Below are 72,089 nucleotides of genomic sequence, written 5' to 3' on the forward strand. Positions count from 1 at the left end.
TAGAGAACTGCTATCCAAACTTTCCATAAGGGGCAATCTTGAGCCATCCAACAGGAATTGACTCTCCCGTAGAAGGAAACCTTACGGTTTGGAGCAGTTCACAACCCACAGCGTGGGGAAATCTCCATGGACTCATGAGGTCTACCCCTTCCTTAAGGGGCTATCATAGACACAAACTCCAGCCTGAGTCAATCTCTGATACTCGCCCTTACTTCAGATGCATTAGATCTTGATTCAGCCACTGCAGAATGGGCCTGCCATGCCCTCAGCCTGAAACCTAACCCTAGCATGTGTTCTCAGACTACCGTCCTCACACTCCTCTCCCACAAGCCCTCCAGATTGAGATTTCCAGAGCCACAACACAGCACTCTGCCTGTCCACCAGAAGAAAAACATTGCCCTATGGAGCTGCCCTGACACCACAAATGAGGATTGACCTGCATGACCCTTGATCGCACCCCAATTTCAGAGGCTTCCCTGTGCACTAACGCTCATTCTAACACAGCCTGAGGCCAGATCTCCCATCAGACACCAACACAGCTGGATGCATATCCAGCATATTGGACCCACCATGGCCTTAGGACATGAAAACCCAACCTGGGTTTTCAGGCATCTGAACCTAGACCTTATCTCAAATCCATGCACCAGGGGGAACCTGATGCACAAATCAGAAGTCCTCCTTCCTCATACAAGAAACCTTGTTTTTGGGATGGTGTCAAACATTGAGAATAGGATAAACCTGCATGTCCCATGAGGCCACGCCCATGCTTGAGGGCCGCCTTGAGCACAAACACACATTGTGACCCTCAGTGTGGGCCCCATTTTCAAATAAGGACTCTCAGTGGCTGGACCAAGAGTCTGCATATCGGGTTGGCCTTGACCCTCGGGCCCAATCCTAATCAAAGTTCGGGTTTTCCAGTCGCCCATACCCAGGGTTCTGCTCTGGAATCCCTTTTTGAGGGACACCTGAGAGAAAAAAACAGGACTCCTCCCTTCCCACAGAATGACCCCAAAATCTTGGGAGCCAGGCCATATCCCCAGAGAGGGAGCACCACCTAGGACCATTAGGCCATGTCTACATTCCATGGCCATCCTTGACAAACAATACAGAAACAATACCATGAGCTACCACTTCTCACTTGCCCTTATTTAATATCCCGAAGAGCTCCCCTTACGGTCTGTAGATCGGGCCTGCCATACCCTCGGACCCAAACCTAAGCCGAATTTGTGTTTTCAGACTTCAGTCCCCACAGTCCTGGCCCACACACCCTCCAGACTGGGGTCTCAGGAGCCACACCGCAGGACTGTGCCTGCACTCTCGAAGGAATCTATGTCCATTGCATTAGCCACATCCCTACAGAGGAGGATGAACCTACAAGGCCTCCAAGGCCTTCTCAATATTGTAGGCCACCCTGGAAAAAAATGGTGCATTCTGAGACAACCTGAGCAACTATCTCCATTCAGTCATGCAGACTGATGTACCCAGAGACAGAAGATTGAACCGGAGAGGCCCCTAGGCCTTAATCTGAACCCTAGCTTTGGATTCTAGGCATCACTCCAAGGAGGCCAAGTTTTGAATACCAGAATATGGGGGTTTCCTGAGGCAAAAATCAGAACACCTCTCATCTCCACAAGGGAAGCTTGCTCTTTGAAGCTACTCAAACCCTCCGGGTAGCAGAATCCTGCAGGGCCCCACAGCCACCATCACATTCCAAGGTCTTCATGGACACAAACCCACATTATGGCCCGTCTTCATTAGAGTCCATTTCAGCTCAGCCCACTGGGTATCACCCCTCCCAAGCCAGCATATCGAACTTGCCTTATCCGCAGGAGCCAATGGGAATGGGGGGTGGGGTTTCCACGCATTCATCCTTAGAAAAGTGCTATCCAAACTTTTCCTATGGGGAAACCTTGAGCCATCCAAGAGGACTTGCCTGTCCCGCAGAAGAAAACCTTGCAGTTTGCAGCAGCTCACAACCCCCAGAGAGGAAAACCACCATGGCCTCATGAGGCCCATGATTCATGAACAGGCCATCATGCACACAAACTCCAGCCTGAGCGAAAGTATGATACTCGCCTTGACTTCAGATGCAAGAGATCTCAATTCAGGAACTGCAGAGTGGGCCTGCCTTGCCCTAGGCCCCAAACCTAATCCTAACTTGTGTTTTCAGACTTCCGTCCTCACACTCCTGGCCAACAAGCCCTCCAGATTGGGAATTCTGGAGTCACAACACAGCACTCTGCCTGACCACCTGAAGGAAAAAAATGCCCTATGGGGCTGCCCAGAAATCGCAAATTAGGATCAAGCTGCATGGCCCTCGAACACACACCAATTTCATAGGCTGCCTTGTACACTAATGCTCTGTCTGACACAGTATGAGACCAGACCTCCCATCAGACACCCAGACAGCTGGCCACATATCCAGCTCATCGGACCCAGCATGGCCTTATACTGTCATCTCTTCCCAACCTGTGTTTTCAGGCAGTGGAACCTAGATCTTCTCTCAAATCCATGCACCCAAAGGAATCTGCTGCACAAATCAGAACTCCTCCTTGCCCATGCAAGAAACCTTGCTTTTGGGGTGGTATAAGACCTTCAGGGTAGGAGAAACCTGCATGGCCCATGAGGCCACGCCCATGCTTGAGGGCCGCCTTGGGCACAAACATGCATTGTTACCCTCAGTGTGAACCCCGTTTTAAAATAAGGCCTCTCAGTGGCTGGACAAAGTGCCCGCATGTGGGGCTTGCCATGCCCCTAGGCCCCCAATCCTTACCAGAGGTCAGTATTTCCAGTCGCCCCTACCCAGGGTTCTACTCGTAATTCCCTCTTATGGAGGGACACCAGAGGCAGAAAACAGACTCATCCTTTCCCACAGAATGACCCCAAACTCTTGAGAGCCAGGCCAAATCCCTAGAGAGGGAGACTCGTCCATGGTCCATGAGGCCACCCCTGCATTCCTCGTCCATTATTAACACAAAATCCAGAGAGAAAAACCTGAGCTACCGCCTGACACTCGCCCTTATTTCATATCCCGAGGAGCTACCCTCACAGTCTGTAGATAGGGCCTGCCATACCTTCGGTCCCAAACCTAAGGCCAGCTTGTGTTTTCAGACTTCTGTCCCCAGAGCCCTGGCCCACCCACCTTCCAGGCTGGGGCCTCTGGAGCCACACCACAGGAATGTGCCTGCCTGAATTCAGTATGCTGGTCTGAACCAAAATGTGTAATCAGACACACCCTAGTCATCTACTGCCAGGCAGACACCCAGGTCAATGGACCTAAGTCAGAAGATTGAACCTGACATGCCCATAGGATCTCATCGGAACCCTAGCTTAGGTTGTCAGGCATCTGTCCCCAGAGGTATTTTCTGTAATACCAACATATGGTCCAACATGTGGTCCCTGAGTCACGCAACCGAACCTCTCCTAACCCCAGAAGGAAAGCTTGCTCTTGGGAGCTGTGTCCAACCCTCAGGGGAGGAGAATCCTGCATGGCTCCTGAAACACCGCCAAAATTTAAGGTCTCTGTGGACAGAAACCAGGATTTTGACACATCAGCATGAGATCCCTGTGAACTAAGCCCCCTGGGAACTTCGCCACAGAGCCAGCAGATCGAACCTGCCATGTTCCTAGGCTGAAAAGGGAACGTGAGGTAGGCTTTCCAGTCATTCATGTGGAGAGCCCTGCTATAGAATCTTTCCATATGGGGGACCCTGGAGCCATCTACCTGTACTCTGCATGGCCCACGGAAGGACACCTTGCTGTTTGGAGCAGCTCACAAGCCCCAGCATGGGAAATCTTCCATGGCCTCATGAGGCTACCTCTCCATTAGTTGACCATCATGGACACAAAATCCAGCGTGAGCGGACATCTGACGCTCGCCCTTACACAGGTGCTGGATATCTCGAATCAGCAGCTGCACTTTGGAACTGCAATGCACTCCATACTGAATGTAACCGTAGCTTATGTTTTCAGAATTCCATCCTCACAATCGTGGCCTGCAAGCCCTACAGATTGGGAATTATGGAGCCACAACACAGCCTTTTGCCTGCCCACCTAAAAGAAGAAGATCCCTATGGGTCTTTACAGAATCCCCACTAGAGGATCAATCTGCACAGTCCTCGATTGCACCCCATTGTCCTAGGCCACCCTGTGCACTAATGCTCTGTCTGACACAGCCTGAGTCCCGACCTCCTGTCAGCCACAGAGATAGCGGGCCCCATATCCTGTAGATGGGGCCTTCCATGGCCTGAAGTCATCATCTCTACCCATCCTGGGTATTCAGGCAACTGTCCCCAGACCTTAGCTCCAATCCCCGACTATGGGGGAATCTGAAGCACAAAAGAGTACCCCTCCTTCCCCATGGCAGGAAACCTTGCTAATCCTATGGGTGTCCAACCCTCAGAGTGGGAGCCAGCTGAATGGCCCATGAGACCACGCCCACTCATGAGGTCCGCCCTAGGCACAAACAGGCATTGTGACCCTCAGCCTGAGCCCCCTTTCAAACAAGCCCCCTCAATAACTGGACCAGGAGCCCACAGAGCGGGCCTGCCATGCCCCTTGACCCAAATCCTAACCCTCAGTGGGGTTATGCAGGCGCTGGGACAGAGAACCCATCTCTGGAGTCCCTGTTTTGGCTGTACCCCTGAGACGGAACAGAGCACACTTCTCCTCCCCTAGAAGAACACCAAACTCTTGGGAGCCGGGCAGAATCCCCAGATTGGTAAAATCTCCCATGAGGCCCCATGAGGCCACCACTACATTCCGTGGCCATCATAGAAACACCATCCAGACATAAGAGCCTGCACTACCACCTCCAGCCACCCGAATTTCAAATCCTGAGGAGCAGCCCTCAGGGTCTGCATATCGGGCCTGCCAACACCTAGCCCCTAAACCTAAGCGGAACTTGTGTTTGCAGACTTCTGTCCCCAAAGCCCTGGTCCATATGCCTTCCAGGATGGGGCCTCTGGAGCCACACCGCATGACTGGGTCTAATGTGAGGGCCTGTATGAGGTCCTGGTTAGCCAGAAGAACATACTTGCAAACCCTGAATATATGGGCAGGCCAGGCCAGATGGAGACATCCAATCAGTGGAGTGCACATATATTTACTGTGGTGAATTAAAATCTCATTGGCCTCCTTTGTGTGGACCGGGCTCAACCACCTCTATAAAGTTTAGTCTGTGAGGCTGGGGGGCAGGAGTAGCAGGAGTAGTAGTAGCCATTGGGGTAGCCATCAGGGTAGTAGCCATGGGAGTAATAGTAGGCTGGAGCAGCGCCACCGTGAGCGGCCTTGCCGCCCCAAGCAGTGGCAGAACTGCGAGCAACCTTGCTGGGAATGGCGTGGTCAGGGACGTAGTCATTGGGAGCAGCGTCATGAAGAGCAGAGTCTGTGCCATTGGGGTTGTCGTCCTTGTCGTCATCACCTCTTCATTCTCAGGAGTGACCTCGTCTGAGGAGCGGCCTTGCTGGAGCAGCATCATCTGGGGAACAGCCTCATCTGGGGAGCAGCCTTGTCTGGGGAGCGGTCTCCCTGGAACGGCGTCATTCCGGGAGCGGCCTCATCTGGGATGCAGCCTCGTCCGGGGAGCAGCCTCATCCAGGGAGTGGCCTTGCCAGGGAGCGGCCTTGCTGGAGTTGTTGCCCTCGCCGTTGTTGCCTCTTTGTCTTCAGGAGCAGCGTCCTTGTCGTCATCACCTCTTCTCTCATTACGGGGAGCGTCCTTGCCCAGAGTGGCCTCATCCAGAGTGGCTTTGTCCGGGGAATGGCCTTGTCCATGGAGCGGCCTCTTCCAGGGAGTGGCCTCACTGGGGCGGCATTGTCGTCCTCATCATTGTCGCCTCTTTGTCATCGGGAGTGGTGTCCTCGTCGTCGTCACCTCTTCGTAAGAGATGGCCCTGACCGGTCGGCTTGATTTTTGATGCTTTGCACAAAATAAAGCTTTGCTTGATTTTTGCTTTGTGTCAGTCTCATTCCTTTGATCATGGACCCTATCATTGGGGGCTCACCTGGGATCAAACGATGAGAACTGAGCCATCATTGGAATTTGTGGGAAAAGCCTCCAGAGGTGTTGGGATCTTGTCTGTCTGTCTGGTTGGAGCTCCAGGGTATGGCCCACTGGGGAGAAGCTGGATGCAGCCATGCTCCCCAGGGCTGGAGAGGATGCGGGGATGCATCATCCTATTGCTGGTAGATAAATGGAGGGTTCAAGTCCCCCTGGGCAGTCGGGGGGGTTCGAGTCCCCCTAGATGGTCAGGGGTTTTGAGTCCCCCTGGGATGTCAGGGGATCACCGGGGGTTTGTGTCCCTCTTTGCAGTCAGGGGATCACCAGGGGGTTTGAATCCCAATGGGCAGTCAGGGGCCTGCCGTGTTCTAGTCCCCCTGGGCAATCAGGGGCCTGCTGGGGGCTTCAAGTTCCCCTGGGTGGTCTCCAGGGATTCAAGTCCCCCTAGGCAGTCTCCGGGGGTTCAAGTACCCCTGGGTGGTCACCGGGGACTGAGAAAATTCCCACCAGCAGCAGGTTCTGGGTAAAGACTGCTGGGTCCACTGTTGTCTTTGTTTTCTCTTTTTGTAGTCTGTTGTGTTGTTTGTTGTGCTTGAAGGAATGGGGCAAGCAGAGAGTAAGGGACTCTGACTTTCAATGCTCCATTACTCATAATAGATGTGGGGTTTCTCCCTCACTCATTTTGTGTGTTAAGGGCTATAACTGGAGCCAACTGGGGTTAGTCTAACTCAGGACAGAGACTTTAAGGAACATTCCCAAGCAGCTGACGAAACTCATTTTGTTTCAGGGAATTCCTTGTCTTCTCTGGACCTACGTGAACCGCCTAGCCCCTCCCCATTGCTGGAGGAAAATCATGGCGTCTGAAGTGGAACGGGCCCAGGTGGAACATGAAATCTGTTAGCAAAGAGATGACTGAATTGATGGTTAATTTTCTGTCTCAGGGTTTTAATGGGTAATTTTAAAAGTAGCTTTCGGATTCTTTGTAACCTGAAGCTTTGAAATTTTGCTTGGATGATAAATGGGATGAAGTGCTAAGGCGCTGGTTGCTGGAACTAGGTTTGTGCTTTTGTAATCTGTTGGTAAACATATTTTGTGCTTAATTGCTATTGCAACAGTTCAAAATTGGTTAATATTTAGTCTTCACTAGAGATTGAGATGTTTCTAAGAAAATGTAAATTGTTTTCTCTTTGCCCACCCAGAACTGTAAATGAGATCTCTGACTCATAAGGCTTTTCCTTAATATGCTAAGTTACTCAGGAAGTACTGCTAAATCAATGATAAACCTTGGGTTACATTTGGGTAAATGCTGTAACTACTCCAGAAGTTCTATACATTTCCTAAAGTTTTAATATTTTGATAAGGGTCATCATTGGATATTTAACCATATCTATTCTGAGTTTTTGTCATTTGTAATTGTTTTAATTCTCTTGTATGATGAATTCCGCCTTAAAGGAAATTCATATTGGAGATGTTCAGAACAAATACAGGTCTTTGATATGTTGAAACCCTGGAACTGAAATGGGTAAGAATTTCCAGAAGTAAAAGCTGCCCTCGGACTAAATCAGAATTAGTACAGTGACTCAAGGTAAGAATGAGTCTCCAGGAGCTTTCCTAGAAAGGCTTATTGAAGCCTATAAAATGTTTACCACGATAGAAGCTGAGGCACACAGAAATCAGGAGGCAGTGAATCTTGCTTTTGCCAGTCAGTCAGCCCCAGATATAAGGAAGAAAATTGAAGGATTTGAAGGGAAAAATCTGAGTTAGTGGGAATAGCAGAAAAGGTGTTTAACAACCGGGATGCACAGGAGGATGAAAAGCAGCAAAAAGCTGGTTAAGGTTTTGGCATTACATGAGGCAGGTAGGGGATGATAAATGGAAGGAAAAGCCTAAGTACAGAGAAGGCAGGCGGGAAGACTTAAATTAAGATCAGTGCACTTACTGTAAGGAAAAATGACATTGGGCCAGGGAGTTCTCCAAAAGGAAGACAGCAGTGCTGGCTGGCCACCAGAGTAAAAATTAAAGTTGAGGGGAAATTAATTGATTTTTTTTGGTGGACACGGGAGCCCAATTTTCATCATTACTTAAACCTATGGGAAAATTTTCTGGAGAGGAAGTCTGGGTATAAGGAGCAAATGGCACAGAGAGACATAAATGGACAACAGAGAGGACTTTAGAATTGGCCTCGGAAGTAGTTAAATATTGATTTTTGGTCCTCCCTAAGTCACTTTTGGCAGCACCCCCTTCCATGGGAAGCAAAGGAAGGTATCAGAAAACACATTAATGGCCTCAGAGGAGACGAGTTCCTACTTCCTTGCAAATCTCCATGGAACACACCATTGCTTCCCATCAAGAAGGCTGAGACTGGGGAGTACTGACCCATTCAGGACTTGCAGGAAGTTAATAAACAAGTTGAAGATATCCATTTTATGGTGCCTAACCCCTATATCTTATTCTCCCTCCTGGGCCCCAAAAGAACTGTGTATACCATCTTAGATCTCAAGGATGCATTTTTCTGCATATCTTTAGCAAGGGAATCTCAGCCCCTTTTTGCTTTTTAGTGGCCCGACTCACAGGAAGGGTTCCAAGGCCAGCTCACCTGGGCAAAACTTCCCCAAGGGTTCAAGAATTCACCCACTATCTTCTATGAGGCCCTACATGAGGATTTTCATGAGTACAGAACTTCCAACCCAGGAATCACTCTGTTACAGTATGTTGATGACTTGCTAATAGCCCAGAGGACTATGAGTCATGTTTGCAGAGGACAAGAGCTCTCTTACAGACTGCAGGAAAAAGGGTATCGCGTGTCAGCCAAGAAAGCATAGCTTTGTCAGAGCCATGCTACTTATCTAGGCTTTGTTCTCCACGAGGGATTGTGTTCAATGTCTGAGGCCAGGAAACAGGTGATCACCCGATACCCCTGCCCCACCCAGTCCCGACAAGTGAGGGTTTCTTGGATGATGGGCTACTGTAGGCAGTGGATCCTGCGGTTTGCGGAGATCGCCCAACCTCTCTACGAACTGGCAAAAGGGGGGCTCACTATGATAGTATGGACATCTGAGGCAGAAGGAGCTTTCAGGAATTACAATCAGCCTTACTGAGCACCCCATCTTGGCCATCCCAGAATCCCCTTCACTTGTATGTGGATGAAAAAGCAGGGTGGCCAAAAGAGGTTTGACTCAGAATCTGGGGCCTTGGCAAAGGCCAGTAGCCTATCTTAGAAAGAAACTAGATCCAGTAGCGGCTGCGTTCCCCTCTTGTGTCTGCATAATTGCTGCCATGGCCCTCTTGGTCAAGGATACAAGGAAGTTGAATTTGAGTCATAATCTCATCTTGACCACCACCGACGCTATCGAGGGCCTTCCCCATACTTAACCAGACCGATGGATGATGAAAGCCTGAGTGATGGGTTATCAGACCCTCATCCTCAATGAACCAAGAGTGACCTTCCAGCCCCCAGCAGTGCTAAATCTAGCTACGTTGCTGCCAGAGGAGTTGGCTGACCATCCACATGATTGCAGGGAGGTCCTAACCCAACTCACAGGAGTAAGGCTGGAACTCAGAGACATTCCCTTCTCAGATGGAGAGATGACTCTATTCACAGACGGGAGTAGCTACATGGTTGGTGGAAAGAGGTATGTGGGGTCTGCGGTGGTTTCCCCTGAGCAAGAACTCTGGACAGCAGCCCTGCCACAGAGAACCTTGGTGCAAAAAGCAGAGCTGATTGCACTCAATAAGGCACTGCAGATGGCCAAAGGTAAATCAGCCAACATCTATACAGACAGCAGGTATGCCTTTGCTACTCTCCATATACATGTGGCTATTTATAAAGAAAGAGGCCTATTAACAGCAGAAGGAAAAGGAATTAAAAACAGAGGAGAAATATTGGCTCTCCTCCAGCCTATTTGGGACCCAAAAGAGGTAGTCGTTATGCATTGCCCAGGACACCAAAAGGGGACTGATCTGATTTCAAAGAAAACCAATTAGCAGATCAAGCCACAAAGCATGTAGCCCGAGAAACAGTACAAGAACTGGTTACACTTCCAGCTCCAGCCCTACCAGAAAAACCAAAGTATTCAGAGGAAGATTTAAAGTATTTACAAAATGGGCTAAATTGGACTATGAAAGAGGACTGGGCTAAGACTAAAGCAGGGAAGGTAATTCTTCCTCGAAGACTAGGTAAGAAGTTAGTAGACCAGATACATCAGGGTACTCATTTGGGGACACGCAAACTCAAGGTGCTTATAGGCAAGCAGTTCCAGGTTTCTAAATTAGGGCGTATGGTTCAGGATGTAGTTGATAGATGTGCTCAATGCCAGGCAGTTAAAGTGGGAAGAACTAAAATGGGAAAAGGGAAAAGAGAAAGAGGTAAATAACCAGGAATTTATTGGGAAATAGATTTTACAGAAATGAAACCCGAAAAATATGGGTACAAGTATATGTTAGTTTTTGTAGATACCTTTTCAGGCTGGGTAGAGGCTTTTGCCACCAAACATGAGATGCCAAGAGTGGTAGCCAAAAAGCTACGAGAAGAAATAATTCCTAGGTTTGGGCTGCCTCTCATGATTGGGTCAGACAATGGCCCTGCATTTGTGATTCAGTCTCACAGGCATTGGCCAAGGCCGTGGGCACTAGTTGGAAACTATATTTTGCCTACCGGCCCCAGAGTTCCGGACAAGTAGAGAGAATTAATTGGATTCTTTTTTTTAAATTTTTTAATTTATTTATTTTTTCAGCGTAACAGTATTCATTGTTTTTGCACAACACCCAGTGCTCCCTGCAAAATGTGCCCTCCCTATTACCCACCACCTGTTCCCCCAACCTCCCACCCCTGACCCTCCAAAACCCTCAGGTTGTTTCTCAGAGTCCATAGTCTCTTATGGTTCGCCTCCCCTTCCAATTTTTTTTTATAAACATATAATGTATTTTTATCCCCAGGGGTACAGGTCTGTGAATCACCAGGTTTACACACTTCACAGCACTCATGATAGCACATACCCTCCCCAATGTCCATAACCCCCTCCCCCTCTCCCACCCACACCCCCCCATCAACCCCCAGTTTGTTTTGTGAGATTAAGACAAACCATAAATGACTCTTAATTAATTGGATTCTTAAAAAGACCTTGACAAAACTAATTCTTGAGACTGGCAGTGGATGGGTGGATCTGCTTCCTTTCACTTCAGGGCACGATGTACACCCTATTTAAACAAAGTGACCCCATTTGAAATAATGTTTGGGAGATGCCCACCCCAACTCTGTTCTCGGCTACAAGAGGTTGCCCTAGCAGAAAAGACTGATCAGTCTGTACTCCAGTCACTGCAGGCATTACAATCTGTCTTATAAAAAGCCCACACAGGGATCCGGACTGACCACACTGGGATGGAGCTGGAGGTGGAACCACATCCTTACCAACCCGGGGACTTGGTTTGGATACGTCACTATCAAGTGGGAAACTTGGAGTCTTGCTGGAAGGGACCATTTACTGTTATCCTAACCAACACCATGGCAGTAAAAGTAGAAGGCATTAGGGCCTGGATTCACGTGGATCACATCAAATGAGGCAAGGATGAGGACACCTCCCAGAGATGGAAGCTGCAGCCAATGGACCCCGCTGACCATTGACTAAAGCTAAGATTAAAAAAACTGAGTTTTTTGTTGCTCCTATTGTTACCTGTTTATGTGAAGTATAGGTGAGAAATTAGATAAATTGAATTAGGAAAAATGGAAAAGCTTATACAAAACTTTGAGTGGCTAACTCATCAGCCGAATGTGCACTACTGTTACTTTTTGGCCCCTGTATTATAAACGCTCTAATGTCATTTGTACCAAAGAAAATTAGAGTGATAAAAATGTTAGTCTTATATGCTCAATATAAACCCTTACAACAGGAGAATATAGAACTGGCTGAAAACTCAAGGATTTGACTAATTTCCAAGGAAAAAGGGGGAATGTGAGGGTCTGTACGAGGGCCTGGTTAGCTAGAGGAACATACTTGCAAACCCCGGATATAGGGGAAGACCAGGCTGGATGGAGACATCCAATCAGTGGGGCAGGCATATATTTACTGTGGTGTGTTGAAATCTCATTGGCCACCTCTGTGTGGGCTGGGATCCACCACCTCTATAAAGGTTAATCTGTGAGGCTTGGGGGGGAGTAGGAGGAGGAGCAGTAGTAGCGTGGGGATAGACGTTGGTGTAGCCATTGGGGTAGTAGTCGTCGGAGTAATAGTTGTGGGCGCGGCACCGCTGCAAGCCGCCTTGCCACCCCGAGCAGCGGCACCACTGCGAGTGGCCTTGTCCGGAGCGGTGTCATCAGGGTTCTAGTCGTCGGGAGCAGCGTCATGGAGAGCAGAGTCTGTGTCACCAGGGTTGTTGTCCTTATCATCCTCATTGCCTCTTCGTCATTGGGAGTGGCCTCTTCTGGGAAGCAGCCTCGCATGGGAGTGGCCTCGCTGGAGCAGTGTTGTTGTCCTCGTCTTCATCACCTCTTCATCATAGGGAGCGGAGTCCTCATCGTCATTGCCTCTTTGTAAGAGATAGGCCCGAATGGTCAGTTTTATTTTCGATGCCTGGCATGAAATAAAGCTTAGCTTGATTTTTGCTTTGTGTCAGTCTCATTCCTTTGATCACGGACCCTGACAATGAGTGCGTACCTCCATTAGCTGTGCATAATGGACACAAACTCCAGCATGAGCGAACATCTGACACTTGCCCTTACTTAGGTGCTGGAGATCTCGAATCAGCCCCTGCGCATTGGAACTGCCAATCCCTCAGCCCTGAACCTAACCCTAGCTTGTTTTCAGACTTCCGTCTTCACACTCCTGGCCCATAAGCCCTCCAGATGGGGATTTCTGGAGCCATTAGGCAGCATTTTCCTGCCCACCAGAGAGAAGAAGTGCCCTATGGGTCTTCCCAGAAACCCCACATGAGTATCAAACTGCATGGCCAAATATCATAGGCTGCCCTGTACACTATTGCTCTCTCTGACACAGCCTGAGCCCCGACCTCCTTTTAGCCACCAAGTAACTGGCCGCCTATCCACGATTGCACCTGCCATTACCCTAGGCCATCATCTCTATCCAAACTGTGTTTCAGGGCATGTCCTCTGAGGACTGTTCTCAAATCCCTGCATTTGGGGAATGTGGTCTACAAAATGGAGTCTTCCTGCCCCTGGCAGGAATCCTTGCTATTGGGATGTGTGTAAAACCCTCAGAGTAGGAGAAACCAGCATGGCCCATGTGGCCATGCCCACTGTTGAGGGGCACCCTGGGCACAAACCCGCACTGTGGCCTGAGCCGTTTTCAACTAAGCACCCTCAGTACCTTGACCTACATCCAGCATATGAGTTCTGGTATGACCCAGGCCCAAATGCTATCCTAAGGGTGGGTTTCCAGGCACCCACCCACAGAGCTCTGCTCTCAAATCCCTCCTTATGGGGAGAATTGATTGATCAAACAGAATTCCTCCTTTCCCCAATAAGACAATATGCAATTTGGAGCAGTGCTATACCCCCAAAGAAGCACAATCTCCCATGGTCTATGAGGGCACCCCTACATTTCCCGGTCATTCTAGAGTCACAATCTTAGGCCTGCCATTAACTTAGGCCCAAATTGTATCGGAAGGTTGGGTTCCCAGGCACCCATACAAGGAGCCCTGCTCTCCAATCCCTCCTCATGGGTCCACTGAATCATAAAACAGGATTCCTCCTTTCCCATCAATGACAACATGCAATTTGGAGCAGTGCAAAACCCCAAAGAGGGAGGATCTCCCTTTGCCCATGAGGCTACCTATAAATTCCACAGTCATTTTAGACACAAACACCACAGGCAAAAGCCTGAGCTTCTGCCTCACACTCGCCCTCATTTCCGATCCCAAAGAGCTCTCCTCAGGATCCGCACTTTGGGCCTTCCATACCCTCAGCCCTAATCCTAACCCTAGTTGCTGTTTTAAGACTTCTGTCTCCAGAGTCCTCCCCCACAAACCCTCCAGACTGGGTATTCCATAGCTACACCACAGGAATGTGCCCACCACCCGGAAGGAAGCTGGACCCTTTAGAGTTTCAAGAAACCTCAAGAATTAGAGAAACCTGCAAGGCCCCTGAGACCACCCCAATACCCCAATGGCATAGGATGCCCTATACAATAATACGCAGTCTAAAACACCTTTCTCAACTACCTACCATCAGACATCCATGTAGATGGCCCCAGAATGAGAAGTCTCAGTCCTCATCTGTACCCCAGTTTAGGTTTTCAAGCATATGTCCCCCAAAGTCTGTATAATGAATACCAAAATTTGGGGGATCCCTGAGCCACAGAACGCAACACCTCCTGTCCCCAGAAGGAAACCTTGCTATTTGGACGTGCGCCCAGACCCTCAAAGTAGTAGAATCCTACATGGGCTGTGAAAACTCTGCCACAACCTAAGGTATCCCTGTTCAAAAACCAGCATTATGACCCTCAGCATGAGACTCCTCTTCACCTCAGCCCCCTGGGTAGCTCACCCCAGACACAGCAGAGAGGACGTGCCTTGTCCCCCAGCTCCAATATTTAACCTAGGTGGGGTTTTCAGGCATCCATACGTAGACTCTGCTCTCGAATCCTTCCATACGGGGTTCCCTTGAGCCATCAAACAGCACTCCCTGTGTCCCAAAGAAGAAAACCTTGCTGTTTGGAGCTGTGCCCAACCCCCAAATTGGGAAAACGTCCATGTCTTCAGGAGGCCACCCCTACATCAGGCGGCCCTCATGGACACATACTCCAGCCTGAGTGGACGTCTGACACTTGCCCTTCGTTCAGATGCCGAGGATCTCGCCTCAGCCTCTGCAGATCAGGCTTGCTACGCCCGAAACCCTAACCCTAACCTGAGCTTGTGGTTTCAGTCTTACATCCCCAGAGTCCTGGTGCACAAGCCCCCCATATTGGGAATTCTGGATCCGCAACACAGCATTCTCCCTGCCTTTCAGAAGCAAAAGTGGCCTAGGGTTGTGCACAGAAACCCCAAATGAGGGTCAAACTGCACGGCCCTGGAGGGCACCGCCATTTCACAGGCCACCGTGTGCACTAATGTTCAGGCCGCCACAGTCTGAGCAGTGACATTCATTTCAGCCACACAGGTAACTGGCCGCCTATCCACCAGATAGGACCTGCCATGCCCCTAGGCCATCATCTCTACCCAACCTGGGTTTCTAGGCATGTCCCCAGAGACCTGGTCTCAAATCCCTGCAGGAACATAGTCCACAAATGAAGTCCTCCTTCCACCAGCAGGAAACCTTGCTACTGGGATGTGTGTACAACCCTAAGAGTTGGTGAAACCTGCATGGCCTATGAGGCCATGCCCACTCTGGAGGGCCACTTTCGGTACCAACACATATTGTGACCCTCAGCCTGAGCCCCGTTCTCAAATAAGACCCCTTGGGGGCTGGACCCAGAGCCCGCATATAGGGATGGCCATGCCCCTATGATGAAATCCTAAGCCAAGTTGGGGTTTTCCAGGGGAATGTACTTAGAGCCCTGCTCTGGGATCCCTGTTTTGGGAGGATCCCTGAGACAGAAAACATGACTCCGCCCTTCCTGCAGAATGACACCAAACTATTGGGGGCCAGGCAGAAACCCCTAGAGGGAGAACCTTTCATGGGCCCAGGAGTCCACCCCTTCATTCCGTGGCCAACCTAGATACAAAATCCAGAGGTAAAAGGCTCAGCAACCACTTCACACTCATCCTCATTTCAGATCCCAAGCAGCTCCCCTCAGGGTCTGAAGATCAGCCCTACCCTACCATCAGCCCTAATCCTAACCTGACTTTGTGTTTTCAGACTTCTGTTCCAGAGCCCTGGCCCACACACCATCCAGGTGGGGCTCCGGAGCCACAACTCAGGACTGTGCCTGCACACCCAAAGGAAACTGTGCCCTTTACAGTCGCCAAAACCCTTGAGATTAGGAGAAACCTGCAAGGCCCCAGAGACCACCCCAGTTTCGTAGGAAACCCTGGACAAAAATGCACAGTGTGACACATCCCAGGCAATGACCTCTAGTCAGACACCCAGATAGATGGCCCCACAGTCAGAAGGATGATGCTGACATGCCCCTCTGCCCTAAACTGAACTGTAGCTTGGGTTTTCAGGCTTCGTTCAGCAGAGGCCTGGTCTCAGATACCAACTGATTGGGGTTGCTGAGACCCAGAACAGAACACCTCCTGTTCCCAGAAGGGAACCTTGCTCTTTGGAGCTGTTTCAAACCCTCAGAGAAGGAGAATACTGAATGACCCCTGAGCCACCGCCACATTCCAAGGTCATCCTGGACACATCCCGCATTGAGACCCATCAGCATGAGACTCCATTTGAACACATTTCCCTGGCTAGCCTTACCCAGAGACAGCAGATCGAACCTGCCTTATTCCTAGGCGCCAGTGGGAAGACCAGGTGGGGTTTCCATATGGACAGTCTACTCTCCAATCTTTCCCTATGGGGGACAATTGATCATCAAACAGGACATGCCTGTCTTGCAGAAGAAAACCGTGCTGTTCGGAGCAGCTCACAAAACCCAGAGTGGGAAAACCTCCATGGCCTCTTGAGGCCACCCCTCCATTAGACAGCCATCATGGACACACACTCCAGCCTGAGTGAACATCTCACACTCGCCCTTACATCAGATGCAGGAGATCTTGATTCAGCCTCTGCAAATGGAGCTTGCCATGCCCTAGGCCCTGAACCTAACTCTAGCTTGTGTTTTCAGACTTCTGTCCTCACATTCCTGGTCCACAAACCCTCCAGATTCGGAATTCTGGAGCCACAATGCAGCACTCTGTCTGCCCACCATAATAAGGCAAACTGCCCTATGGGGATGCCCAGAAAACCCACATGAGTATCCACCCACATGGCCCTCGACAGGACTGCAATTTCATAGGCCGCCCTCTGCACTAATGCTCTGTCTGACACAGCCTGAGAGCAGACATCCCGTCAGCATCTCAGACAGCGGGCCACAATTCCAGCAGATCAGAACTGCCCACACCCCAGGTCATCATTTGTACCCAACCTTGGTTTTCAGGCATCTGTTCCAGACCTTATGTCAAATACCTTCATGTGGGGGAACCTGAAGCACAAAACAGAACTCCTCCTTCCCTGTGGCAGAAAACCTTGCTGTTGGGCTGTGAGTCAAACCCTCTGAGTTGGTGAAATCTCCTCGGCTTATGAGGCTTGGCCACTCTAGAGGGCCGCCTTGGGCACCAACATGCATTGTGACCCTCAGCCTGAGCTCCATTCTCAAAAAAGACCCCTCCGTGGCTGGACCCAGAGTACGCTTATCAGGCTGGCAATGCCCCTAGGCCAAAATTCTATGCCAGGGTGGGGTTTTCCAGGATGGTACTCAGAGCTCTGTTCTCGAATCTCTGTATTTGGGGGACCCCTGAAACAGGACTCCTCCCTTCTCCGAGAATGACACCAAACTACTGTGGGCTGGGCAGAATCCACAAGGGACCATTTTCCTTCCAGAGGGTAGGCACAGCCTTGAGGTGTGGCACCAGAGGCCCCACTCTGAAGGGTGTGTGGTCCAGGGCTGTCGGGACAGAAGTCTGAAAACAAAAACTCTGGGTAGGTTTCGGGTCGAGGGTATGGCATGCCCGATCTACAAACCGTGAGGGGAGTTCCTCAGGATATGAAATCAGGGTGAGTGTGAGGCGGTAGCTCAGGCTTTTACCTCTTGATTTTGTGAAAAGGATGGCCGTGGAATGTATAGGTAGCCTCATAGGCCAAAGATGATTCTCCTTCTCTGGGGATATAGCTGGCTCCCAATAGTTTGGGGTCATTGTGTGGGAAGGCAGAAGTCCTGTTTTCTGTCTCAGTGGTCTCTCCATAAGAGGGATTCCAGAGCAGAGCCTCAGGAACGGGAGACCTGAAAACCCCAACTTTGGTTAGAATTGGGCCTAGTGGCATGGCAAGCACAATATGCGGGCTCTTGGTCCAGCTACAGAGAGGCTTTATATGAAAACGGGGCTCAGGCTGAGGGTCACAATGCCTGTTTGTGCCCAGGAGGGGCTGAATCATGGGAGAGGTCTCATGGGCCATGCAGGTATTTCCTACACTGAGGGTTTGAACTTTGACACGCATCCCAACAGCAAGGTTTCTTGCCATGGGGGAGGAGCAGTTCTATTTTATGCATCAAATTGCCCATGTGCAGGGTTTTGACATAAGGTCTAGGGACAGGTGCCTAAAAACCCAGGTGGGAAGAGATGTCAAACTAGGGCCATGGCGGGTACAATCTGCTGGATATGCTGCCAGCTGTCTGGGTGTCTTTTGGGAGGTCTGGGTTCAGGCTGTGTCAGACAGAGCATTAGTGCCCAATCTGGAGGGCTTGTGGGCAAGGAGTGTGAGGACGGAAATCTGAAAACACAAGCTAAGTTTAGGTTTGGGGCCGAGGGTAAGGCAGGCCCAATCTGCAGAGGCTAAACCGAGATCTCCTGCATCTGAAGTCAGAGCAAATATCAGACGTTGTGTCAGGTTGGAGTTTGTGACCATGATGGACCCTCATGAGGACATGGAGTTTTTCCCACCCTGGGGGTTGTGAGCTCCTCTAAAGCACAAAATTTCCTTCTGCAGGACAGTTGAGTCCTGTTGATTGGATCAAGGATGCCCCATGAGGAAAGACTGCAGTGCAGGGTTCTAAGGATGGATGCCTAGAAACCCCACCTAGCATTACCATTGGCTCCTAGCGACATGTCAGATTCGATCTGCTGGCTCTGGGGTGAGCTACCCAGGGGGCTCTGTTGAAATGGACTCTCAAATGTCATAATGTGGGTTTGTGTCCATGGAGACCTTGGAATGTGGAGGTGGTTCAGGGGCACTGCAGGATTCTCCTACCCAGAGGGTTTGACACAGCTCCAAAGAGCAAGCTTCTCATATGGAGAGGAGAGGGGTTCTGTTCGGTGCCTCAGGAAAGACCAATATACTGGTATTAGCAAACAGGTTTCTGAGGAGAGACGCCTGGAAACCAAAACTAGGGTTCAGATTAGGGAGTAGAGTCCTGTCCAGTTCAATCTTCTCTCTCTGGGGACACCTGTCTGCTTGTCTGAGTGGAGGAAGTAGCTCAGCTTGTATCACAATGCCCCTGGTTGTCCAGGGCAGCTTACACTATTGGGATGGCTTAGGGGGCCTTGGAGTTTTCTTCTAATCTGCAGGGTAGTAGCCAATGAAATGGGCACAGTTTCCATGGAGTGGGCAGGCACAGTCCTGTGGTGTGGCTCCAGCGCTCCCTGCCTGCAGGGTGTGTGGTCGAGGGCTGTGGGGACAGAAGTATGATAACACAAACTCGGCCTAGGTTTGGGGCTGAGGGTATGGCAGGCCCGATATACAGACCGTGAGGGGAGCTCCTCAGGATATGAAAGAAGGGCAAGTGGCAGGCGGTCACTCAGGCTTTTGTCTCTGGATGTTGTGCCCAGGATGTCCATGGAATGGAGGGTTGGCCTCATGGGCCATGGATGAGTCTCCCACACTGGGGATTTGGCCCGGCTCCCAAGAGTTTGAGGTCATTCTGTGGGAAGGGAGGAGTCGTGTTCTCTGCCTCAGGTGTCCCTCCAAGAGACAGATTCCAGAGCAGAGCCCTGGGTATGAGCAGCTGGAAAACACAACCTCTGATTGCAATTGGGTGCCTAGGGACATGGCAAGCCCCATATGCGGCATCTTGGTCCAGGCTCTGAGAGGCCTTACTTGAACACGGGGCTCACGCTGAGGGTCCCAATGCGTGTTTGTGCCTTGGCAGCCCTCAAGCATGGGCGTGGCCTCATGGATCTTGCAGGTTTCTCCAACCCTAAAGGTTTGACACCATTGCAGCAGCAAAGTTTCCTGCCATGGGGAAGGTGGAGTTCTGATTTGTGCATCATGTTCACCCCCATGCAGGAATTGGAGATAAGGTCTAGGTTCTGATGCCTGAAAACCCAGGTTGGGAAGAGATCATGGCCTAAGGCCATGGCAGATCCGATGTGATGGGTGTGTGGCCAGCTGCCTGGGTGTCTGTCGGGAGGTCTGGGCTCAGGCTGTGTCAGAGAGAGCATGAGTGCCTAGGATAGCCTATGCAATTGGGGTGCAGTCGAGGGCAGTGCAGGTTGATCCCCATTGGGGGTTTCTGGGCAGCCCCATTGGGCAACGTTATTCTCTTGGTGAGCAGGCAGACGGCTGCATTGTGGCTCCGGAATTACCAATCTTGAGAGCTTGTGGGCCAGAAGTGTGAGGACAGAATTCTGAAAACAGAAGGTCGTGTTAGGTTTGGGACCGAGGGCACAGCAAGCCCACTCTTCAGAGGCTGAATCGAAATATCCTGCATCTGAAGTCAGGGCAACTATCAGACATTGGCTCAGGCTGGAGTTTTTGTCCATGATGGCCCCTTCATGAAGGGGGCGCCTCGTGAAGCCATGGAGGTTTTCCCACGTTGGGTTTGTGAGCTGCTCAAAACTGCAAGGTTTCCTTCTGCAGGAGGATTGAGTCCTGTTGGATGGTTCCAGGATGCCGCATATGGAAAGACTCGAGAGCAGGGTTCTAAGGATGGATGCTTGGACACCCCACCTCACATTCCCATTGGCTCCTAGGGACAAGTCAGCTTCGATCTGCTGGCTGTTGGGAGAGCTACCCAGGGAGCTGAGCTGAAATGGACTCTTCTGAGGACGGGTCATAATGTGCCTTGTGTCCATGGAGACCTTTATAATGTGGCAGTGACTCAGGGGCCCTGCAGAATTCTCCTACCCAGAGGCTTTGACAGAGCTCCAAACGGCAAGCTTCCAATGTGGAGACAAGAGGGGTTCTGTTTGGTGCCTCAGGAAAGCCCCATATGCTGGTATTTGAAACCAGACCTCTGAGGGGAGACTTCTGGAATCGACAGCTAGGTTTCAGATTAGGGTCTAGGGGTCTGTGCAGTTCAATCTTCTGTCTCTGCGGACATCTGTTTGTGTGTCTGAGTGGGGGTACTTTCTCAGCTTGTGTAGGAATGCCCCTGTTTGTCCTGGGTTCCCTACAATATTGGGATGGCCTCGGGGGCCTTGGAGGTTTCTGCTAATCTGTAGGGTTATGGAAAGTGGAATGCACAGTTTCCTTGGAGAGGGCAGACACAGACCTGTGGTGTGGCTCCAGAGGCCCCAGCATGGAGGGGATGTGGGCCAGGGCTCAGGGGACAGAAGTCTGAAAACACAAACTCGTCTTAGGTTTGTGGCCGAGTGTGTGGCAGGCCTGATCTACAGACCCTGAGGGATGCTACTCGGTATATGAAAGAAGAGCAAGTGTGAGGCGGTTGCTCAGGCTTTTGTCTCTGGGTATTGTGTCCTGGATAACTGTGGAATGTAGGGGTGGCCTCATGGGCCATGGATGAGTCTTCCTTTCTGCAGATTTGTCCCAGGTCCCAAGAGTTTTGGGTCATTCTGTGGGTAGGGAGGAGTTCTGTTTTCTGCCTCAGGTGTTCCTCCAAGAGAGGGATTCCAGAGCAGAGTCCTGGGTATCGGCAACTGGAAAATCCGACCTCTGGTGTAGTATTGGGTGCCTAGGGGTATGGCAAGCCCCATATGCGGGATCTTCACATTACAGACTGAGCTACTTCATGTGGACTTTTAGGAATACAGAGTCCCTCCACCATGGGCCTTCTCACTCCCTGGTTTGTCATGCACGTCTGACACTATAAGCCCATGGGAAACATCCCTGACTTAAATGTGTCAATTGGTAAAGTGGTCAGAATCACAAACGTATCAGTATGATCTCAAGATCCCAGGGGTCACAAGAAGAACAGTGGATGCCTGATTGCTTCAGTCCTCAGATATCAGTTGGGGAAATCTGGCTGAACACCATGAGTCTAGGTGCTGGATTTCTGCTCTATGTACCCCTTTGCTTCGAATCCTAGCACAGCTGAGTGATTGTATTCATGGGAGGAGTCCAGCAAAACAGAAGCATGGGAATACCTCCAATACCGGGGAGGCACAGCGTGGCTCTGTGCCACAGGAATCTACAGAATTTGGATTTGGAACTCAGTCACCCACCTGAGAAAAAAATTGCTTTGTCACCAGCAGTGTGAACACAGAGCTCTGACAGAAACCAATGAGATTAGACTGATGGATCGCTGTTCTGTGAGGGATCACTGAAGAGCTGGGGAGCAAATTTTCAGCTCCTCGGTAGACAGTAGGGTGCAGGAATACTGCCCCAACCTATTCATACTGCAAGCGTTCAGGGAGTAAAACAGAACCACATCCTGGAATCTAGGGTTGATTACATGGAGGCCTGATTCTGCTTAGGAGAGGTGCATTTGCACTAATTGAAGTACCTTTGAGAATCAGTGCAACAGGCCTTTCCCTCAGAAGACCATCACAAACAACTCACTCCTGACAAGTTTACTGATCATAGAGGGCTGCAAATCTTCAACTTTTAGGGAAAACACTAAGTAGCATTCCGTGTATTTTTATTTTTTAAACTTGTAATTTTTCCAGTTTTTTCCCTTATTTTCACCTCTTTTAGAATAATTTTCGTTCTTTTATATATATGTACACACACACACACACACACACACACACACACACACATTCATCCTTCCTTTCTTTCATGGAAGTATTAAGATAATTAGAAATACCAGAAATACCAAATAACTAAATACAATGCTTACTTTACAGCTTTAAAATGTTGAGACTAAACTAGATTCTTACATTGCATAAATGATGAGATTTTATTCTGTAAGTCAAGTATTTCAACAAAACTTTTTTTCTTAATAGCCGTTATACTTCAGCATGAAGCAAAAGTTTTTGATTAGCTTTTGTATTATGTGCATATAAAAATAATAATCTCAATTTGTTCCTTCAGTCTTTAGGGTCACAATTTGTACTATATCACTAAATACAATATTTAGTGCATCTTAAAAAAAATAACATTTCAGTGATGTAAGGAACGTGGAGATTAACAGAATTCTGGCACCAGCACCTAAATCCAGATGGTGACTTCAGAATACTTACTTGCTTTTGCAGCTGTACAACTAGAGGATACTCTTACACAGAACTTGAACTCCAAACTGAATATTTTTATATACTTCAAGTCCAGGAGTGGTTTTTTTGGCACTGAAGCTAAAAACCTTTGATGTGCAAATTGCACAGATCCTGAAGATTTGCTGTCCTAGGAATATCTCTGCATTTGTTAAACTGCAGTTAAAAACATTTTGCTAACTTTATGACTTGGTCTTCCCTATCATTGGTTTGTTTCTGCAATTGATGCCTGGTGTCACTTAACTGTGGTACTTGCATGAGCTTTTTGCCCACAATTTTCCAAGCTAATGCCTCTGAAATCATGTCATGATAAGAACTCAGTGGATACATATACATAGTCTTCTAGTATTAGCTCATAATGCTACTGCAATCAGCTCCCAATACATGAATGTTCATATAGAAAATATTAAATGTTTACTTCCATCTTTTTAATTCAATACCTTTCCTTTATTTTAAAAGGATTTATCTTTTTCTGACAAAAGTGTCCAGTGAAGCTTACTTGAATCATCATAATTAAGTTAGGGTTGAACATAAGTAATAGAGATTTGTACTTCCTGACTTAACTAATAATGTTGAACTGTAAATTTTATTCAAGGCTTTATTAAAAATGAAAATGACAGGAATGCCTGGGTGGCTCAGTGGGTTAAAGCCTCTGCCTTCGGCTCAGGTCATGATCCCAGGGTCCTGGGATTGAGCCCTGTTTCTCCCTTTCTGCTCAGCAGGGAGCCTGCTTCCCTTCCTTTCTCACTGTCTGCCTCTCTGCTTACTTGTGATCTCTGTCAAATAGATACATAAAATCTTTATTAAAATGAAAATGACCTTACAAATGACTTACAAACATAAATAAGTCTTTAAATATGCTCACATGTTCATACAAATGTGGTTTACAGTTGTCAAACAAAGTAATCTTATAGTATAATATGGTCTTACTAAGTGTGACAAGTATGCAAATCCTGCTATATTACTCACTGTTCCAGTTCAGAAACATTAAAACTGTTTCAAAACACAAGTGCATTAATCATGAACTTGGGTGTCATGTCAATGTCAAATCATTATAAAAGCTTCTGAATACTTTTTTTTCCCTGCGTTTATATTGTCACAACCTGTAAGAAATGGTTCATGGACTGGTAGCATTGTGAGTATCACTGCTATGCACGCACTTATGGCTCCTGAAGTGGTGAGCTTAAATCCTAGACAACCTCTGTGAGTTGCATTGTGTTTGTGTATCAGGGAAGCGAGAGTTAATATGAGGGAGAGAAACCCTAGAAGGTGGAGAGCCTAGAAATATTAACAGAGGAATCTGATCTTAGAGCTGCAGGTACTTGGAAGCCAGCACAGCTTCTTGAGCAATGGAAAAGCATAAGGGTAGTCACATTTTAGCAGCCAGAGCTCTGCAGGAGGTTGGAGCATCATAGTGATCTTAGGCAACCTACTCCTTTTAAAGATAAAGAAACCATTATGTAAATAATTCACCAATAGAAACAAAGCTAGTACCCCAAAACTAGCACCCCAAAATATAAATGTATTTATAAAGAAGGATTTGAGCAAAACACTGAATTAAATATGCATAGGAAATAGCTTGTATGCCTTGCTGTATTGAAAGTTATGTGACACTCTCATTCAACATAGTATTAGAAGTCTTAGAACAGCAATCAGACAACAAAGAGAAATAAAGGATATCCAAATTGGCAATGAAGAAGTCAAACTCTCTCTCTTCGCAGATGACATGAAAAGACTCCACCCCCAAACTACTAGAACTCATACAGAAATTCAATAATGTGGCAGGATACAAAGTCAATGTACAGAAATCAGTGGCTTTCTTATACACTAACAATGAAAATACAGAAAATACAGAAAGGGAAATTAGAGAATCAATTCCATTTACTATAGCATCAAGAACCATAAGATACCTGGGAAAAACGTAACCAAAGAGGTAAAGAATCTGTACTCAAGGACTACGGAACACTCAGGAAAGAGATCGAGGAAGACACAAAAAGATGGAAGACCATTCCATGCTCATGGATTGGAAAAATAAACATTGTAAAATGTATACACAAAATAAAACAAAATAAAATAAAATGTCTATACTGCCAAGAGCAGCCTATATTTTCAAAGCTATTCTGATCAAAATTCCACCAGCATTTTTCAAGGAGCTGGAATAAACAATCCTAAATTTTATATAGAATCATAAGAGACTCTGAATTGCTAAGGAAATGTTGAAAAAGAACAAAACTGGGGGCATCACGTTGCCTGATTTCAAGCTTTACTACAAAGCTGTAATCATCAAGACAGCATGGTACTGGCATAACAACAGACACAAAGACCAGTGGAACAGAGGAGAAAGCCCAGATAAGGACCCTCAACTCTATGGCCAAATAATCTTCAACAAAAGAGGAAAAAATATACAGTGGAAAAAAGACAGTCTCTTCAATAAATGGTGCTGGGAAAATTGGAAAGCTATGTGTAGTGGAATGAAAATCGACCATTCCCCTGCACCATACACAAAGATAAACTCAAATGGATAAAAGACTTCAATGTGAGGCAGGAATCATTCAGAATCTTAGAGGAGAAGATAGGCAGTAACCTCTTCGACATCAGCTACATAAACATCTTTCAAGATGTGTCTCCAAGGGCAAAAGAAACAGAAGTGCAAATGAACTTTTGTGACTTCATCAAAAGCTTCTGCACAGCAAAGGAAACAGTCAACAAAACAAAGATGCACCCAATGACTGGGAGAAGATATTAGCAAATAACAGTACAGACAAAAGGCTGATATCCAAGATCTCAACATACACAAAAGAGATAATAATGTCAAAAAATGGGCAGAAGACATGAACAGACACTTCTCCAATGAAGACATACAAGTGGCTAATAGACACATGAAAAAATATTCATCATCACTAGCCATCAGGTAAATTCAAATCAAAACCACATTGAGATACCACCTTACACCAGTTAAAATGGCTAAAATTAACACGACAGGAAACAACTAGTGTTGGAGATGATGTGGAGACAGGGGAATCCTTTTACACTCTTGGTAGGAATGCAAGTTGTTTTAGTTGCTTTGGGAAACAGTGTAGAGATTCCTTAAGAAATTAAAAATAATGCATCCCTAGGACCCTGCAATTGCACTACTCGGTATTTACCCCAAAGGTACAGATGTAGTGAAAAGAAGAGCCATCTGTACCCCAATGTTCATAGCAGCAACGACCACAGTCACCAAACTGTTGAAAGAACCAAGATGCCCTTCAATGGACGAATGGATAAGGAGGATGTGATCCATATACACTATAGGGTATTATGCCTCCATCAGAAAGGATGAATACCCAAATTTTGTATTAACATGGACGGGAATGGAAGAGATTATGCTGAATGAAATAAGTCAAGCAGAGAGAGTCAATTATCATATGGTTTCACTTATTTGTGGAGCACGAGAAATAACATAGAGGTCATGGGGAGATGGAAAGGAGAAGGGAGTTGCGGGAAATTGGAGAGGGAGATGAACCATGAGAGACTATGGTCTCTGAAAAACAATCTGAGGGTTTTGAAGGGGCAGGGGGTGGGAGGTTGGGTGAGCCTGGTGGTGGGTATTATGGAGGGCACTTGTTGCATGGAACACTGGGTGTGGTACATAAATAATGAATTCTGGTACACTGAAAATAAATTAATTTTTAAGTGAAAAAAAAGTAAAGTTAGGTAACATTGGAATGCCAAGTGCAATTAAATCTGCAAAAACACTGTGGAAGACCTTAACTTTACCCTGCCTGAGAAAAATTCTCTGACGTTTAAATGTCTTTGCAAAGATACTCTTAATTCAATGAATGGGCAGTTTTCAGGACTCTCCATTCCCAACAGCTATGTGACATGCATTAGCCATGACTATGGAAGCGTGAAGAAAGTAGAAAACTACAGAAGACATTGGGTGAAGTATAAAAATAAGAGGACTGAAGGTGGCAATGTAAAGTTGTAATTAGCCCATTTTTATTCTATTTTGGATGACATTTCACTAACATACATAAACTTGCAAATAACACAATACAAATGCAAAATGAGTCTCCTTATTTTTTATAAAAATATAAATTTATTATGGTAAATGTAGTTTGAATTAATTTAAAACCATTAATTATTCTAGAGATATACCAGACATTGTGAGTGGACTTTAAACAATAATTTTCTATTTTTAAATTTGGTATGCAGTACTTTACCACACATGTAAGATCTTTGGGGAAAGTTGATTCCATCCCATATGCTACGGGTTGGAGAAGAAAATGGGATAAAATATCAATGGAGTGAAAAAGGTCATATCTTACTCCTTACCTTTACAGTAATTCCATAATTACCTTCTGCTAGACAATTTCTAACCCACACAAAAAAATAATCACATTCTTTAAGAAAATGAATAAAGAGCCTATGGGAGATCAGAAACAACCTCAGAAGAATAAGAGTTTGAGGAGACTAATGGGTTGTCCATAGAGTACATAATTAGTTTTTTTATGTAGTGTTCACCAACTCATTAGTTTCATGTAATACCCAGTGCTCATCACAACATGTGCCCTCCTTAATTCCCATTACCCTATTACCCCATCTTTCCATGCCACTCCCTTCTGTAATCTTCAGTTTGTTTTCTAGACTCCAGGGTCTCTCATGGTTTGTCTCCCTCTCTGATTTCTTCTTACTGACATAGTAGATAATTAATTCAAGTAAGAGTTATTGACAAATCTATATAGAAAGTATTGGTCACTTTCCTAGAGGTGCTGCAAAAGCCTACTGTATGGGATTTTCATTATACTGTGATAGAAAAGCATGAAAAAATAAACAAAATATGAATACATTAATTTCAAAATCTATTTAAGAAAACCAGCCCGTTTTTTTTTTTTAAAGAAAACGATGGGGAAAGCATAGTAGACCATTCAGCAGGATGATCACAGAGGGCCTAAAGAGATATATTTTACTAGGAACTGAATGAAGAGGAGGCAGATGAATGATAACCAGAGGAGTTGCCACCCTCTTAGGTGGGTATTACAATTTCTAAGCCTTAGCAGAGAAAGGGCTGAGATCTGATTTGTTAACTTGCTGTTGAAATCCCAGGACCTGAAAATATGGAGTACATGTTAAGTGTGAATTTAATAAATGATGATATCTTATTTTTTCACTTTGAAAGAATAAATAAGGTAGAGTTTTGTTATTTGCAGAGGGCTACATATATATTTGAGGAAGCTGGAATTCATAGATGAATCTCATGCTTCCTTGAGTTTTGTTATACTTTGTATTTCCATAATATACTGCTTATTAATTTATCTACCAATGTGTTCTCAAAATTACAAGCAGTATTGTCTTATTGATTTCCATTAAATATGACAATTAATTGCTAATTTCATAATAACCAATGTTAAAATGGTTAACTAGAACTCTGAATGGACACAAAAGTGGTGAAGCCTTGACATAAGTCATATGTTTCCATCATATGGAACTAAACTTTCATGTAGGGGGAAAAAAACTTGGGAACAATCTGTTACATAGACTAAGAGAAACATTTATTTCAATGCACGTGATGAATATTTTTACCACCTAGGTTTTTGATAGAACAAATTTATAATATTCCTAAAGATCTATGAGATGTGTTTAACTCGGAAAGTAAGTAAAACAGGGGAGGAGTCAATATGGTGAAGAAGTAGCAGGCTGAGACTACATCAGTCAGCAGGAGATCAGCTCGATAGTTATCTAAACATTGCAAACACCTACAGATCCAAAGGGAGATCGAAGAGAAGAAGAACAGCAATTCTAGAAACAGAAAATCAACCACTTTCTGAAAGGTAGGACTGGCGGAGAAGTGAATATAAAATGATGGGAGGATAGACCGTGGGGGGAGGGGCTGGCTCCGGCAAGTGGTGGAGCAACAGAGCACAAAATCAGGACTTTTAAAAGTCTGTTCCACTGAGAAACATTGCTCCAGAGGCTAAACCGGGGTGAAGCCCACATGGGGTCAGTGTGGCCCCAGGTCCCGCAGGGTCACAGAAGGATCGGAGGTGTCGGAGTGTGGCAGAGCTCACAGGTGTTAGAAAAGAGAAGCTGGCTACAGACACAGGGACAAGGACTGAACTCTCAGTTCGGGGTTACCTTGAACTGGTCGCAGGCTGCATGAGCTCGGAGCGTGGCTGGAAGCTGGGGATACGGGAGTGATTGGGCGCTGTCCTTTGGGGGCGCACTGAGGGGTGGGGTCCCAGGCTCTCGGCTCCCCTGGACCGGAGACTAGGAGGCTGCCATTTTCATTCCCATTCTCCGGAACTCTATGGAAAGCATTCAGGGAACAGAAACTCCCAAAAGCGAACCGAGCGGATTACTTAGTCTGGCTCCTGGTAAGGGCGATGTAATTCCACCTTGGGCAAAGACACTTGAGAGTCATTACAAAAGGCCCCTCCCCCAGAAGATCAACAAAATATCCAGCCAGGACAATGTCCGTCTATCAAGGAAAGCAGGTTCAATACCTAAGGCATCAGTGGAATTCCAGAGGAGGAGAAAGTAAAGCATGGAACTCATGGCTTTCTCCCCAAGATTCTTTAGTCTTGAGGCTAATTCAATTTTTTTTCAACTTTTTATCTTTCTTTTTTCTTCTTCTGCTAAATTTTTTAAAACTTTTACCCTTTTCTTTTTTAACGTTTTTTGACTAGTTTCTCTAAATATATATATTTTTTCTTTCTTTTTTATATTTTTCTTTATTTGTTTTTTTTTTTAATTTTTTTCTTTTTTTTTCTGAACCTCTTTTAATCCCCTTTCTCCCCCACCCAGAATTTGGGGTCTCTTCTGATTTGGTTACAGCGCATTTTTCTGGGGTTTTTGCCACCCTTTTAGTATTTTATTTGATCCTTCATATCCTCTTATCTGGACAAAATGACAAGGCGGAAAAAATCACCACAAAAAAAGAACAAGAAGCAGTACCGGAGGCTAGGGACCTAATCAACACAGACATGGGTAATATGTCAGATCAAGAGTTCAGAATGGCGATTCTGAACGTTCTAACCGGGCTCGAAAAAGGCATGGAAGATATTAGAGAAACCCTCTCTGGAGATATTAAAGGCCTTTCTGGAGAAATTAAAGAACTAAAATCTAACCAAGTTGAAATCCAAAAAGCTATTAGTGAGGTGCAATCAAAAATGGAGGCTCTCACTGCTAGGATAAATGAGGCAGAAGAAAGAATTAGTGATATAGAAGACCAAATGACAGAGAATAAAGAAGCTGAGCGAAAGAAGGACAAACAGCTACTGGACCACGAGGGGAGAATTCGAGAGATAAGTGACACCATAAGACGAAACAACATTAGAATAATTGGGATTCCAGAAGAAGAAGAAACAGAGAGGGGAGCAGAAGGTCTATTGGAGAGAATTATTGGAGAGAATTTACCTAATATGGCAAAGGGAACAAGCATCAAAACCAGTAGGTGCAGAGAATCCCCCTCAAAATCAACAAAAATAGGTCCACACTCCATCACCTAATAGTAAAATTTACAAGTCTTAGTGACAAAGAGAAAATCCTGAAAGCAGCCCGAGAAAAGAAGTCTGTAACATACAATGGTAAAAATATTAGATTGGCAGCAGACTTATCCACAGAGTCCTGGCAGGCCAGAAAGAGCTGGCATAATATATTCAGAGCACTCAACGAGAAAAACATGCAGCCAAGAATACTCTATCCAGCTAGGCTATCATTGAAAATAAAAGGAGAGATAAAAAGCATCCAGGACAAACAAAAAATGAAGGAATTTGCAAACACCAAACGAGCTCTAAAGAAATCTTGAAAGGGGTCCTCTGAGCAAAGAGAGAGCCTAAAAGTAGTAGATCAGAAAGGTACAGAGACAATATACAGTAACAGTCACCTTACAGGCTAATAATGGCACTAAATTCATATCTCTCAATAGTTACCCTGAATGTTAATTGGCTAAATGCCCCAATCAAAAGACACAGAGTATCAGAATGCATAAAAAACAAAACCCATTAATATGTTGCCCACAAGAAACTCATTATAGACGCGAAGACACCCCCAGATTTAAAGTGAGGATGTGGAAAACAATTTACCATGCTAATGGGCATCAGAAGAAAGCTGGGGTGGCAATCCTTCTATCAGATCAATTAGATTTCAAGCCAAAGACTATAATAAGAGATGAGGAAGGATACTATATCTTACTCAAAGGGTCTGTCCAACAAGAAGATCTAACCATTTTAAATATCTATGCCCCTAACGTGGGAGCAGCCAACTATATCAACCAATTAATAACAAAATCAAAGAAACACATCAATAATAATACAATAATAGTAGGGGACTTGAACACTCCCCTCACTGAAATGGAAAGATCATCCAAGCAAAAGATCAACAAGGAAATAAAGGCCTTAAATGACACACTGGACCAGATGGACATCACAGATATATTCAGAACATTTCATCCCAAGGCAACAGAATACACATTCTTCTCTAGTGCACATGGAACCTTCTCCAGAATAGATCACATCCTGGGTCACAAATCAGGTCTCAACTGGTATCAAAAGATTAGGATCATTCCCTGCATATTTTCAGACCACAAGGCTCTGAAGCTAGAACTCAATCACAAGAGGAAAGCTGGAAAGAACCCAAATACATGGAGACTAAACAGCATCCTTCTAAAGAATGAATGAGTCAACCAGGAAATTAAAGAAGAATTCAAAAAAGTCATGGAAATAAATGATAATGAAAACAAAATGGTTCAAAATCTGTGGGACACAGCAAAGGCAGTCCTGAGAGGAAAATATATAGAGGTACAAGCCTCTCTCAAGAAACAAGAAAGGTCTCAAGTACACAACCTAACCCTACATAAAAGGAGCAGGAGAAAGAACAAAAAAAGAAACCCTAAACCCAGCAGAAGTGAAACCATAAAGATCAGAGCAGAAATCAATGAAATAGAAACCAAAAAACAATAGAAAAAATCAATGAACCTAGGAGCCTGTTCTTTGAAAGAATCAATGAGATTGATAAACCCCTGGCCAGACTCATCAAAAAGAAAAGAGAAAGGACCCAAATCAATAAAATCATGAATGAAAGAGGAGAGATCACAACTAACACCAAAGAAATACAGACAATTATAAGAACATACTATGAGCAACTCTACACCAAGAAATTGGACAATCTGGAAGAAATGGATGCATTCCTAGAGACATATAAACTACCACAACTGAACCAGGAAGAAATAGAAAACCTGAACAGGCCCATAACCAGTAAGGAGATTGAAACAGTCATCAAAAATCTCCAAACAGGGGGAGGAGTCAAGATGGTGGAGAAGTAGCAGCCTGAGACTACATCAGGTAGCAGGAGATCAGCTCGATAGCTTATCTAAACATTGCAAACACCTACAAATCCAACGGGAGAGTGAAGAGAAGAAGAACAGGAACTCTAGAAACAGAAAATCAACCACTTTCTGAAAGGTAGGACTGGGGGAGAAGTGAATCTAAAACGACGGGAAGATAGACTGCAGGGGGAGGGACCGGCTCCCGGCAAGCGGCGGAGCAACGGAGCACAAAATCAGGACTTTTAAAAGTCTGTTCCACTGAGGGACATTGCTCCAGAGGCTAAACCAGGGTGAAGCCCATGCGGGGCCAGCGTGGCCCCAGGCCCTGCAGGGTCACAGAAGGATCGGGGGTGTCAGAGTGTCGGAGAGCTCACAGGTATTAGAACGGAGAAGCCGGCTGCAGAGACAGAGCCAAGGACTGAACTCTCAGCTCGGGGTTACCTTGAACCGGTCGTGGGTTGGGTGAGGTCGGAGCGCGGCTAGAGGCTGGGGATACGGGAGTGATTGGGTGCTGTCCTCTGGGGGCGCACTGAGGAGTGGGGCCCCAGGTTCTCGGCTCCTCCGGGCCGGAGACTGGGAGGCCGCCATTTTCATTCCCGTCCTCCAGAACTCTACGGAAAGCGTTCAGGGAACAGAATCTCCCAAAAGCGAACCCGAGCCGATTACTTAGTCCGGCCGCCGGTAAGGGCGGTGCAATCCCGCCTCGGGCAAAGACACTTGAGAGTCACTACAACAGGCCCCTCCCCCAGAAGATCAACAAAATATCCAGCCAGGACGAAGTTCATCTATCAAGGAGAAAGCAGGTTCAATTCCTAAGACAGCAGAGCAATTCCAGAGGAGGAGAAAGCAAAGCATGGAACTCATGGCTTTCTCCCCATGATTCTTTAGTCTTGCGGCTACTTCAATTTTTTTTTCTTTTTTCAATTTTTTTTTCTTTTTTCAATTTTTTTTCTTTTTTCTTTTTTCTTCTTCTGCTAAATTTTTTAAAACTTTTACCCTTTTCTTTTTTAACGTTTTTTGACTAGTTCATCTAAATATATATACATATATTTTCTTTCTTTTTTATATTTTTTTATTTGTTTTATTTTTTAAATATTTTTCTTTCTTTTTTTTTTCTTTTTTTTTCAGAACCTGTTTTTATCCCCTTTCTCCCCCCCCCCCCACAATTTGGGGTCTCTTCTGATTTGGTTACAGCGCATTTTTCCGGGGTCTCTGCCACCCTTTTAGTAGTTTATTTGCTCCTTCATATCCTCTTATCTGGACAAAATGACAAGGCGGAAAAAATCACCACAAACAAAAGAACAAGAGACAGTACCGAAGGCTAGGGACCTAATCAACACAGACATGGGTAATATGTCAGATCAAGAGTTCAGAATGACGATTCTGAACATTCTAGCCGGGCTCGAAAAAGGCATGGAAGATATTAGAGAAACCCTCTCTGGAGATATTAAAGCCCTTTCTGGAGAAATTAAAGAACTAAAATCTAACCAAGTTGAAATCCAAAATGCTATTAGTGAGGTGCAATCAAAAATGGAGGCTCTCACTGCTAGGATAAATGAGGCAGAAGAAAGAATTAGTGATATAGAAGACCAAATGATGGAGAATAAGGAAGTCGAGCAAAAGAGGGACAAACAGCTACTGGACCAAGAGGGGAGAATTCGAGAGTTAAGTGACACCATAAGACGAAACAACATTAGAATAGTTGGGATTCCAGAAGAAGAAGAAACAGAGAAGGGAGCAGAAGGTCTATTGGAGAGAATCGTTGGAGAGAATTTCCCTAATATGGCAAAGGGAACAAGCATTAAAATCCAGGAGATGCAGAGAACCCCCCTCAAAGTCAACAAGAATAGGTCCACACCCCGTCACCTAATAGTAAAATTGACAAGTCTTAGTGACAAAGAGAAAATCCTGAAAGCAGCCCGAGAAAAGAAGTCTGTAACATACAATGGTAAAAATATTAGATTGGCGGAAGACTTAGCCACAGAGACCTGGCAGGCCAGAAAGAGCTGGCATGATATATTCAGAGCACTAAACGAGAAAAACATGCAGCCAAGAATACTCTATCCAGCTAGGCTATCATTGAAAATAGAAGGAGAGATAAAAAGCTTCCAGGACAAACAAAAACTGAAAGAATTTGTAAACACCAAACCAGCTCTACAGGAAATATTGAAAGGGGTCCTCTAAGCAAAGAGAGAGCCTAAAAGTAGTAGATCAGAAAGGTACAGAGACAATATACTGTAACAGTCACCTTACAGGCTAATAATGGCACTAAATTCATATCTCTCAATAGTTACCCTGAATGTTAATGGGCTAAATGCCCCAATCAAAAGACACAGGGTATCAGAATGGATAAAAAAACAAAACCCATCAGTATGTTGCCTACAAGAAACTCATTTTAGACGCGAAGACACCTCCAGATTTAAAGTGAGGGGGTGGAAAACAATCTACCATGCTAATGGGCATCAGAAGAAAGCTGGGGTGACAATCCTTATATCAGATCAATTAGATTTTAAGCCAAAGACTATAATAAGAGATGAGGAAGGACACTATATCCTACTCAAAGGGTCTGTCCAACAAGAAGATCTAACCATTTTAAATATCTATGCCCCTAACGTGGGAGCAGCCAACTATATCAACCAATTAATAACAAAATCAAAGAAACACATCAATAATAATACAATAATAGTAGGGGACTTGAACACTCCCCTCACTGAAATGGACAGATCATCCAAGCAAAAGATCAACAAGGAAATAAAGGCCTTAAATGACACACTGGACCAGATGGACATCACAGATATATTCAGAACCTTTCATCCCAAAGCAACAGAATACACATTCTTCTCTAGTGCACATGGAACCTTCTCCAGAATAGATCACATCCTGGGTCACAAATCAGGTCTCAAACGGTATCAAAAGAGTAGGATTATTCCCTGCATATTTTCAGACCACAATGCTCTGAAGCTAGAACTCAATCACAAGAGGAAAGCTGGAAAGAACCCAAATACATGGAGACTAAACAGCATCCTTCTAAAGAATGAATGGGTCAACCAGGAAATTAAAGAAGAACTGAAAAAATTCATGGAAACAAATGATAATGAAAACACAACAGTTCAAAATCTATGGGACACAGCAAAGGCAGTCCTGAGAGGAAAATATATAGCGGTACAAGCCTTTCTCAAGAAACAAGAAAGGTCTCAAGTATACAACCTAACCCTACGTGTAAAGGAGCTGGAGAAAGAACAAGAAAGAAACCCTAAACCCAGCAGGAGAAGAGAAATCATAAAGATCAGAGCAGAAATCAATGAAATAGAAACCAAAAAAACAATAGAAAAAATCAATGAAACTAGGAGCTGGTTCTTTGAAAGAATCAATAAGATTGATAAACCCCTGGCCAGACTCATCAAAAAGAAAAGAGAAAGGACCCAAATCAATAAAATCATGAATGAAAGAGGAGAGATCACAACTAACACCAAAGAAATACAGACAATTATAAGAACATACTATGAGCAAATCTACGCCAACAAATTGGCCAATCTGGAAGAAATGGATGCATTCCTAGAGACATATAAACTACCACAACTGAACCAGGAAGAAATAGAAAACCTGAACAGGCCCATAACCAGTAAGGAGATTGAAACAGTCATCAAAAACCTCCAAACAAACAAAAGCCCAGGGCCAGACGGCTTTCCAGGGGAATTCTACCAAACATTTAAAGAAGAACTAATTCCTATTCTCCTGAAACTGTTCCAAAAAATAGAAATGGAAGGAAAACTTCCAAACTCATTCTATGAGGCCAGCATCACCTTGATCCCAAAACCAGACAAGGATCCCACCAAAAAAGAGAACTACAGACCAATATCCTTGATGAACACAGACGCAAAAATTCTCGCCAAAATACTAGCCAATAGGATTCAACAGTACATTAAAAGGATTATTCACCACGATCAAGTGGGATTTATTCCAGGGCTGCAGGGTTGGTTCAACATCCGCAAATCAATCAATGTGATAGAACATGTTAATAAAAGAAAGAAGAAGAACCATATGATACTCTCAATAGATGCTGAAAAAGCATCTGACAAAGTACAGCATCCCTTCCTGATCAAAACTCTTCAAAGTGTAGGGATAGAGGGCACATACCTCAATATTATCAAAGCCATCTATGAGAAACCCACCGCAAATATCATTCTCAATCGAGAAAAACTGAAAGCTTTTCTGATAAGGTCAGGAACACGGCAGGGATGTCCATTATCACCACTGCTATTCAACATAGTACTAGAAGTCCTAGCCTCAGCAATCAGACAACAAAACGAAATTAAAGGCATCCAAATTGGTAAAGAAGAAGTCAAACTATCACTCTTCGCAGATGATATGATACGATATGTGGAAAACCCAAAAGACTCCACTCCAAAACTGCTAGAACTTGTACAGGAATTCAGTAACGTGTCAGGATATAAAATCAATGCACAGAAATCAGTTCCATTTCTGTACACCAACAACAAGACTGAAGAAAGAGAAATTAAGGAGTCAATCCCATTTACAATTGTACCCAAAACTATAAGATACCTAGGAATAAACCTAACCAAAGAGACTAAGAATCTATACACAGAAAATTATAAAGTACTCATGAAAGAAATTGAGGAAGACACAAAGAATTGGAAAAATGTTCCATGCTCCTGGATTTGAAGAATAAATATTGTGAAAATGTCTATGCTACCTAAAGCAATCTACACATTGAATGCAATCCCTATCAAAATACCATCCATTTTTTTCAAAGAAATGGAACAAATAATCCTCAAATTTATATGGAACAAGAAAAGACCTCGAATAGCCAAAGGAATATTGAAAAAGAAAGCCAAAGTTGGTGGCATAACAATTCCGGACTTCAAGCTCTATTACAAAGCTGTCATCATCAAGACAGCATGGTACTGGCACAAAAACAGACACATAGATCAGTGGAACAGAATAGAGAGCCCAGAAATCGACCCTCAACTCTATGGTCAACTCATCTTCGACAAAGCAGGAACGAATGTCCAATGGAAAAAAGACAGCCTCTTCAATAAACGGTGCTGGGAAAATTGGACAGCCACATGCAGAAAAATGAAATTGGACCACTTCCTTACACCACACACGAAAATAGACTCCAAATGGATGAAGGACCTCAATGTGAGAAAGGAATCCATCAAAATCCTTGAGGAGAATGCAGGCAGCAACCTCTTCGACCTCAGCCGCAGCAACATCTTCCTAGGAACAACGGCAAAGGCAAGGGAAGCAAGGGCAAAAATGAACTCTTGGGATTTCATCAAGATCAAAAGCTTTTGCACAGCAAAGGAAACAGTTCACAAAACCAAAAGACAACTGACAGAATGGGAGAAGATATTTGCAAACGACATATCAGATAAAGGGCTAGTATCCAAAATCTATAAGGAACTTAGCAAACTCAACACCCAAAGAACAAACAATCCAATCAAGAAATGGGCAGAGGACATGAACAGACATTTCTGCAAAGAAGACATCCAGATGGCCAACAGACACATGAAAAAGTGCTCCACGTCCCTCGGCATCAGGGAAATACAAATCAAAACCACAATGAGATATCACCTCACACCAGTCAGAATGGCTAAAATTAACAAGTCAGGAAATGACAGATGTTGGCGAGGATGCGGAGAAAGGGGAACCCTCCTCCACTGTTGGTGGGAATGCAAGCTGGTGCAACCACTCTGGAAAACAGCATGGAGGTTCCTCAAACTGTTGAAAATAGAACTACCCTATGACCCAGCAATTGCACTACTGGGTATTTACCCTAAAGATACAGACGTAGTGATCCGAAGGGGCACGTGTACCCGAATGTTTATGGCAGCAATGTCTATAATAGCCAAACTATGGAAAGAACCTAGATGTCCATCAACAGATGAATGGATAAAGAAGAGTGGTATATATACACAATGGAATACTATGCAGCCATCAAAAGAAATGAAATCTTGCCATTTGCGACGATGTTGATGGAACTAGAGCGTATCATGCTTAGTGAAATAAGTCATTCGGAGAAAGACAACTATCATATGATCTCCCTGATATGAGGACATGGAGAAGCAACATGGGGGGGTAGGGAGATAGGAGAAGAATAAATGAAACAAGATGGGATTGGGAGGGAGACAAACCATAAATGACTCTTAATCTCACAAAACAAAGTGGGGGTTGCTGGGGGGGAGGAGGGATTGGGAGAGTGGGAGCGGGCTATGGACATTGGTGAGGGGAGGCGAACCATGAGACACTATGGACTCTGATAAACAACCTGAGGGTTTTGAAGGGTCAGGGGTGGGAGTTTGGGGCAACCTGAGGGTTTTGAAGGGTCAGGGGTGGGAGGTTGGGGGAACAGGTGGTGGGTAATGGGGAGGGCACGTTTTGCATGGAGCACTGGGTGTTGTGCAAAAAGAATGAATACTGTTATGCTGAAAAAATAAATAAAATGGAAAAAAAAATCTGCAAACAATCAAAAGCCCCGGGCCAGTCAGCTTCCCAGGGGAATTCTACCAACCATTTAAAGAAGAACTAATTCCTATTCTCCTGAAACTGTTCCAAAAAATCAAAATGGAAGGAAAACTCCCAAACTCATTCTATGAGGCCAGCATCACCTTGATCCCAAAACCAGACAAGGATCCCACCAAAAAAGAGAACTACAGACCAATATCCTTGATGAACACAGAGGGTAAAATTCTCGCCAAAGTACTAGCCAATAGGATTCAACAGTACATTAAAATGATTATTCACCACGATCAAGTGGGAATTATTCCAGGGCTGCAAGGTTGGTTCAACATCCGGAAATCAATCAATGTGATAGAACACGTTAATAAAAGAAAGAAGAAGAACCATATGATACTCTCAATAGATGCTGAAAAAGCATCTGATGAAGTACAGCATCCGTTCCTAATCAAAACTCTTCAAAGTGTAGGGATAGAGGGCACATACCTAATATTATCAAAGCCATCTATGAAAAACCCACCGCAAATATCATTCTCAATGGAGAAAAACTGAAAGCTTTTCGTCTAAGGCCAGGAACATGGCAGGGATGTCCATTATGACCACTGCTATTCAACATAGTACTAGAAGTCCTAGCCTCAGCAATCAGAAAACAAAAGGAAATTAAAGGCATCCAAATTGGCAAAGAAAAAGTCAAACTATCACTCTTTGCAGATGATATGATACTATATGTGGAAAACCCAAAAGACTCCACTCCAAAACTGCTAGAACTTGTACAGGAATTCAGTAAAGTGTCAGGATATAAAATCAATGCACAGAAATCAGTTGCATTTCTGTACACCAACAACAAGACAGAAGAACGAGAAATTAAGGAGTCAATCCCATTTACAATTGCACCCAAAACTATAAGATACCTAGGAATAAACCTAACCAAAGAGGCTAAGAATCTATACACAGAAAATTATAAAGTACTCATGAAAGGAATTGAGGAAGACACAAAGAAATGGAAAAATGTTCCATGCTCCTGGATTGGAAGAATAAATATTGTGAAAATGTCTATGCTACCTAAAGCAATCTACACATTGAATGCAATCCCTATCACAATACCATCCATTTATTTTTTCAATTAAATGGAACAAATAGTCCTAAAATTTATATGGAACAAGAAAAGACCTCGGATATCCAAAGGAGTATTGAAAAACAAAGCCAAAGTTTGTGGCATCACAATTCCAGACCTAAAGCTCTATTACAAAGCTGTCATCATCAAGACAGCATGGTACTGGAAGAAAAACAGACACATAGATCAATGGAACAGAATAGAGAGCCCAGAAATAGACCCTCAACTCTATGGTCAACTAATCTTTGACAAAGCAGGAAAGAATGTCCAATGGAAAAAAGACAGCCTCTTCAATAAATGGTGCTGGGAAAATTGGACAGCCACATGCAGAAAAATGAAATTGGACCACTTCCTTACACCACACACGAAAATAGACTCCAAATGGATGAAGGACCTCAGTATGAGAAAGGAATCCATCAAAATCCTTGAGGAGAACACAGGCAGCAACCTCTTCAACCTCAGCCGTAGCAACATCTTCCTAGGAACAACGGCAAAGGCAAGGGAAGCAAGGGCAAAAATGAACTATTGGGATTTCATCAAGATCAAAAGCTTTTGCACAGCAAAAGAAACAGTTCACAAAACCAAAAGACAACTGACAGAATGGGAGAAGATATTTGCAAATGACATATCAGATAAAGGGCTAGTATCCAAAATCTATAAGGAACTTAGCAAACTCAACACCCAAAGAACAAACAATCCAATCAAGAAATGGGCAGAGGACATGAACAGACATTTCTGCAAAGAAGACATCCAGATGGCCAACAGACACATGAAAAAGTGCTCCACGTCCCTCGGCATCAGGGAAATACAAATCAAAACCACAATGAGATATCACCTCACACCAGTCAGAATGGCTAAAATTAACAAGTCAGGAAATGACAGATGCTGGCGAGGATGTGGAGAAAGGGGAACCCTCCTCCACTGTTGGTGGGAATGCAAGCTGGTGCAACCACTCTGGAAAACAGCATGGAGGTTCCTCAAACTGTTGAAAATAGAACTACCCTATGACCCAGCAATTGCACTACTGGGTATTTACCCTAAAGATACAAACATAGTGATCCGAAGGGGCACGTGTACCCGAATGTTTATAGCAGCAATGTCTACAATAGCCAGACTATGGAAAGAACCTAGATGTCCATCAACAGATGAATGGATAAAGAAGATGTGGTATATATACACAATGGAATACTATGCAGCCATCAAAAGAAATGAAATCTTGCCATTTGCAACGACGTGGATGGAACTAGAGCGTATCATGCTTAGTGAAATAAGTCAATCGGAGAAAGACAACTATCATATGATCTCCCTGATATGAGGACATGGAGAAGCAACATGGGGGGGTAGGGAGATAGGAGAAGAATAAATGAAACAAGATGGGATTGGGAGGGAGACAAACCATAAATGACTCTTAATCTCACAAAACAAACTGGGGGTTGCTGGGGGGAGGAGGGATTGGGAGAGGGGGAGCGGGCTATGGACATTGGGGAGGGGAGGCGAACCATAAGAGACTATGGACTCTGAAAAACAACCTGAGGGTTTTGAAGGGTCAGGGGTGGGAGGTTGGGGCAACCTGAGGGTTTTGAAGGGTCAAGGGTGGGAGGTGGGGGGAACAGGTGGTGGGTAATGGGGAGGGCACGTTTTGCATGGAGCACTGGGTGTTGTGCAAAAAGAATGAATACTGTTACGCTGAAAAAAATAAATAAAATGGCAAAATGAAAGAGGAGAGATCACAACTAACACCAAAGAAATACAATTATAAGAACATACTATGAGCAACTCTACGCCAACAAATTTGACAATCTGGAAGAAATGGACGCATTCCTAGAGACATATAAACTACCATAACTGAACCAGGAAGAAATAGAAAACCTGAACAGGCCCATAACCAGTAAGGAGATTGCAACTGTCATCAAAAATCTCCAAACAAACAAAAGCCCAGGGCCAGACGGCTTCCCAGGGAATTCTACCAAACATTTAAAGAAGAACTCATTCCTATTCTCCTGAAACTGTTCCAAAAAATAGAAATGGAAGGAAAACTTCCAAACTCATTCTATGAGGCCAGCCTCACCTTGATCCCAAAACCAGACAAGGATCCCACCAAAAAAGAGAACTACAGACCAATATCCTTGATGAACACAGACGCAAAAATTCTCGCCAAAATACTAGCCAATAGGATTCAACAGTACATTAAAAGGATTATTCACCACGATCAAGTGGGATTTATTCCAGGGCTGCAGGGTTGGTTCAACATCCGCAAATCAATCAATGTGATAGAACACGTTAATAAAAGAAAGAAGAAGAACCATATGATACTCTCAATAGATGCTGAAAAAGCATCTGACAAAGTACAGCATCCCTTCCTGATCAAAACTCTTCAAAGTGTAGGGATAGAGGGCACATACCTCAATATTATCAAAGCCATCTATGAGAAACCCACCGCAAATATCATTCTCAATCGAGAAAAACTGAAAGCTTTTCCGATAAGGTCAGGAACACGGCAGGGATGTCCATTATGACCACTGCTATTCAACATAGTACTAGAAGTCCTAGCCTCAGCAATCAGACAACAAAAAGAAATTAAAGGCATCCAAATTGGTAAAGAAGACGTCAAACTATCACTCTTCGCAGATGATATGATACGATATGTGGAAAACCCAAAAGACTCCACTCCAAAACTGCTAGAATTTGTACAGGAATTCAGTAAAGTGTCAGGATATAAAATCAATGCACAGAAATCAGTTGCATTTCTGTACACCAACAACAAGACAGAAGAACGAGAAATTAAGGAGTCAATCCCATTTACAATTGCACCCAAAACTATAAGATACCTAGGAATAAACCTAACCAAAGAGGCTAAGAATGTATTTGCAGAAAATTATAAAATACTCATGAAAGAAATTGAGGAAGACACAAAGAAATGGAAAAATGTTCCATGCTCCTGGATTGGAAGAATAAATATTGTGAAAATGTCCATGCTACCTAAAGCAATCTACACATTTAATGCAATCCCTATCAAAATACCATCCATTTTTTTCAAAGAAATGGAACAAATAATCCTCAAATTTATATGGAACCAGAAAAGACCTCGAATAGCCAAAGGAATATTGAAAAAGAAAGTCAACGTTGGTGGCATCACAATTCCGGACTTCAAGCTCTATTACAAAGCTGTCATCATCAAGACAGCATGGTACTGGCACAAAAACAGACACATAGATCAGTGGAACAGAATAGAGAGCCCAGAAATCGACCCTCAACTCTATGGTCAACTCATCTTCGACAAAGCAGGAAAGAATGTCCAATGGAAAAAAGACAGCCTCTTCAATAAATGGTGCTGGGAAAATTGGACAGCCACATGCAGAAAAATGAAATTGGACCACTTCCTTACACCACACACGAAAATAGACTCCAAATGGATGAAGGACCTCAATGTGAGAAAGGAATCCATCAAAATCCTTGAGGAGAATGCAGGCAGCAACCTCTTCGACCTCAGCCGCAGCAACATCTTCCTAGGAACAACGGCAAAGGCAAGGGAAGCAAGGGCAAAAATGAACTCTTGGGATTTCATCAAGATCAAAAGCTTTTGCACAGCAAAGGAAACAGTTCACAAAACCAAAAGACAACTGACAGAATGGGAGAAGATATTTGCAAACGACATATCAGATAAAGGGCTAGTATCCAAAATCTATAAGGAACTTAGCAAACTCAACACCCAAAGAACAAACAATCCAATCAAGAAATGGGCAGAGGACATGAACAGACATTTCTGCAAAGAAGACATCCAGATGGCCAACAGACACATGAAAAAGTGCTCCACGTCCCTCGGCATCAGGGAAATACAAATCAAAACCACAATGAGATATCACCTCACACCAGTCAGAATGGCTAAAATTAACAAGTCAGGAAATGACAGATGTTCCGAGGATGCGGAGAAAGGGGAACCCTCCTCCACTGTTGGTGGGAATGCAAGCTGGTGCAACCACTCTGGAAAACAGCATGGAGGTTCCTCAAACTGTTGAAAATAGAACTACCCTATGACCCAGCAATTGCACTACTGGGTATTTACCCTAAAGATACAGACGTAGTGATCCGAAGGGGCACGTGTACCCGAATGTTTATGGCAGCAATGTCTACAATAGCCAAACTATAGAAAGAACCTAGATGTCCATCAACAGATGAATGGATAAAGAAGAGTGGTATATATACACAATGGAATACTATGCAGCCATCAAAAGAAATGAAATCTTGCCATTTGCGACGATGTTGATGGAACTAGAGCGTATCATGCTTAGTGAAATAAGTCATTCGGAGAAAGACAACTATCATATGATCTCCCTGATATGAGGACATGGAGAAGCAACATGGGGGGGTAGGGGGATAGGAGAAGAATAAATGAAACAAGATGGGATTGGGAGGGAGACAAACCATAAATGACTCTTAATCTCACAAAACAAACTGGGGGTTGCTGGGGGTATGTGGGATTGGGAGAGGGGGATGGGGCTATGGACATTGGGGAGGGGAGGCGAACCATAAGAGACTATGGACTCTGAAAACAACCTGAGGGTTTTGAAGGGTCAGGGCTGGGAGGTTGGGGGAACAGGTGGTGGGTAATAGGGAGGGCACGTTTTGCATGGAGCACTGGGTGTTGTGCAAAAACAATGAATACTGTTATGCTGAAAAAAATAAATAAAATGGGAAAAAATATATTATATGATAATAAAAATAAAAAATTAAAAGAATAGTTTTTAACTTCTTGATTAATTCCTTGGCATTGGCACACAGTATTTCCGTTTATGTAACATCATTTTCTTTCTTTAAGAATTCTCTTTTTGTAATCTTAGTTTATTCTTAATATGTGAAAAATCAATCCTAATTTCTTTTTCTTTGCATATTCCATGTTTCCTGTGTAATATTTTATTCTTGTCAGAAGTTTTCTTTATGCTTTCTACCTTGATAGTATAGACATTTTTTCTCACCTGTGTTCAGAATTTTGTTATGTTAACTTTAACTTATTTCGTCTCCTTTGCTGTTCTGTTCTTACGTTCTCCATCAATAGTTTCTGCAGTCTTACAGATATTGACTTTCTCCTTGAAAGACTTGTCTCTACTCAGCCCCTTTCAAAACCATTCTTCATATCACTTTTAATTTTTTCACTCTCTGACATCTTAAAAGGGCCATCCATCATTCACTCTCTTAATCCAGCCTCCTAGAAAGTTCTTTCTGTTCTTGGAACTCATCCTCTGTTTACCATTATACGTTCATCTTTTTTTTTTTTTTGCTGTAAAACTCTACTACAAAAACATTTATAGACTTTATTCAAAGGGAATATATTATGCTATGGATTATTTAAAAAACAAGGAAAAGACTGAAATAGAGAAGCATGTTTCCCATGAGTTCTCCCTGGAATTGTTCTGCCTGCAAGGTTGTGGCCCGTTCATATGCTCAGGCACTTTTTACTGTAAGTGGGGCTTTGGAAGGTGGGTCGGACATTACCTTTCTGGAAAGACCTGTAAGAGAAGAAGAGGATCTGCAGCTCTAGCGTCTGGACTTTGTTATCTTAAATCTTTGGGCTCATTCTCATCATCCTCCCCTTCAGGTGCAGTGAACTTTATGTCATACCTCAAACCTTATTCTCCATCACCTCAGGGTCTTCATGCTATTTCCTTTCCCTGCAACATTTTGACCTCTCATCCCAGCATCGAGTCATCACACTTGATGCATCGTGTTTCAGTTTAGATGGGTCTTTCCTGTTCTCATTCCTTGGGTTAGAGAGTTCTCATATGTGTTCTCATTAACACCTTAAATTAAACCAGTGTAGCTTTTGTCATGCTTTCTTATAACTATTTGGTTCCTTGTGTCAGTCTTTAAGTTTTCTGAGAACACATGCTCATCTCAGAGGCCTCTTCAACATGATGCCTAGAAGTATAATCTCACTACCTACGACTTTTACTCACTTACAGTCTTAGGACAGTGACCCACCTCAGACCCTCATTTACTCACCTGTACATCACGGGTGTTATTATACTTGTCTCGTTATTTTGTGTTTCTGATAATCAAATGCTTAGAAAAATTCCCAGCCTGATTCATAGTGAGTACTCTCTAAAGTTGGCTATAAAGTTTACTACAATAGCTAGAGCTGCAGATCCTCTTCTCTCCATCACAGGACCCTGAGATAATGAGCTGAGCTGAAGGCAGGAGCTTAAACCACTGAGCCACCCCAAAGTGTATATTTTCTTTTGTAATGTTAATATTATGGTGTTTTCTATATACTAATAATAAATGATAATAGGAATAAAAATTCTAGTAAAAAATAACATTTATTTAGTCCTTCCTATCTGCCAAGCCTTGTTCCAAGAATTTTACATACATAAACACACTTAGTTTTCACAAAAATCCCATTACTGTGTGTATTTCCACTTCATAAATGAAGAAGCTGAGTAACAGATCCTAAAAATTGCTTGTAATTAAACATACGTTGAATAAAAATATAAAAATAAGCATATTATAGTTAATGTAATCAGATAAAAATTGCTTATTTTCAATATCGTAAGTGATATAAGCTCCAAGGAGGGAAAGAGTTATGATATGTTCTATTCTGAATTGTGGCCTCTGAAACTGTCTAAATACTTTACACTTATTGTCTAATGTAGGTCTCAAATTATTTGCATAGTTCGTATTATTGGCTCGCTTTTATAGAAAAGGAAACCAAGGTTCAAAGGGAATCAGTATGTGATTCAAGACCTACTAACTGAAAAAAGAAATTCAAGAAATAAATAACAAACATGAATAAATTCAACCTTACTAGTTAAGAAATGCAAACTAGTAAAAAAATACCATTTTTGTTATCAAATCAAGCAAAATTTTAAAAACAATATAGACTAATGATAATAAAATCGTTATAGAACATACATAGCCAATAAGACTTTTAAATGTCACAAACTGTATGATGAATACTTTGGGAATATATATATAATTTTTAAACCTTTTTACCCCCTTTCTTCTCCCACTGATTTTGGGTCCCTTCTGATTTGGATAGCATACTTTTGATGGTGTCTTTGCCACCTTTTTAGTATTTTATTCTCTCATTCATATATTCTTATCTAGATAAAATGACAAGGTGGAAAAATTCACCACAGGGAAAAAAAAAACCAAACAAACAAAAATCAAGAGGCACTACCGAAATCTAGGGACCTAATCAATATAGACATTGATAATATGTCAGACTAGAGGTTAGAATGAAGATTTTCAAGGGGCTAGCTGGACTCAAAAAAGGCATAAATGATATTAGGGAAACGCTGCCTGGAGAAATAAAAGCCCTTTCTGGATAAATAAAAGAACTGAAATCTAACCAAGCTGAAATTTAAAGAATCTATTAATGAGGTGTAATAAAAAATGGAGGCTCTTACTGTGTGTGTAAATGAGGCAGAAGAGAGAATTAGTGATATAGAAGACCAAATGATGGACAATAAAGAAGCTGAGCACAAGAGAGACAAACAAGAACTGGACAATGAGGAGAGAATTCGTGAGATAAGTGATAACATAAGGGAAAAAAATTAGAATAATTGGAATTCCAGAGGAAGAAAAGACAGGGGGACAGAAGGTATATTGGAGAGAATTGTTATAGAGAATTTCTTTAATATGGCAAAGGGAACAAGCATCAAATCCAAGAGGTACAGAGAACCCACTTCAGAATTAATAAAAATAGGACCACACCCTGTCACCTAGTAGTAGAACTTACAAGTCTTAGTGAAAAATAGAAAATCCTGTAAGCAGCTCAGGACAAGAAGTCTGTAACATACAATGGTAAAAAAATATTATTTTGGAAGCAGACTTACCCACAGAGCCTGGAAGGCCAGAAAGAATTGGCATGGTATATTCAGAACACTAAATGAGGAAAACCTGCAGCCAAGATTACTATATCCAGATAGGCTATCATTGAAAATAGAAGGAGAGATAAAAAGCTTCCAGGACAAACAAAAGCTAAAAAATTTCCCAGCCCTATGGGAAATATTGAAAGGGGTCCTCTAAGCAAAGCGAGAGCCTAGAAGTAGTAGACCAGAAAGGAACAGAGACAATATATAGTAACAGTCACTTTACAGGCAATACAATGGCACTAAATTCATATCTTTCAATACTACCCTGAATGTACCCTTCCAATAGTTACCCTGAAGGTAAATGGGCTATATGCCCCAATCAAAAGACACAGGATATCAGAATTGATAAAAAAACAAAACCCATCATCATGTGGTCTACAAGAAACTCATTTTAGACCCACAGACACCTCCAGATTTAAAGTGAAGGGGTAGAAAACAACTTGCCATGCTAATAGACATCAAAAGAAAGCTGGGAAGGCAATCCTTATATCAGACCAATTAGATTTTAAGCCAAAGACTCTAATAAGAGATTAGGAAGAACACGATATCATACTCAACAGGTCTGCCCAAAAAGAATATCTAAAAAATTGAAATATTTAGGCCCCTAACATGGGAGAAGCCAACTATAGAAACCAGTTAATAACAACATCAAAGAAATACATCAACAATAATACAATAATAGTAGGGGAATTTAACATCCGCCTCACTGAAATGGACAGATCATCCAAGCAAAAGATCAACAAGGAAATAAAGACCTTAAATACACACTGGACTAGATGGACATCACAGATATATTTAGAACATTCCATCCCAAAACAACAGAATACACATTCTTCTCTAGCGCACATGGAACATTTTCCAGCATAGATCACATCCTGGGTCACAAAGCAGGTTTCAACCAGTACCAAAAAATTGAGGTCATTCCCCGCATATTTTAAGATCACAATTCTCTGAAGCTAGAACTCAATCACAAGAGGAAAGTTGGAAAGAAATGGAATACACGGAGGCTAAAGAGCACCCTATTACAAGATGAATGGGTCAACCAGGAAATTAAAGAAGGATTGAAAAAATTCATGGAAACAAAGGATAATGAAATCATAGCTGTTCAAAATCTGTGGGACACAGCCGAGGCAGTCCTGAGAGGAATGTATATAGTGATTCAAGTCTTTCTCAAGAAACAAGAAAGGTCTCAAATACACAACCTAACCCTACACTTAAAGGAGCTGGAGAAAGAACAGCAAAGAAAGCCTAAAACCAGCCAGAGAAGATAAATAATAAAAATTAGAGCAGAAATCAATGAAATAGAAACAAACAAACAAACAAAAACAGTAGAAGGAATCAATGAAACTAAGAGCTATTTCTATGAAAGTATTAATGTATTTGATAAATCCCTAGCCAGACTTATCAAAAAGAAAGAGAAAGGACCCAAATAAATAAAATCATCAATGAAAGAGGAGAGATCACAAGCAACACCAAAGAAATGCAAACAAGTATAAACATATTATGAGAAAATATATGTTAGCAAATTTATCAATCTGGAAGAAATGGATGCATTCTTAGAGATATATAAACTACCACAACTCAACCAGAAAGAAATAGAAAACCTGAACAGACTCGTAACCAATAAGAAGATTGAAACAGCCATCAAAAACCTCCCAAAAACAAGAGCTCAGGGCCAATGGCTTCCCAGGGAAATTCTACCAAATATTTAAAGAATTAATACCAAATATCCTGAAAATGCCCCCCCAAAAGGAAGGAAAACCTCCAAACTCATTTAATGAGGCTAGCATCACCCTGATCCCAAAACCAGACTAAGATCCCATCAAAACGGAGAATTACAGACCAATATCCTTGATGAACACAGATGCGAAAATTCTCACCAAAATACTAACCAATAGGATCCAAGAGTACATTAAAAGGATTATTCACCACGATCAAGTGGGATTTATTCCACAGCTTCCAGGATGGTTCAACATCCACAAATAAATCAATGTGATACAGTACATTAATAAAAGATAGAACAAGAACCATATGATACTCTCAATAGATGCTGGAAAAGCATTTGACAAAGTACAGCATCCTTTCTTGATCAAAACTCGTCAAAGTATGGGGATAGAGGGTGCCTACCTCAATATCATCAAAGCCGTCTATGAAAAACACACAGCGAATATCATTCTCAATGGGGAAAAACTGAGAGCTTTTCCCCTAAGGTCAGGAACATGGCAGGGATGTCCATTATCACCACTGCTATTCAACATAGTACTAGCAGTCCTAGCCTCAGCAATCAAACAACAAAAAGAAATTAAAGGCATCCAAATCAGCAAAGAAGAAATAAAAATATCACTCTTTGCAACTGATATAATACTCTATGTGGAAAAGCCAAAAGACTTCACTCCAAATCTTCTAGAACTTGTATAGGAATTCAGTAAAGTGTCAGAATATAAAATCAATGCACAGAAATCAGTTGCATTTCTATATACCAACCACAAGACAGAAGAAAGAGAAATTAAGGAGTCAATCCCATTTATAAGTGCACCCGAAATCATAAGATACCTAGGAATAACCCTAAACAAAGAGGCAAAGAAACTGTACTCAGAAAACTTTAAAGTACTCATGAAAGAAACTGAGGAAGACACAAAAAAATGGAAAAATGTTCAATGCTCATGGATTGGAAGAACAAATATTGTGAAAATGTTTATGCTACCTAAAGCAGTCTACATATTTAATGCAATCCCTATCCAAATACCATTTTTTTTTCAAGGAAATGGAACAAATAATCCAAGAATTTTACGGAACCAGAAAAGACATTGAATAGCCAGAGGAATGATGAAAAAGAAAGCCAAAGTTGGTGGCAGCACAATTCCAGACTTTAAGCTCTATTACAAAGCTCTCCTCATTAATACAGCTTGATGCCAGTATGCTACGGGCATAAAAACAGACATATAGATCAATGGAACAGAATAGAGAGCCCAGAAATAGACCCTCAACTCTATGGCCAATGAATCTTTGACAAAGCAGGAAAGAATGTCCAATGGAAAAATGACAGTCTCTTCAACAAATGGTATTGGGAAAATTGGATAGCCACTTTCAGAAAAATGAAACTGGACGATTTCCTTACACCACACACAAAAATAGATTCAAAATCGATGAAAGACCTCAATGTGAGAAAGGAATCCATCGAAATCCTTGAAGACAATACAGGCAGCAACCTCTTTGATCTAGCTGCAGCAACTCCTTCCTAGAAACATCGCCAAAGGCAAGGAAAGCAAGGGCAAAAGTGAATTTTTGGGACTTCATCATGATCAAAAATTTTTGCACGGAAAAGAAAGAGTCAACAAAACCCAAAGACAACTGATAGCATGGGAGAAGATATTTGAAAATGACATATCAGATAAAGGGCTAGGATCCAAAATCTAAAAATAATTTATCAAATTCAACACCCAAAGAACAAATAATCCAATCAAGAAATGGCAGAGGACATGAACAGACATTTCTGCAAAGAAGACATACAGATGGCCAACAGACAGATGAAAAAGCACTCCACATCACTTGGCATTGGGGAAATACAAATCAAAACCGCACTGAGAAACCACCTCACACCATTTTAGAATGGCTAAAATTAACAAGTCAGGAAATGACAGGTGCTGGTAAGGAAACAGAGGAAGTGGAATCCCCTTACAATATTGGTGGGAATTCAACCTGTTGCAGTCACTCTGGAAAACTGCATGGAGGTTCCTCAAAAATTTGAAAATATAACTAACATATGACCCATAAATTGCACTACTGGGTATTTACCCTAAAGATCCAAATGTAGTGATCCGAAGGGGCATGTGCACCCAAATGTTTATATCAGCAATGTCCACAATAACCAAACTATGGAAAGAGCCTAGTTGTCCACCAACAGATGAATGGATAAAGGAGATGTGATACACACACACACACACACACACACACACACACACCTACACACACACAGTGGAATACTATGTAGCCATCAAAAGAAATGAAATCTTGCCCTTTGCGATGATGAATGGAACTAGAGGGTATTATGATCAGTAAAATAAGTCAATCAGAGAAAGACAGTTATCATATGATCTCCCTGATATGAGGAATTTTAGAGGAAAAGTGGTGGGTTTTGTGAGTAAGGAAGAAAAAGTGAAACAAGATGGGAGGGAGACAAACCATAAGAGACTCTTAATCTCGCAAAACAAACTGAGGGTTATCTGGTAAGGCAGGTAGGGAGAGGGTGGTTATGTTAAGGACGTTGGGGAGAGTGTGTGGTATGGTGAGTGCTGTGAAGTGTGTAAGACTGGCAATTCACACACCTTTAGCCCTGGAGCTAATAATTTATTATATGTTAATTTTAAGAGATGATAAAAATAAACAAATATATGAGCATATTATTTTTGTCTCTTGAAAATAACATTTTAATATTTATGTGTGAGGTTAGAGTATGAAGACTAGCCAACTTGATTTGAGAGTGAAAAGGGGTAGTTCACTTTCATTTTGTTGGTGAGAGTATAAATTGAGGAAAAATATCTAGAAATTCTAAATCCAAGCATTTAGCCTAACAAAAAAACCAAGTTTGCAAATAGAGCATCCTACTAACACATATGCATACCAATTCATAAAAAAAAATATTTACAGATTTCAAGGCAACTATATAATTATATTATATTATATTATATTATATTATATTATATTATATTATATATTATTACTTATAATATATACAGTTTATATTATATATATGACATTATTTGAAGAAAATAATATATTTTAAGTCAACATATTATTTAAGACAATTATTTAAGACATAAAGATGCAATCGTCTACACAGTTGACCATTGACCAATACAGTTTGGAACTACCTGAGTCCATTTATAACGTGGATTTTTTTCAATAAATATATTTGAAAAGTTTTTATAGATTTGTGAAATTTAAAAAACTCACAGACAAAGCACATGTCTTACGGAAAAAATTAAACACGTTTTATTGTATGAATACAGTACATAATACATATACCATACAAAAATATGTGTTATTGACTATTTATGATGTCAGTAAGGTTCCAGTAAACAGTATGTTATGAGTAGTCAATGTTTGGGGAGGCCAACAGTCATACACAGATGTCTGACTGTGGGGAGTGTTGGTGCCTCTAATCACATTGTGTGTGTGTGTGTGTGTGTGTGTGTGTATCATGCTCTTTCCTACTAGACACATTAAAAGAATTATCTAGCACTGCCACAAAGAGAGATCATCCATCATCCATTAACTGACTTGGAATAATATCCACAGTATATTTTATGTGAAAAAGGGGGTGAAAATACTATGAACATTATAATGCAAAAGTGGATTTTTTTTATAAGATGAGGAAATTGTATCTATTGATAGTCCCCTGGGACAGAGCTTCATGTATATTTGAGAAAAAAATGGTTTAGACTGGTGTAGAGCCATGAGGGCCATACCCATGTAGCAGGTGCTTGTCTTCAAAAGAAGGCAGAGATTATGAACACAGGCATTTAGTTCATCAAGACGGGTTTGGACATATTGATGATGGGGTGTCAGCTCAGAAAGAACCGACCAATTCATTGTGTGTAACAAAATAGATATCTGAGTGATATCTATTAAGAAGAGGCCAGATATTGGTGAAGGAAGTAGGGGAAGAAAATATAGATAGCTCTGTGATCAGGGTTGATATTGTACTTGTGGGAGAAAATAAATTGTCTTGGGGATTTTTAAGTTGTTTTTTTTTTAATTGTGGGACGTGTGATATAAACAATTGCATTCATCTCCTCAGTGAAATCCACAGTAAGTTTTGCATATTTCACCATCAATAAGAGTGTATGTTTCCAGAGTGTGAATGAGAGAATATGCTGAATTATGTATCCAGCACAGACACAGCCACAGGGATGCTGAAGTGAGAGGAACAGAGACCAGTGATGTGTTTGTACCTTGTGCAAAAGTCAAAAGGGACAAGTGCTGGAGCTCTCCATACAATGCACCAAAGTGTTAACTGCCATTTGTTGCTTTCTGTTTCTTCGTTTCAAATTATATATAGCCTAATCTTTCATAACAAACATGTGCTGATAGCTAGGAAATATATTGGTTTTAGTAAAAGAGCTGTGCTCATCAAGTGGCTTGTTTAGAGTCTCATCCATACTGATTAGGTATGAATCATATGTCAGGTGTCATGTGTTTCTTGACTTTTAAAATTTTACTTGTTCAAAACTCACATCATCCTGACTTGGCTTTCCTTGTAACTGCATGAGTTCAAGGTGCTCCTCACAAAACCCTTTGTCCTTCTTTATCTTGGCCCAGACGTCACCCTGCATCACAGCACAAAGGTTTCTCCACCTCCTCCCACTCCCTGGTAATACATCCTTTACAGAGGGTGGCCCCACTGATCTCGTCCTGTCTGCCATCTGCACCCAGAGGCCCTAGGTGATATTGCTAGTGACAAGTAGCTTCCAAGTCTGAGCATTTGACACACATCTTTCCCACATCCTATCAGGTCATGAAATGTCATTCGGTGACTCAGTCCTGCCTGATACTCAAGCCAGAAAATACTGCTTAGTAGGAATCAAGTGAGTAGCATCTTTTTTTAAAGATTTTTATTTATTTATTTGACAGACAGGTCACAAGTAGTCAGAGAGGCAGGCAGAGAGAGAAGGGAACAGGCTCCATGCTGAGCAGAGAGCCTGATGCGGGGCTTGATCCCAGGACCTTGAGACCATGACCTGAGCTGAAGGCAGAGGCTTCACTGAGCCACCCAGGGGCACCAAGTGAGTAACATCTTGATGGCCACCAAAAATAGCCAAGAACTCGGAGCATTTATTTTGCCATGGTAGATTTTGCTTTTGGTTCTGTTTGCTCCCCTGCTGCCAGCATGGCCTCTGAACTAGAATCTCACTGAATCTCCAGAAACCTAAGATTTGGGTGCCCTGAAGTACAATTGCCTGTAGCCGTGAGTTTCATTCTTGTGTTTCCCATTAAAATTCTGAATAAAGCAGAAAAATGAATACGAAGATGGCGGAGAAGTAGCAGGCTGAAACTACATCAGGTAGCAGGAGATCAGCTCGATAGCTTATCTAAACATTGCAAACACCTACAAATCCAACGGGAGATCGAAGAGAAGAAGAACAGCAACTCTAGAAACAGAAAATCAACCACTTTCTGAAAGGTAGGACTGGCGGAGAAGTGAATCTAAAACGACGGGAAGATAGACCGCAGGGGGAGGGGACGGCTCCCGGCAAGCAGCGGAGCAACGGAGCACAAAATCAAGACTTTTAAAAGTCTGTTCCACTGAGGGACATTACTCCAGAGGCTAACCCAGGCTGAAGCCCATGCGGGGTCAGCGTGGCCGCAGGCCTGCAGGGTCACAGAAGGATCGGGGGTGTCGGAGTGTCGCAGAGCTCGCAGGTATTAGAACGGAGAAGTCGGCTGCAGAGACAGAGCCGAGGACTGAACTCTCAGCTCGGGGTTACCTTGAACTGGTCACAGGCTGGGTGAGCTCGGAGCGTGGCTAGAGGCTGGGGATACGGGAGTGATTGGGTGCTGTCCTCTGGGGGCGCACTGAGGAGTGGGGACCCAGGCTCACGGCTCCTCTGGGCCGGAGACTAGGAGGCCGCCATTTTCATTCCCGTCCTCCGGAACTCTACGGAAAGGGTTCAGGGAACAGAAGCTCCCAAAAGCGAACCCGAGCCTATTACTTAGTCTGGCCCCCGGTAAGGGCGGTGCAATCCCGCCTCGGGCAAAACACTTGAGAGTCACTACAACAGGTCGCTCCCCCAGAAGATCAACAAAATATCCAGCCAGGACGAAGTTCATCTATCAAGGAAAGTAGGTTCAACTCCTAAGAAAGCAGCGCAATTCCAGAGGAGGAGAAAGCAAAGCACGGAACTCATGGCTTTCTCCCCATGATTCTTTAGTCTTGCGGCTACTTCAATTTTTTTTTTCTTTTTTCGTTTTTCAATTTTTTTTCTTTTTTTCTTCTTCTGCTAAATTTTTTAAAACTTTTACCCTTTTCTTTTTTAACGTTTTTTGACTAGTTTATCGAAATATATATATTTTTTCTTTCTTTTTTATATTTTTTCTTTATTTGTTTTATTTTTTAAATTTTTTTCTTTTTTTTTCTGAACCACTTTTTATCCCCTTTCTCCCCCCCACAATTTGGGGTTTCTTCTGATTTGGTTACAGCGCATTTTTCTGGGGTCTTTGCCACCCTTTTAGTATTTTATTTGCTCCTTCATATCCTCTTATCTGGACAAAATGACAAGGCGGAAAAAATCACCACAAACAAAAGAACAAGAGACAGTACCGAAGGCTAGGGACCTAATCAACACAGACATGGGTAATATGTCAGATCAAGAGTTCAGGATGACGATTCTGAACATTCTAGCCGGGCTCGAAAAAGGCATGGAAGATATTAGAGAAACCCTCTCTGGAGATATTAAAGGCCTTTCTGGAGAAATTAAAGAACTAAAATCTAACCAAGTTGAAATCCAAAAAGCTATTAGTGAGGTGCAATCAAAAATGGAGGCTCTCACTGCTAGGATAAATGAGGCAGAAGAAAGAATTAGTGATATAGAAGACCAAATGACAGAGAATAAAGAAGCCGAACAAAAGAGGGACAAACAGCTATTGGACCATGAGGGGAGAATTCGAGAGATAAGTGACACCATAAGACGAAACAACATTAGAATAGTTGGGATTCCAGAAGAAGAAGAAACAGAGAAGGGAGCAGAAGGTCTATTGGAGAGAATTATTGGAGAGAATTTCCCTAATATGGCAAAGGGAACAAGCATCAAAATCCAGGAGATGCAGAGAACCCCCCTCAAAGTCAACAAGAATAGGTCCACACCCCATCACCTAATAGTAAAATTTACAAGTCTTAGTGACAAAGAGAAAATCCTGAAAGCAGCCCGAGAAAAGAAGTCTGTAACATACAATGGTAAAAATATTAGATTGGCAGCAGACTTATCCACAGACACCTGGCAGGCCAGGAAGAGCTGGCATGATATATTCAGAGCACTAAACGAGAAAAACATGCAGCCAAGAATACTCTATCCAGCTAGGCTATTATTGAAAATAGAAGGAGAGATAAAAAGCTTCCAGGACAAACAAAAACTGAAAGAATTTGCAAACACCAAGCCAGTTCTAAAGAAATCTTGAAAGGGGTCCTCTAAGCAAAGAGAGACCCTAAAAGTAGTAGATCATAAAGGTACAGAGACAATATACAGTAACAGTCACCTTACAGACTAATAATGGCACTAAATTCATATCTCTCAATAGTTACCCTGAATGTTAATGGCCCAAATGCCCCAATCAAAAGACACAGGGTATCAGAATGGATAAAAAAACAAAACCCATCAGTATGTTGCCTACAAGAAACTCATTTTAGACGCGAAGACAGCTCCAGATTTAAAGTGGGGGGTGGAAAACAATTTACCATGCTAATGGGCTTCAGAACAAAGCTGGGGTGGCAATCCTTATATCAGATCAATTAGATTTTAAGCCAAAGACTATAATAAGAGATGAGGAAGGACACTATATCCTACTCAAAGGGTCTGTCCAACAAGAAGATCTAACCATTTTAAATATCTATGCCCCTAACGTGGGAGCAGCCAACTATATCAACCAATTAATAACAAAATCAAAGAAACACATCAATAATAATACAATAATAGTAGGGGACTTGAACACTCCCCTCACTGAAATGGACAGATCATCCAAGCCAAAGATCAACAAGGAAATAAAGGCCTTCAATGACACACTGGACCAGATGGACATCACAGATCTATTCAGAACATTTCATCCCAAAGCAACAGAATACACATTCTTCTCTAGTGCACATGGAACCTTCTCCAGAATAGATCACATCCTGGGTCACAAATCAGGTCTCAACCGGTATCAAAAGATTGGGATCATTCCCTGCATATTTTCAGACCACAATGCTCTGAAGCTAGAACTCAATCACAAGAGGAAAGCTGGAAAGAACCCAAATACATGGAGACTAAACAGCATCCTTCTAAAGAATGAATGGGTCAACCAGGAAATTAAAGAAGAACTGAAAAAATTCATGGAAACAAATGATAATGAAAACACAACGGTTCAAAATCTGTGGGACACAGCAAAGGCAGTCCTGAGAGGAAAATATATAGCGGTACAAGCTTTCTCAAGAAACAAGAAAGGTCTCAAGTACACAACCTAACCCTACTCGTAAAGGAGCTGGAGAAAGAACAAGAAAGAAACCCTAAACCCAGCAGGAGGAGAGAAATCATAAAGATCAGAGCAGAAATCAATGAAATAGAAACCAAAAAAACAATAGAAAAAATGAATGAAACTAGGAGCTGGTTCTTTGAAAGAATCAACAAGATTGATAAACCCCTGGCCAGACTCATCAAAAAGAAAAGAGAAAGGACCCAAATCAATAAAATCATGAATGAAAGAGGAGAGATCACAACTAACACCAAAGAAATACAGACAATTATAAGAACATACTATGAGCAACTCTACGCCAACAAATTGGACAATCTGGAAGAAATGGATGCATTCCTAGAGACATATAAACTACCACAACTGAACCAGGAAGAAATAGAAAACCTGAACAGGCCCATAACCAGTAAGGAGATTGAAACAGTCATCAAAAATCTCCAAACAAACAAAAGCCCAGGGCCAGACGGCTTTCCAGGGGAATTCTACCAAACATTTAAAGAAGAACTCATTCCTATTCTCCTGAAACTGTTCCAAAAAATAGAAATGGAAGGAAAACTTCCAAACTCATTTTATGAGGCCAGCATCACCTTGATCCCAAAACCAGACAAGGATCCCACCAAAAAAGAGAACTACAGACCAATATCCTTGATGAACACAGACGCAAAAATTCTCGCCAAAATACTAGCCAATAGGATTCAACAGTACATTAAAAGGATTATTCACCACGATCAAGTGGGATTTATTCCAGGGCTGCAGGGTTGGTTCAACATCCGCAAATCAATCAATGTGATAGAACACATTAATAAAAGAAAGAACAAGAACCATAGGATACTCTCAATAGATGCTGAAAAAGCATTTGACAAAGTACAGCATCCCTTCCTGATCAAAACTCTTCAAAGTGTAGGGATAGAGGGCACATACCTCAATATTATGAAAGCCATCTATGAGAAACCCACCGCAAATATCATTCTCAATCGAGAAAAACTGAAAGCTTTTCCGCTAAGGTCAGGAACATGGCAGGGATGTCCATTATCACCACTGCTATTCAACATAGTACTAGAAGTCCTAGCCTCAGCAATCAGACAACAAAAAGAAATTAAAGGCATCCAAATCAGCAAAGAAGAAATCAAAATATCCCTCTTCGCAGATGATATGATATGATATGTGGAAAACCCAAAAGACTCCACTCCAAAACTGCTAGAACTTGTACAGGAATTCAGTAAAGTGTTAGGATATAAAATCAATGCACAGAAATCAGTTGCATTTCTGTACACCAACAACAAGACAGAAGAAAGAGAAATTAAGGAGTCAATCCCATTTACAATTGCACCCAAAACTATAAGATACCTAGGAATAAACCTAACCAAAGAGGCTAAGAATCTATACACAGAAAATTATAAAGTACTCATGAAAGGAATTGAGGAAGACACAAAGAAATGGAAAAATGTTCCATGCTCCTGGATTGGAAGAATAAATATTGTGAAAATGTCCATGCAACCTAAAGCAATCTACACATTTAATGCAATCCCTATCAAAATACCATCCATTTTTTTCAAAGAAATGGAACAAATAATCCTCAAATTTATATGGAACCAGAAAAGACCTCGAATAGCCAAAGGAATATTGAAAAAGAAAGCCAACGTTGGTGGCATCACAATTCCGGACTTCAAGCTCTATTACAAAGCTGTCATCATCAAGACAGCATGGTACTGGCACAAAAACAGACACATAGATCAGTGGAACAGAATAGAGAGCCCAGAAATCGACCCTCAACTCTATGGTCAACTCATCTTCGACAAAGCAGGAAAGAATGTCCAATGGAAAAAAGACAGCCTCTTCAATAAACGGTGCTGGGAAAATTGGACAGCCACATGCAGAAAAATGAAATTGGACCACTTCCTTACACCACACACGAAAATAGACTCCAAATGGATGAAGGACCTCAATGTGAGAAAGGAATCCATCAAAATCCTTGAGGAGAATGCAGGCAGCAACCTCTTCGACCTCAGCCGTAGCAACATCTTCCTAGGAACAACGGCAAAGGCAAGGGAAGCAAGGGCAAAAATGAACTCTTGGGATTTCATCAAGATCAAAAGCTTTTGCACAGCAAAGGAAACAGTTCACAAAACCAAAAGACAACTGACAGAATGGGAGAAGATATTTGCAAACGACATATCAGATAAAGGCCTAGTCTCCAAAATCTATAAGGAACTTAGCGAACTCAACACCCAAAGAACAAACAATCCAATCAAGAAATGGGCAGAGGACATGAACAGACATTTCTGTAAAGAAGACATCCAAATGGCCAACAGACACATGAAAAAGTGCTCCACGTCCCTCGGCATCAGGGAAATACAAATCAAAACCACAATGAGATATCACCTCACACCAGTCAGAATGGCTAAAATTAACAAGTCAGGAAATGACAGATGCTGGCGAGGATGTGGAGAAAGGGGAACCCTCCTCCACTGTTGGTGGGAATGCAAGCTGATACAACCACTCTGGAAAACAGCATGGAGGTTCCTCAAACTGTTGAAAATAGAACTACCCTATGACCCAGCAATTGCACTGCTGGGTATTTACCCTAAAGATACAGACGTAGTGATCCGAAGGGGCACGTGTACCCGAATGTTTATAGCAGCAATGTCTACAATAGCCAGACTATGGAAAGAACCTAGATGTCCATCAACAGATGAATGGATAAAGAAGAGTGGTATATATACACAATGGAATACTATGCAGCCATCAAAATAAATGAAACTTGCCATTTGCGACGACCTGGATGGAACTAGAGTGTATCATGCTTAGTGAAATAAGTCAATCGGAGAAAGACAACTATCACATGATCTCCCTGATATGAGGACATGGAGAATCATCATGGGGGGTTAGGGGGATAGGAGAAGAATAAATGAAACAAGATGGGATTGGTAGGGAGACAAACCATAAATGACTCTTAATCTCACAAAACAAACTGGGGGTTGCTGGGGGGAGGTGGGATTGGGAGAGGGGGAGGGGGCTATGGACATTGGGGAGGGGAGATGAACCATAAGAGACTATGGACTCTGAAAAACAACCTGAGGGTTTTGACGGGTCAGGGGTGGGAGGCTGGGGGAGCAGGTGGTGGGTAATAGGGAGGGCACGTTTTGCATGGAGAACTGGGTGTTGTGCAAAAGCAATGAATACTGTTATGCTGAAAAAATTAAATAAAATGGGGAAAAAATTTTGAATAAAGCGCATAAGCAAATATATTAATATATATCCTGTATATATCACTGTAATTTGGTCAATATCTGCCCATATTTTATAACAGAAAAAAACTGTGTAGTCTTCTTTTTGCAGTCCTAGAAACAAATTACTGTCTCAAATAATATTTATTTAAGAGAATTTAATTTAATAGAAATCATTAATTTAATTAATAGAAAATGCTGGAAGAAAGAGGTAAAAATGTTAATAAGAGCTTTTCTTGGGCGGTACATTGATCTAGAGTTTTTTAAAATAATTGCATAAATTTTTTTTAAGATTTTATTTATTTGAGAGAGTGAGAGAGAGCATGAGAGGGGAGAAGGTCAGAGAGAGAAGCAGACTGCCCATGGAGCTGAGAGCCTGATGCGGGACTCGATCCCGAGACTCCAGGACCATGACCTGAGCTGAAGGCTGTCACTTAACCAACTGAGCCACCCAGGCATCCCAATAATTGCATAAATTTTATGTATTTGGCATACATATTAATCAGAGACCAGTCCAGAGAAAAAGAGAACACACCAATTATTTAAACCAATGCATTTGCTGTATGGAATTGTTAACCACATATTTCAGAATTGGAGCAGCAAAAAGAAAGCACAAAGACATTATGGAATAGGAACTGTACAAAGAAGCTGCTACCCTCAGAGGTCAGGGAACAAAATAAGGAGATTGCTTGCAGAGGGGCTGAGGGTTGGCCTATGTGGCTAGAGCTGAGCTTGGCATAGAAAGAGCTGTGCACTTAGTGTAAGTCCTTCTGCGGCTCAGAGGGATCACAGTGCTGTCATCTTGACCTCAGATCATGGAATCATTGCAGGTGTAACTGCAGGGAGTGCAGAATTGGGCAGAAGCCATCCTGTACCACTCCTTTCACCAAGACATATCCCTCTGGGGCTCTTTGAGCTGCCCCAAGGACGGAGTTGGAATCTCAAGGGGGAATGTGGTTGTCTGAGATAACCCACAAATCGCAAAAAGAGAAGTATGGATTGAAGCTTAGGACAACAACATAATACTTGGCAGAGAATATATCACTTCAATGGAAAAAAAACGCACCCCCATGTTTTATCAAAGTCAACAGACCATTTAGTGCCTAGATGGGAGTCTATAAACAGTAGAAGATCATTGATGGAAGTCCAAGGTTACTTGGCCATTAACAAGCTAATTGGAATTAGCAAAATGTGATGTAAAATCTCCTCACACTATGCCAAATTTATAACAATAACAATAGCAACAACAACAACAACACTATAGGCCTTCACAAGAGTAGAAAATCTTGGGAAATTATTGTGAGATATAAAGTTTGAGGACTTAGCTTCCAGAAGTTGAGAAAGAGAATTGAATTCGGTAATTGCTTTTACATTTTCAGAGCTCAGATATTTTATGTTTAAAGCAGAAGCAGTTTGATCTTTGGGTGACTGTATTCTTGATTTGACCCATTTTTCAGTAAATGAGTACACACACGGATAAAATGATGATCCCTCAATTTGCACATAAGGTCAGGTAAAGAATTAGATTCCCTGGAATCATTCCAATGAGTAGAATTCATTGAAGGGGACCAAGCATGGGTCTGAGAACCCAGATATGAGCTACTGCTAGAAGCCACTGCATCCCCTGGGGACAAAAAAGCAAGGGGATAATTTAAAGAGGATGCGGTGCCTCTTGGAATTCTACAGTGTGGAAGAACATTGCAATTTCTCTCACTCCAGAGCTACAACCAGGAGTAAGAAGGAGAAATTCTGAAGCTTCCTCCAGGCTAGGCATATTCTACCAGTGCTCAGGTAGGCTAATCCTCACCTCTGGACATCTATTCTGGTAGTCTGGGTTATTCAGAACAAGGCCATAGCCTTTCTGTGTAAAGGTCAAGGCAAGCATGAACAGAGATTAATTTAAAACAAGGATGATGAGCAAAAGAGCTCCAAACGGTTTTCCAGCCCACCGGTATAATGCAACTTGTGACTGAGTAGCTTCCTTTTTAAGAAAAGGAATTTTCTTAATTTTAAGAGTGGATTTCTGAATACAGGTTATGACTAGTTTACAGGATAAGAGCTAGTTTGGGTGACTGAGAGGTTTTATGTTCTGCCAACAGCTAGGATCCAGCAAGGTTTCACATATTTTTAAATTAAATATCATATTTCCTATGATAATAATTATCTATTCATTTTTATTGAACTCACAGTGCCTATCATAAATTTTACACATTTCTCGTGAAGATAAACCACGACCTCCCATAGTGGGGGACCCTCAAACAGGATCTTTGGTGAGTCTTCCAATGGCAAGTGGTTTAAATGTCAGAGAGTGAACAAGACAAATTATGGCAAATACAAGCAAAAGTAATAGAAACAAAATGCTAATACAAACCTTTTCCTTGTATTTTGTACAGAATATTATTTAGAAATGTGTTTGAGAGATGGTTAATACAGCTAGACTACATTGGAATGAAGTCTTTTTAAGATAAATTTTTATTTATCAGCTGCAATTGTGATATACCTTGGTGCTATTTATTAAAGTATTCCCAAATCTTTGTCTTCCAGGAACAAGTGAAAGTGACAATCCCTTGTTCTTTACTTTGGCCAATACAATCTGAATGGCAGTGTCATGTTCATTCCTAGGGGCACTTGGAGACTCTCCCCCCCACTAGCACAGTTAACAGTAATTCTGCAAAGACTGGCCACAGTACAGGCTCAGGTCCTTAATGAGAAGAATGCAGGGAATCATAGCGGCTATATTGTTTGAAGCCACCATAATGTGAGTTTGTTTTACTGCAGGGTGATGTTGCTTGGGTTGTTTGGTAGAGCAAGTGTTCAAAATAAAAGCGGCTCATGTTTGCAAATCCTACCATCAACGAAGGATGTGGTAGCGATGATATGATCAAGTTCTTCATGATGGTGGCTTCATAGCTTGAGAAAATGGCTCCCACATTCAAACCTTCCCTTTGTTACATATTTTATATTAAAAAAAAAAAACCCGAGACCTGGGAGACTCTTGGTAATGGAGGTTATTTGTGACTTAGAGGTCTGTTGGTGAAGTGCTTGGGGGAACACTACCCTCTGCACTGACGCCACCATGCAATGCCTTGGTTGGTGGCAAACAGTGGGTTCCCATATTTATGCAAAGGTGAGCTTCACACAGCTCACACATCTGAGTTGTGGGGTGTCTTAAAAATAATTAAAAGCAGACATCTGGAAAACACTGATTACTGAGGCTTTCATAGCCTCACCAACATTCTCTATGGATATTCCTCCAAGGATTATTTTTATTTTTGTTAAAAAAAGGAGTATTTTCCATTTTGTTTTAAAAGAAGCTCATTGACCATGCATATAAAACACAAATATTTAAATGGGGAGAGCTCATTCTGAACTTTTTCTTAGAAATTTCAAAAGCAGAATGATTTCTCCAGAAAAGAGAATTTGGCAGGATCACAGTAGGTATTGCACAGTAGGCCCGTAAAGTATTATGCCAGCATTCATTCTGTAAACGTTTCCAGAAAACTTGCATTATGATGGACGACTGTGCCAATTTCTGTGAATACAAATGTGAATGAGACATTTTCTCCAGTCTAGTGGGATTTAGAAACAGCACATCAGTGGAAACAGAGGGGTGCTCTAGTGGAAGCATTTACATTGTTGGTCCAAAGCAAATTTACTTGGTAATTTTTTTTAATTTATTTATTTTTTCAGCATAACAGTATTATTTTTGCACAACACCCAGTGCTCCATGCAAAACGTGCAAAACGTGCCCTCCCTATTACCCACCACCTGTTCCCCCAACCTCCCACCCCTAACCCTTCAAAACCATCAGGTTGTTTTTTAGAGTCTACAGACTCTTATGGTTCGCCTCCACTTCCACTTTTTTTTATAAACATATAATGTATTTTTATCCCCAAGGGTACAGGTCTGTGAATCACCAGGTTTACACAATCCACAGCACTCACGATAGCACATACCCTCCCCAATGTCCATAACCCCCTCCCCCTCTCCCAACCCCACCTCCCACCATCAACCCCCAGTTTCTTTTGTGAGATTAAGAGTCATTTATGGTTTGTCTCCCTCCCAATTCCATCTTGTTTCATTTATTCTTCTCCTATCCCCCTAACCCCCCATGTTGCTTCTCCTTCTATTTTCAATGATAGCCTAGCTGGATAGAGTATTCTTGGCTGCATGTTTTTCTCGCTTAGTGCTCTGAATATATCATGCCAGCTCTTTCTGGCCTGCCCAGTCTCTGTGGATAAGTCTGCAGCCAATCTAATATTTTTACCATTGTATGTTATAGACTTCTTTTCCCGGGCTGATTTCAGGATTTTCTCTTTGTCACTAAGACTTGTAAATTTTACTATTAGGTGACGGGGTGTGGACCTATTCTTGTTGACTTTGAGGGGGGTTCTCTGCATCTCCTGGATTTTGATGCTAGTTCCCTTTGCCATATTAGGGAAATTCTCTCCAATAATTCTCTCCAATAGACCTTCTGCTCCCCTCTCTGTTTCTTCTTCTTCTGGAATCCCAATTATTCTAATGTTGTTTCGTCTTATGGTGTCACTTATCTCTCGACTTCTCCCCTCGTGGTCCAGTAGCTGTTTGTCCCTCTTTCACTCAGCTTCTTTATTCTCTGTCAATAGGTCTTCTAGATCACTAATTCTTTCTTCTGCCTCATTGATCCTAGCAGTGAGAGCCTCCATTTTTGATTGCACCTCATTAATAACTTTTTTGATTTCAACTTGGTTAGATTTTGGTTCTTTAATTTCTCCAGAAAGGCCTTTTATATCTCCAGAGAGGGTTTCTCTAATATCTTCCATGTCTTTTTCGAGCCCAGCTAGAACTTTCAGAATCGTCATTCTGAACTCTTGATCTGACATATTACCAATGTCAGTGTTGATTAGGTCCCTAGCCTTCGGTACTGTCTCTTGTTCTTTTTTTGTGGTGATTTTTTCGGCCTTGTCATTTTGTCCAGATAAGAGGATATGAAGGATCAAATAAAATACTAAAAGGGTGGCAAAGCCCCCAGAAAAATGCGCTGTAACCAAATCAGAAGAGACCCCAAATTCTGGGTGTGGGAGAAAGGGGATTAAAAGAGGTTCAGAAAAAAAAAAGAAAAAAATTAAAAAAAAAAAACAAATAAAGAAAAATATAAAAAAGAAAGAAAAAATATATATATTTAGAGAAACTAGTCAAAAAAAAGTTAAAAAAGAAAAGGGTAAAAGTTTTAAAAAATTTAGCAAAAGAAGAAAAAAGAAAAAAAATTGAAAAAAGAAAAAAAATTGAATTAGCCTCAAGACTAAAAAATCATGGGGAGAAAGCCATGAGTTCCGTGCTTTGCTTTCTCCTCCTCTGGAATTGCACTGCTGTCTTAGGAATTGAACCTGCTTTCCTTGATAGATGAACTTCGTCCTGGCTGGATATTTTGTTGATCTTATGGGGGAGGGGCCTGTTGTAGTGACTCTCAAGTGTCTTTGCCTGAGGCAGGATTGCACTGCTCTTACCGGGGGCTGGACTAAGTAATCTGCTCAGGTTCGCTTTTGGGAGCTTCTGTTCCCTGAACACTTTCCATAGAGTTCCAGAGGATGGGAATGAAAATGGCAGCCTCCTAGTCTCCGGCTGAGAAGAGCCGAGAGCCCAGGGCCCCACTCCTCAGTGCGCCCCCAGAGGACAGCACCCAATCACTCCTGTATCCCCAGTCTCTATCCACGCTCCGAGCTCACCCAGCCCGCGACCAGTTCAAGGTATCCCCGAGCTGAGAGTTCAGTCCTTGGCTCTGTCTCTGTAGCCGGCTTCTCTGTTCTAATACCTGCGAGTTCTGAGACACTCCGACACCCCCGATCCTTCTGTGACCCTGCGGGACCTGGGGCCACACTGACCCCGCGTGGGCTTCACCCTGGTTTAGCCTCTGGAGCAATGTCCCTCAGTGGAACAGACTTTTAAATGTCCTGATTTTGTGCTCCATTCCTCTGCCGCTTGCCATTAGCTGGCCCCTCCCGCTGCGGTCTATCTTCCCATCGTTTTAGATTCACTTCTCCGCCAGTCCCACCTTTCAGAAAGTGGTTGATTTTCTGTTTCTAGAGTTGCTGTACTTCTTCTCTTCGATCTCGCGTTCAATTTGTAGGTGTTTGCAATGTTTAGATAAGCTATCGAGCTGATCTCCTGCTACCTGATGTAGTCTCAGCCTGCTACTTCTCCGCCATCTTGACTCCTCCCCCCCACTCGGTAACTTTTAGTAATAAATTTGATGCCATGCTTGACTTTTAATAAGTGATCAAGGAAAACTGAAAATATCCTAAATTCCTGCTCATTTAAAAACTCCATTCTTTAATGTCTGGGTAGATGTGTGATAATTGGTTTATGGTAACTTCAAAGCTATCCGAGACCTATTTCTCCATCCCGCCTCCCTCCCTGAATGGTGGTAGTGCTGCCGAGGGACCAAATGGAATATTAAGAAATAGAATACAGTATGATCTTACTGTGGAGAATAAACATCAAGTGGATGCTAAATACACAAAGCTAATTATTTTCCTGAACTGGTGTCCTTCAGAGATTAAATTGTAATTTCCTGCCCATTCACAGTTGTGTCAAGAAATCTCCAAGCAATGCAATCTAAGAACAGCAACCATGATATAGAGTATTCCTGCCATGCTGGCCCTTGAATATATTTTGGACTGACTTGAAATACGTGGCTAATTATTTCAAGTGTCCACTTTCCTTTGCTGGTGTTGACCTGAAGAATGTATGGTTCTTTCCTCTAAATCTCAGTGGGTGTCTTTGAGAGAGGAAAAACTCATCTGTGGAAGACAGCTGAAATGTTTATACAGTGAGAAGGGATAATAATGCAGCATTTATCAGACTCAAGAGCTGTCTGAGCTGGGCTTCCGTCTCTTCAGGTTTATTTCCTGGAGATGCTGACTAAGGTTAGACCCCAACCAGAGTCATTAAAGTGAGTTTTTTGATCTCTGTATGGGAACAACTAGATTGCTTCTCCAAGTATAATGGCTATCAAGAGGAAAGACAGTTCTTTGAAAGTTTAGAGGAAAGCAAACTGCACCCACAATTCCATCTCAGAGAGAGGCGTCAGTCTATTCCCCATCTGGGTGGCCCAGAGCACATAGACTTGCTCTCTGCTACATTCCACTGGCAGAGCACGGCCCCAGCCACTGTCTCAGGGGTCACAGTAGCTCTGGCTTGTCTCTACACCATGGTGCTACTAAAACTGCAATATTTGTCCAGAGATACTGCTTTTTATGAAGCCAGAATTACCCTGATCCCCAAATCAGGCAAAGACCCCCAAAAAGAGAATTTCAGACCAATATCCTTGATGAATATAGATGCCAAGATTCTCAACAAGATCCCAATCAATAGGATCCAACAGTACATTGAGAGGATTATGCACCGAGAACAGGTAGGATTTATCCCTGGAATGCAGGGGTGGTTTGACATTTGCAAATCAATCATTGTGATACAACAAATCAATAAGAGAAGAGAGGAAAACCACCTGTTCCTCTCAATTGATGCAGAAATAGCATTTGACAAAGTCCAGCATTGTTCCTGATTAAAACACTTCAAAGTATAGGGATAGAGGGAACATTCCTCAACTTCATCAAATCTGTCTATGAAAAACCCACAGCAAATATCATTCTCAATGGGTAAAAGACGACAGCCTTCCCTTTGAGATCAGGAACATGACAAGGAAGTCCACTCTCACTGCTATTGTTCAACATAGTATGAGAAGTCCTAGGAACAGCAATCAGACAACAAAGAGAAATAAAAGGTATTCAAATTGGCAAAGAATAAGTCAAACTCTCTCTCTGCAGATGACATGATACTTTATATGGAAAACCTAAAGTATTAGAACTCTTACAGCAAATCAGCAAGTACAGGGTACAAAATCAAAGTACAGTGGTGCCTGGGTGATTCAGTGGCTTAAGGCCTCTGCATTCAGCTCAGGTCATGATCCCAGAGTCCTGGGATCAAGCCCTGCATTGGTCTCTCTGCTCAGCATGGATACTGCTTCCTCCTCTCTCTCTGCCTGTTTCTCTGCTTACTTGTGATATCCGTCTGTCAAATAAATAAATAAAATCTTTTAAAAAATCAATGTATAGAAATCAGTTTCTTTTTTTATACACTTAATACACATTTTTATACACTTTTATACACTATATTTTCATTTTAACAATGAAAATATAGAAGGGAAAATTAGAGAATTGATTCCATTTAATATAGCACCCAAAACCATAAGATAGCTGAGAATAAACCTAACCAAAGAGGTAAAGGATCTGTACTCGAGGAACTACAGAACACTCATGAAAGAAACTGAAGAAGACACAAAAAGATGGAAAAACATTCTATGCTCACGGATCAGAAGAATAAACATTGTTAAAATTCCTATAAAATGCCTAGAGCAATCTATACTTCCAATACCATCCCGAACAAAACTCCACCAGCATTTTTCAAGTCCGGGAATAATCAATTCTAAAATTTGTAGGGAGCCAGAAGAGACACCATATGGCTAAGGAAACGTTGAAAAGAAAAACAAACCTGGGGTTATCGTGTTGCCTGATTTCAAGCTTTACTATAAAACTGTGATCATCAAGACAGCATGGTACTGGCACAAAAACAGACACATCAACCAGTGGAATAGAGTAGAGAGTCCAGAAATGGACCCACAGCTCTATGGTCAAATAATCTTTGACAAAACAGAAAAAAATATCCAGTGGAAAAAAGACAGCCTCTTCAATAAATGGTTCTGGGAAAATTGGAGAGCTATGTGTAGAAGAAGATACTCGACCATGCCCTTACACCATTCACAAAGATAAACTCAAAATAATTAGAAGACCTCAACGTGTGCCAGGAATTCATCAGAATCTTAGAGGAGACAATAGACAGTAACCACTTTGACATGGGCCACAACAACTTCTTTCAAGACATGTATCCAAAGGCAAAGGAAACAAAAGCAAAAATGAAATTTTGGGACCTCATCGAGGTCAAAAGATTCTTCACAGCAAAGGAAACAGTCAACAAAACAAAGAGGCAACCTACGGAATGGGAAAATATATTCTCAAATGACACTACAGTCAAGGGTCTGATATCTAATATTTATAAAGAACACCTCACCTCAACACTCAAAAAACAAATAATCACATTTAAAAAAAAATGGGCAGAAGACATTAATAGACACTTCTCCAAAGCAGACATACAAATGCTAACAAACACATGAAAAAAAAAAAAAAAGAAAACAAAACTGCTCTTCCTTATTAACCATCAGAGAGATTTCGTTAGGGAGTTCCTCCAGTACACATCATTTACCTCTTTGGTTAGGTTTATTCACAGGTATCTTATGGTTTTTGGTGCCATAGTAAATGTAATCGATTCTCCAATTTTCCTTTCTATATTTTCATTGTTAATGTATAGGAAACCAACTGATTTCTGTACATTGGTTTTGTATCCTGCACATTGCTGAATTGCTGTATGAATTCTAGTAATTTTCAGATGGAGTATTTTGTGTTTCCCCTATAAAGTATCATGTCGTCCTTGAAGAAAGAGTGTTTGACTTCTTCTTTGCCAATTTGAATATTTTTATTTCTCTTTGTTGTCTGATTGCTGTTTCTAAGGCTTTTAACACTATGTTGAACAAGAGTGGCAAAAGTCAGCATCATTTTCGTGTTCCTGATCTTAAAGGGAAGGCTGTCAGCTTTTCCCCATTGAGAATGATATTCACTGTGGGTTTTTCATAGATTTGATGACGTTGAGGTATGTTCACTCTATCCCTATACTTTGAATGGTTTTAATCAGGAATGGATGTTGTTGTCAAATGCTATTTCTGCATCAATTGAGAGGACCATGTGGTTTTTCTCTCTTCTCTTATTGATTTGTTATATCACAATCATTTGAGAATGCTGACCCACACCCTGCATCCCAGGGATAAACCCCACCTGGTCATGGTGGATAATATTTTTAAGGTACTGTTCAAATCTATTAGCTAGGATATTGTTGAGAACCTTGGCATCCATATTCATTAAGGATATTGGTCTGAAATTCTCCCTTTTATAGGGTCTTTTTCTGGATTGGGGGGTAAGGGTAATGCTGGCTTCATAGAATGAGTCTGCAAGTTTTCCTTCTGTTTCTATTTTTTTAAAAGGATTTTCAAGAGAATTTGAAGAAAGAATATTCAAGAGAATAGGTATTATTTTTTCTTTGAAAGTTTGATAGAATTCCCCAGGGAATCCGTCAGGTCCTGGGCTCTTGTTTTTTGGGAGGTTTTTGATCACTGCTTCAGTCTCATTACTAGATATTAGTCTATTCAGGTTGTCAGTTTCTCCCTATTTCAGTCTTGGAAGTTTATTCATTTCCAGAAATGTATCCAGTTCTCCTAGATTGCTTAACTTTTTGGCATAAAACTGTTGATAATTTTTGATGATTGTTTCTATTTTCTTGATGTTAGTTGTGATCTCTCCCCTTTCATTAATACTTTTATTAATTTGGGTCCTTTCTCTTTTCTTTTGGATTTATTTGGCCTTTGTTTTATTAATCTTATCAATTCTTTCAAAGAACCAACTTATTGATTTTTTTATGTGTTCCACTGTATCTCTAGATTCTATCTCATGGATCATTGCTGTAATCTTGATTGTTTCCCTTCTTGTGCATCACGTTGGCTTAATTTGTTGTTGATTTTCTAGTTCTTTAAGGTGTAAAGAGAACTAGTGTGTTTAGGATTTATCAATTTTTTTTGAGTGAGGCTTGGATGGTTATCTATTTCCCCCTTAGGCCCATCTTTGCCATATCCCATAGGTTTTGGACCGACGTGTCTTCATTCTCATTGGTTCCATGAATTGTTAAAAGTTCTTATTTGACTTCCTAGTTGATCCAAACATTCTTAAGTAGGGTGATCTTTACGT

The sequence above is a fragment of the Meles meles genome, chromosome 16, assembly GCF_922984935.1.
Source record: "Meles meles chromosome 16, mMelMel3.1 paternal haplotype, whole genome shotgun sequence".
In the NCBI taxonomy this organism is placed as follows: Eukaryota; Metazoa; Chordata; class Mammalia; order Carnivora; family Mustelidae; genus Meles; species Meles meles.